The following is a 72,089-nucleotide window of genomic DNA, read 5'->3' on the forward strand; positions in this document are numbered from 1 at the left end:
ACAATTGTGGTTGGTAAATAGATTGAATTCGAAATAGGTGGATTCTCAAATTATAACGAGATTATGATTGTGAATCCCACATCTTAACTATATAAAAATAAATTCTATATTATATTTTCGATCGCATTTCTAATAATCAAATACATTTGCCAAACACAATAATCTCACATTTCAACTTATAATGCAAGTAAAATGATTCCATGGCTAATTTTTTCTTATATAATCTTCATGTTCCATGTAATCAAACAATACCCGAACCAAATGTCCCTTTAATTTTTTTAAAAAATTATTCCAATTATTTACACGATAATAGATTTGATGGAAATTCCAATCCTTAGCCAAAGTGGACTAACCAATATGAAATGTTAAGGACAAAATTGGACAAATAAAAGAATTAGGTTGAAATTGAAAAAACAACTAAAAATTTATGATTACAACAGTTTATTTCTATCAAGTTATCATGATCAATGAGACGGAGTGTTATTATTATTTTTTTCAAGAATAGGTCGGAGCATCATTTAATAATCTATCTCAAACAATGAAAGTCCAATTTTGTTCCCTTAATGTTTTAAATTCGAGTCTTGTGAATGGAGATAATATTTGATTGAGAGAGTTTTATCCCTTAGCAAGCCGACCCGACTCGATTGGATTCGTTGAGTTTCTGGATTCCCACAGAAAAAATAATGAGAGTGCAATTTATTCAAAAATTTTCAATTAGATATTATTTTTTCTTTCGATGTGAATCATGATATCTGAAAGTCCAATTGGGTCGGACTAATCAAGTCAAGCCGGGTCTAGTAAAGTTTTCAAAGCATGAATTTTCTGTATTTATAAAGACTCGAATTAGAGACTTTGCTTAAGCGGAACAAGCGCCGAACCGCTTGAACCAATCTACGTTGATTTCAATTAGATATTCTTTATTATAGCTTCCAAGTGTCGTTTCTGATCTTGCATGTTCTGAATGAGGTCATTTCCTTGTCTACTCGAGATAGACAAGGACATATTTCACAATGTAGTTTGGGTTTACGGTGTGGGTGGGAAGATTGAACTGGAGACAGAGAAAGAATAATGTTTTAAAATTCAGTGTGATGGAATGCTCAATGCGGTCAAATTTGTTTATGACGTACCATATTTCAATTAAAAAGGGTTCCTTCTAATTTCCGAAAGTTCTTCTAACCGTAGCGCACCCTACTTGAAATCCGGTGATATAAGAGGACAAAAATTAATGATACATATGAAGATTTTATGGCGGTAATTTTATGGTGGGATTCTGAGTTCAAATACCGATCAAAGGTGTCCTCTCTACTCTATCTCCCGTAAGGAGATAGAAATTCAACATGGATTGATGACTGATTTTGATGATGGAGAATTGTTGCATGAAAGTAGTCGACCGAGATTATTAATTTTTCGAAAGGTTTGTTATAATTGTAGTGTTCTTACTTAATATGATATTCACGTTTATGTTCTTACTCAATCAATGTATCACACTCTTGTAATTTTTAATTGGATATTTTCCTTTGTATCCGCTTTTACAGCGAATCAATTTTTGAAGGATCTCATTATCAATTGAGGGAAAAAAATGGAGATTTTATGTAGTTTTTATAAGGGCAAATGACCTAAAAAACACATGATTTCTCCTTTTTATCAAATTTATCTGCACTCTCTTCTTATCACATAACAAATCAAATGTTTTTAAATTTTATCAAATCTATTCACAGTTAAGATTGGCGAGAGTACTTTTTTTTTAATGAACCTGGGAATTTGGTATATGTATTTTAAGAACTACAGTGTTTGGGCTTGGAATATATCATTTACCATATAGTTCTCCCATCTATTTATTTATAGCATTAGAAAAAACTGTCGAAATGGTTCCCTTCAATGTTTAATTTTGTTATGAGCAAATAAATAGTTTCAAAATCAACCAAATTTTTCTTGCCCAAAAAAAAAAGAAAACTAATTTTTGTGATGCAAGTGAAGGTGGTCAAAAGCGAATTTCAAAATAAAATAGTAGAGCATTTACAAAATCAAAAAAATCATATTGCACAATTATAATTTTCAATACTTAGGAAATATTTTTACATTTATATATGATTATAATTTTTATAGAGCTGTAATTAAGACTCAATATATGATTCTTACATATCTATACTAATATATCCGTACTAATAAAGTCAGAGATGGTCTTTTCGTCAAACTTTCATCTTCCCAAAATACCTTAATACATATGTTTCAATTTTTACAAGTCACTAAATTAAAACAAAATTGTAAATTCAACAATATACTTACTCAATTCCCCTCTTTTCTCTCACTCTCTCTCTCTTCCTTCCTCACCCCAAATCCAACGTGGAACACTTATGATGCGTTTGGTTTTAGAGTTAAAATAACTTTGATTTTGATTGTGAAAAAGGACAAATGATTATGTAGTGTGTTGAGTTAAAGTTAAAGTTAAAATTTTTTATTTGGGAAATGTGTATTTTTGTTGTGTAGTGTATTGAATTAAAATTAAAGTTAAAATTTTTGTAATTTTAATTGCGAAACTAAACGGAGTATTACTTTTTTATAAAAAATAATTTATTAATATTTCTCATAGTTTATTACAATAGTTTTTAGTTTTTATTACAAAAAACTCACTTGAATTTAATTGTGTGTAAAATATAATAAGATAAAGAATTTACTGTAACCGAGTCACAAGGTTTAATGAACACTGTGGCGTAGAGCGGGTATTCATCTAGTATTTATAAAGCAAAACAATGCTTTCCTTTTTTTATACAAATTATATATAAAACCATAAAGAGCGAGGTCAAAAAAATAATAAATATATATTAATTTATATATTTTTGAAGCTATTCAGCGAAAATAAAAACGTAGAATTGTAAGATGTCTCGGGTTAGAATTGAGTTTTTCATAATAATAATGATGGCAAATATATGGTACCTTAATCATTTGTCCTTCCTTTTGCGTTGCCCGGGAACAATAATATTTACTGTTTACACACATCGTTATACCACAAAACTTATTGTATTCTGTCATAGTCCGCAACTTGATTGATGACAGCAGGTATTTCATTGAAAACTAGAAAAGGTTGATTGCATTAGCAGAGATCGTCCGTAAGAAACTAGTTTTTTTTTTTTGGATAAGTATTTATAAGGAAGTGTTCTTCCTTTTTTAATTTGTGACCATGTATTTAGCTAAGATTTATTTTTCTTCAATCCTATTTTGATTCAAGTTCTTTTGGTTCTCATATAGCTTGATGATGTACTATAAAACAGTTAGCTAGATATTTTGTGCTTCCAAAAAAATTAGATATTTGTTATTCGTAGGCCATGAAAGTTTGTGCTTTATTTATGTGAAGATGTAAACGTATGTAATCATATATATATATATACACACATATTTGAATTTTATTTTTAAGATTATATAATAGATGATTTTTCATCTTCCATAACTAAAAAAGTTTTAGAGTTCCATAAACGATATGGTTCAACAATACTGTGTCATTTTTCGAATTGTGATTTATGATAATTTCAAGAGTCATTTAATTATGAATTACCTGCATCTTATATGGCAATGTCGGACGTTTCGTTCTTATTTTTATAATTATATATAGATGCTGCAGTCTTTTTTTAATGGATAAGTACAAAATCTATTCTTTGAAAGCACACTGTTAAATTTAGTTTTCTTTACCAGCCACAATGAATTAAGAAAGGAAAAGGGGTTATAAAAGAATCCGAATATTTAATTGGTTGGACTTTTAATTGTGCTGGAAATTACTTTACAATGGGGCCTGCAGAGGATTATGTGCAATGATGAAGATTTGGTGCAATGATTTAATAATGGGTTTCCCTTAGTTTTCTCTGTTATCTTTCGCACACCTTTGCCAGGCCGCTTCAAGCACTGACAATGTCTCTCTTTAGCGCATTACAATTTCTTATATCATAATAAATTGTCTAGTTGCCGTTTGGTCTCTTGTTTCTTATATTTTTAATTTTTCTAAGGAGTATTGCTAAATTCTTCTCTCTTTTATAACGTTTATCGACATCTAATAATCAATGTTTATTATATATAAGTATAATGATGATATTTAAGCACTTTGTGAGATGAATACTTTAATTTTTTTAATAAATTTTCTTAGGGTCAAGCTTTTGGCCCACTGAAAAGAAGTCGTTATATAGATTAATACGGAGTGCTGTCTCTATCGACTGTAAAAACGGTGCATCCAACACGGTTGATCATTTCATGGACATTTTATATGGTGTCTTTCATAGACAACATTTATGATGAATATTGACAAAATAAACTTTTCATGTACTAGTGTTTCTATCTTTTCAAGAAAACTAGTAAGCTTTACTTTTTACTTTTTTTTTTCAATGCTTAAAGTAAAGAAGTACACGTAAATTCATTTTCTTCTGTAATTTTATGGAATATAAAAAGTGAAAATAAGTTTTCATACTTCAATTAATAAAACATACCTTGTCTAAAGTTTGGTGTTATTCTTACTACTTTACCTTTTATTTGTTCCAATAGAAAAAAAAGAAGAAGGGGACACTGGAAGTTCTACAAAAACAAATAGATTTACACTTTTCTCGATAATTTTCAAATTTCTTGAGTTTGTGGGTTTTTCCCCCTAATATTTCGACATATTATAATATAAATTTAAAATCTTGAAATTCAAAAACTTTGATTATTCTTTTCTTTGGGTGAACAAACCTAAGGAAATTAAGTAGAAAACAGCGCGAGGATTTGGAGGCAAAAGGAAGATATGGGTGTCTCGGGATGTCTTAACACAAATGCAGAGAATGAAGGAGACAAAAAACGTATCGTCCGACGACCGAAATTAATGAACTCGAGGTGAAGAATCCTTTTGAAATCAACTTTTTCAACCTCACTTTCTTCATAGAATGTAATGCACTAATCCTGATAATGTTGAAAAGCAACAAATTGGGATTACGTTCAACTCAAAGTATTAGTTATTCAATTGTGATATTCAACTCTCTTATAAATTTATACTTTTATTTTTTTACTAACTCATCACTATAGTATCTTTCAATTTTCAACTAACAATACTCGTTCTTACGTGCTCATGGAGTCTTTTTATGGTCATCTTTTTGTGGCATATGCCCTTTAACAAATAGAGTTAGAATGACTCCTGCGCTAGATAATAAAAATTTAGAATTATGAGATTTTGTATTCGAATTCATTTAGTGGTTTCCTACAACCATCTAATTCCCCTCTTTCTATTCTTTGAAATACCCATGTGACCTCCCTAGCTCATAGAGCTGCGAGGTACTCCTACTGGACTTTGAATTTCTATATTGTAGGTAATTAAAATCCACTCACAAGTATCATATGAAATGTAATTCGTCAATTTAACCATATTTTTCGTGCTTTCTGAATGTTATATTTAAAATTCTATTAACTGACCTTTAGATGTATGTTATGTGGAAGAAGCGTGTACAGACTGAAACCAGCCAAAAAAAAGAGAGTTAATAATTTTTTAGATTATAAAGGCGGTTCAGGTCTAGTATAATGAAAGATAAATCATAAATAATTAATAAAGAGGTATGCTGCCACTTCTACACCAACGAGCGAAGATGTGCATCACTGCATTATATTCTCTTTTAATTAATAAATAGACAGGAAAAACCTTTTGTCTTGTCAAATATTGGTCCGGTTATTTTTTTTTTCTCATGGGGTCATGAGATTGCCATTTGTGGCAAGTATTTTACTCAAGGAAGCATTTCTTGTGTTATTTTTTGGCAACTATTTTTCCATGAGTAATTCTCGCGTTGTATGTTCCCCCACCCCAAAAAAACAAAACAAAACAAAACAAAAGACCCACCCCCACCCAAAAAATCCCCAACACCCAAACCACCAGGGAAAAAAAATCCAAATCAGAGTGACCGAAAACTTCTCAATCGGTTAAAAATATGCAGTACTTGATGGTACCATCAAAATAAGTTTAGACTCACCATTTGCTCCCATTAGCCACGAACTTGCAATTCACAGTTTCAAATTCGTGTAACCTAATCTAAGACGATTTATACCTTAGAAATTTTCATGGACAATTGTCCACTTTAAACTCCAATCTTCTTAAGAGTTAAACTAGTACTCATATTTACAACTTCAATATATTAAACTCTCCATATACGGCAGATCTCTGAGGATCACGCAGCTAGCATACAAAGTCCTTGTCATATCATTGGTTCATTGCTTATGCAACTAGTAGCTACCACGAGTTTGAGTGATAGAGAGTCAATCCAATTTACTTCTCCGGAGATCTACCGTTATATTTCAATCGGTTAGACACTAATAATGTGAAGTTTAAGTTTGCGACCATATATTGCAACCCGAAGTTCCCAATGAACCATGAACCATTCTAATATTGCTATTTTCATATTGAAAGAAGAATGCAGTTTGCTATATTACTTCAGTGTATCATAATTTTAGGAGACTAGCATTTCCTTTATTGATCTCCAATAATCATATGTAATGCACAAAATGAAACTCGCGTAGGAAAATTTAACATATACTAATGATCAAAGGAATGCCTGCAATGCAATCGGCCAGTACATTTGCCAAATTCAGGTTCATGAGTCTGCGTCAAGATGTGGAATGTAAATGGTCTAATTCTATGGATTTACGCTATTGCAATTTATGAACACTTTGATATAATATAATTATATACTCGAGGGATTCTTCTGTCTAGTTTATAAACGGTTTAAGGATCTTTTTCTCCGTCATTTCAACAATTCGTAATGACCCAACACCAATATGACAGTGAGGAAGAGCCCATAAATCATCCATGGGATGGAAGAAACTCCCACAATAAATGGTCTGATCACAGGAAGCAAGCAATGATAGCCTAAGTTGGCCTGCGGGGTCCAAGGATTGAACTTTGAAGAAGTGGGAAAACATGGGCTTGTTCTGAATAACATTATCATCAAATCATAATTAAAAAAAAAAAAAAAACCTCAAGCAAGCTGAAAATTATAAAATGAAAAATATAAAAAAAATTGTGAAACAAAATATAGAAATGATATAATATTAATAATATTGTATGAACAAAAAGGTACGGATATGGTGTTGAGTAGTGCTTGGCGCACTAGCAGACATGGCTGCCCCACCACCATCATCATCCTCTCCACCCACCTAACCCTCCCCTCTCTCCTTCCCTTTTGTTCCCTCCTTCCCCTGCCCTGCCCCCATCTCTTCCTCCTCCTCCTCCTCAAAACTCTCCTCGCCTTCCTTCCACCCAACTCAGCTTCCTTCACCAAACCCACCTCCCTTTCTTTCTCCCCGAACACCTGGTCTTGCTGGTGACTGCATTTATTACGTAAGAGGTTGGTTCTTTCGAGGTTTGTGTCCGTCGAGCATGTCGCACAAGGTAGCGGAGGATGCTGAGCTGGAGCTCGGGCTGGGACTCAGCATAGGCGGCGGGAGGGCCAAGCACGGCGGGTGGCGCGAGTACGGCCGGATACTGACCGCCGAGGACTTCCCTTCCCTCGTATCCCAGTCCACTAATAACAGCAATGCTGTGGCCGGCTCTGTTTCCGGCAACAAGAGGGCCGCCGCCGAGCCCGACTCCCAGGACGGCGGTGGTGGGTCCCCTACTAGCGTCAGGTCTGACCTCTCTCTGCCCTGCCCAGCAAGCTTGTTTCTTGAGATTGTACTTCCGCTGTCTCTTTTGCTTTTTACTGAGTACACTCTCTCATTACTCTGTTCTTGGCATCAAATGGTTGAATATCCGAGTGTTGACTATGTCCTCTTCTATGTGATCATACGATGAATTTGTTAGTTTTAAGGTTTTGGTCTTCCCCGTTATTGCTGTTGTTTCAGAAGCTTTACCTTATGCTGGAAGGTTTCATTTGATTGATCATGTTCATCTCTGTAAATTTTCAACTTTCAAGCCCCTGAGTATGTAATCTCGCTAGTTATACTTTAGACCTGGCTGCCCACATGAACATGAAATTGTATATGGTTTCCCGGTGCTTGCATCTTTGTAATCTGATTGAGCTTAGCTCCGTATTTGTTGCTGTCATTGCTCGAAAATGAGTGGCGCGTACTAGTTTGTTGGGCTAGTATCTCTTAACAATTTTTATGTTCATAAGAATTAGAAATTTCGAAAATCACCATCAAGGTTGGATTGGATCGGATCGGACATTAGACTTGACTTTTATCGTCACTTGTCAATCTAACTTTGATCCGATATATTGGCTACCCGGCTAGTTGGATTATCCTCATTGGTCTTTCTAGATGGTGGAAAATAGTAATAGAGAATAGTTGTTTACGTTCAAAAAGCTTTTAGATAGACCCTATGCTTGCGAAATAACATTGTTTTTTTTTTCATAGGAGACTAAGAGTAATCTGTGTCTTGCATCTTTGTTAAATCATGAATTGATTGTTCTCTTTTTGGCGTGGAAACAGTCAGATTGTGGGATGGCCTCCTATAAGGTCTTATAGGATAAATAGTCTCGTGAATCAAAAGCCCCCCCGCTCTGAAGAGGCCAAGGGTTCGGTTGGCAAGAAAGATGAGCCAAGCCATGTCCCAAAGGGAAACCGTCCATATGAAGGGAAAACAAGTAACACTGTCAAAGAGATGTCAAATCTCGGGTTCGTGAAGGTGTGTGTGGATGGGATTCCCATAGGCAGGAAGGTGGACTTGAATGCTCACTCAAGCTACGAGACTCTAGCACAAGCGATAGAGGACATGTTCTTTGGACCCACCAGTTCAATTGGTAAAGTTATATATCGTGTTATTTTCTCCAATATTATGTAATCGCGATGTACCATGTCAGGACCTTTTAAGTTACGATTCCTCATGCAAGTGATTCTCATTTTGGGTTAATCGTATAGGAACAGTGTCCTGCAAGTTGTCTTACTCAAGACAAATACATGAAAATTTGCCTTTTATTGTCTGTGCTTTAGATAATCTTTTGAGTTGTTGACTCTTACGTTTGAAATCCATGTAAAGGTGGTGGAGAGAAGGAACAAGTTAATCGACCATCTAAGCTTCTTGATGGATCGTCCGATTTTGTGCTTACTTACGAGGATAAAGAGGGAGACTGGATGCTTGTGGGAGATGTCCCTTGGAGGTAGGCTCCTCTAACTCATTATCCCACCATTTCCTCTTGAGGGGAACAGCTAAATACATGTTTAAGAAGGAATAGCAATTCATGCCGCCTCATCTCTTGCATTATGCAGGATGTTCCTCAGCTCAGTGAAAAGGCTCAGAATCATGAGAACCTCTGAGGCTAATGGACTCGGTAGGCACCATGTAAATCCTGCAAAACTCCTCACTTCAGATTTTACATTCTCCATTTCTGTCGAGTAACCATCTCTAATGATTCAACTCCAGCAACAGGATTCCAAGAAAGGAACCAGACGCTGAAAAGAAAACCCATATAGTACCACCACAGCCTTCCGCATTCTTTCGCTTGGAAACGACAACGAGGAGTGGTCACTCTAAAGAATGGGAAATCAAAAGTAGAGAAGTTGACAATGTGGAGTTTTTTGGTCCTTATTATCTTTGTTCGGTTTACCTTTTCTGTCTCATGGATCGGCTTCTGGTTCTGGATGCCTTTTTGGGTTCTTTTTGTCACATAGTCATGTTAGTTTTTCTTATTTTTGGTCATATCAAAGTTCAAGTTCTTTTTGTTCTTCCATATAGTGATCTTGGCAACGGGCCTTGCATACTGTGGAGAATGCTGCTCCTTCTCATCCTGTATATATGAGAGTATTTTCCTCATTACAGTGCTTGAGTTTGCTCCAATTTCATGGCAATTTGGAACTTAGCCTTTGTTCCTTTGTGTGTGGTTGGATGGTTTTGGTATTTGGTTTGGTTTTCCTTATTCATTTGAGGACCGAGTCTGTAATTTCATCTTCCAAGTGTTCTCTTTTGTTCTCTGATGGCTCGACGAAGACAAGATCATGTAATCCTCTGGGAAAAGACAATGGGCAACTCAGTCCTCTTGATTAATCGATATTAGCTATAGAAGGATCCTCACTCCGAGAAACGCATCAGAACATGGAACTCATGTCGAGCTAGCTAAGCAATTCTTACTCCCTCAGAATTCCTCCAAATGCAGCTTACTGCTTGCACAGAGTTGATGAAACTACACCGAGCGAACAGCCCAAGAAGAGCAAATTTGCAGGAAGTTAATGCACTCTACTAATGTATACATTTATGAAAGCGAAGTTTGAGTCGAATTCTCATGCCGTTACATCATCAAAAATAAGAAAGGGAGCTCTCTTACTTTGTCACGTCTTTAGTTATCTAGTAATAAATTTTTTTATTATTAACTATGTATTTCATAATATATATAATATATTATACGTATATGTTTGCAGTATACATATATTTGCAGTATATTTAATATATTGAGACTTAGACTACTATTACTGATTATATATATGCCGTATATATATCGTATAGTGGAATTTAGACTATTATTTCCTAAGATAAAAATTTCATTGTATTGAAACTTTTATATTTTATAGGAAATTTCCATATTAATTTTTATGATGTTTGCACTATATATACCGTACATGTGTATTCGATATACTGCCACCAATATCTTATATCAATTTGGTCGATTCGCAAGACTTCACCAGCATTTCACTAGGTTTCGTTAGGTTTTCTCAAAATCCATGATCGTCAAGTTCATGTTTTTTCCTATAAAAGTAATATTTTTAGGACGTTATTTGGATATTAGTTTGTTTGATGTGTTTATTATTGCATGGAAAATTTTCTTTTTTAATCTATACCTTAATAGCTTGTGAGGTGGTACAACGATTTATTATATATTAAAAAAATTGAGACCGAAAGAAGTAATGAAATTATATTTTGATATGATTCTTCTTGATAAAGAGATATATTTTGCGTATTTGATCAAATATATTATTTTATTAATCAAAATTATATTTTTACTAATTTATTGTTTCTAATGAAATTTGGATTCATTAATACATGTAAGTTTAGGAAAGTCTCAGATTGATTTATTACAGGCCTTACTTTTAAAACAAACTCATACACAATTAGTAATTTCAAGATAATTACACTCTCACTGAAGTACCGTCCAATTGATATTCAAGTAAAGATCTCGTTTTTGCTGGGTCGATATGAATTATTTTCTGTAATTTGTTGATATCGTTAATATAATTAATTCGATTTAACTAAATTATATTTATGCATTATGTGTAAAATTATTTTTAGATTAGTTGCAACAAAAAATTATTTAATTGTGCCCGCACAATGGCGGGTCATCAACTAGTTTACATGAATTATATAGGTTTAGGACGATCCCAAGCTTTCTGGGGTTCTTTGCTCTAGTTTTCCTCAGCATAAAGTGTTAAAACTTACATCTTCAACCTAGTAGACTTCTACCAAAGTGCTTTTGAACAGCAAATTTAATCCAGTATCTACACAAATGATCATGCACTTTTTCTTTTTTTTTTTTTGCATTTTCCATTTTGTCACAGATCTCAGGTTCGGTGAATCAGCAATCATGCCATTGTCTCAGTATTTACAGACGATATGTGTGGGAACGTGATGACAAAACCGCAGCTAGCTCTATTCATCTGTCTCTGCAATCATAATTTCTCATGTTGAATCGATGTTATATGTTTACACGAAGTTTCGGTATTTGAGAGCTTCTGATATCATAATGTTACCTTTACCATGATGACCCTCCTTTTGAATTTGATGGGTTAAATAGCTGTAACCTTCTAATATTTGAGATGTCATCATTTGTGTAAACCATGCCAGGACACTTTAACCTTTGCCTGGATCTACTTTTCCTTTCCTCCCCCTTTTTTTCCCTTATATTTTCCTTTTATTTTTAATGAATGCTGTCTATTTTCTCGATATTTTTTAAGGTTTTTTACTTTCATAATCGTAATTTAGCTTTTTCTTCTTCTTTTTGGATCTTAACAATTATCGTTTACGTTTCTTTTGTTTATTTCTTTACTTATTTATTGCTTTTCGTGTATAATATTATTTTTCTTGCTTAAACTATGTCCCACCCAAGTACAGAGGGGTAGGTTAGCTGACTCCCAAGTTATATATTTGCAAGCAAATGGGCCGGCTTGATTCAATATCTCGACGATCAAGCTTGGATAGCGCTTGAGCTGAGGATTAATTGATGCGGCAGACGACCTGGTAAGTCGGTACTTGGATTTGGAAAAAAATAGGTTCTGACGACCCTATCTTGAAGGAAATGGCCTCCAGAGCAAAACTCACAGCTTTTGGCTGTGAAAAGACGAGAATTTGGCCGAATTCGGTCGTTTAGGGCCTCAAATGGGCATTTTTATATTATTTAGGCGTTTTTATAATTTTAGGAAAAGTTTATGTCTTTTGTGCAATTTAGGCATTTTTAATTCTATTTAAGTGATGTAAACCCTAGGGTTGAACAGTAAAGAGTCGTCTTTTAATTATCAATAAAATTTAGAACTTTCGTGCTTTGTCCAATCTCGGATCGATTCAAGTTTGATGCCTATTTCCTGGTATTCGTAGAATCAACGGGTATAGAAGGTCGTAGTTCCGATATTCGTGCGCGAATCAACGGGTCTGTGACGGTTACTCGCGTTGTACGCTGTGTCATTAATATTCCAGTCAAGGTGAGCTGACCTTGAGCTACTCAAGAGCATAGCACGAGGGGCTCAGGAGAGTAATCAAGATTCGCTTGCTTAGTTATTGACTTCAAATTATAGACATCTTATAAGACAAATATTGCCCATCATCTTAGGTATATCGGGCATCCCCTTATCTTGCGGAAGCTTTTTACCAGATAGTGTTCTGCCTTAACGTGACAAAATCACTGCCAGGATCAGATTCTACACTTCTCATTATCTCACCACTTATGCAGTTAATTAATTCGGTGATCGTTTGACCAAAAAAGATCATAAAGCAGGTGCAACAGAGACGCAGTTCTGTTTTGCGGGGAAGGAATGAAACTTCAGCACAGGGTGCCAAAGTCAAAACGGGTTGATGTTTGTTTGCCTAAGAGTGAGGAGGTTTGGGAGTTTTAAGAGCCGTTGGAGCAGTGGAAAAACGCTTGTGTTTTCCACAGCTTATGGCTAATTTTATTTAATGCAGGTTCTCTTTAGGTTGCACGGATAAATGAGTATCGTATAAAAGGAAGGAGTGTATGGTACTTGAAGGCCCAAAGAAATAGTCCTTGGAGCAGGAGAAAATTGCTAAAGTTATAAGAGAACCGACAAGGCCTTTGGTCAGCTACTGAGTTGGTCATGGAAAGAGCGCATCTTTCTCGCATGAAAATTGGAGCAATAAGGGTCCTATTGCTGATATTCGTGTTTGATCGTGGTCTGCATTTTTTTCCATCTATCCAATGAGTTTTGGGATTAGTAATTCTGTCAATATCGGTTGCCTTATTCTCTTGTACACTTTCCAGAATACATTAGTCCTGGTTTAGGAGTATAGCTCCAGCTTAAGGATACTAGACAGTAACCTATTATAGAGATTCACATCTTGTACTGTTATCTATGTTCTTGTCTTCAAATGAATGAGCGAAATTCTCCGGCAGACTCATTGGTCTGGACCAAGCACGCTATGAGCGAATTCACAGCAAGTTGGGCCTGGTGTGCAGAAACCTTGGTCCAGACCAAATATGCTGGGGGCCAAATGTGCAGCAATCTGGTTCGAGTCTAAAGCAGACAGACCGGAATCCTGATCAGATGGTATCGCAAGGGATGGCTATGGCGTTGGCAAGCGGTCATGGGAATTCTATTTCGATTCCGGGACTCTCAGATGAGCAATATTCGAGAGTTGCTGACCTTCGTAGTCAGCAAGTGACAAGGGCCTTCTAAACGCCTTAAAGATGTGGAATTAGTATCTCACGATTTTTAATGGATCCTCCATTCCGGTGCCTCTTTGCATATGACGGGTAACTCGATAATCCTCGAGAAAAAGGCGGAAGCTAGATGTGCCAATTTCAACTACCCTTCCAGATGGGAAGACAATATTGGCGAACTTATGAGGGCAAATTCGGTTTGGCCATCGTTTTATCCTGCGAAATGTTTTGTATGCGCCGGGTTTCTCTTATAAGTTGATCGCCATTGGGCGTTTGACGAAGGATCTAAAGTGCTCTGCGATAATATTTTCGGATTTCACGTTTGAAAACGGAATAATTCATCAGACTTCACCAACAGAATGGTAGGGTGGAAAGTAAGCATTATCACATGCTTAGTGTGACCCTACGCGTTAATGTTTTAAGTGGGTCTTTCAATTAAATTTTGGGGAATGTGTTTTAATGGCTGCATTTCTTATCACACTCCCACGCACATCTCTTTTATCGGGTAAAACACCACTTGAGGTTTTATTTGGTCAACTGCCAAGTTATGAATATCTACGCGTTTTCGAGTCGCTTTGTTATGTTCATCGGAATTCTCAGGATAAATTCGGTGAGAGAGCAAGAAAATGTATTTTCATTGGATATTCATTCGGTCTAAAGGTGTGGAAGGTATTTGATTTGGAGTCGAAAGAAATTATTATTTTTCGCGACCTTGTAGCTCATGAAGGAATATTTCCTTTACTGGATAAAAGGCAACCAGATTCCTCCAAGGATTCCATTAATTTTTCTCGAGGGCAGCGTGTTCAATTGAATGGTGAAATTGGAGGGAGTTTTTGACACGTTTGCCCAAGAGATGGAATCAGGATGGGCCCAACTCCATCTGCGAGTCCAAGGAGAAGCTGAGCAGGAATATGAAAAACAGCCAGCCCATTTCAGTCCGTCGGCCCAGCTCGTGTCTTAACAGGCTCAAAAAGAGCAATCGATTTCCAAGACATAAATCAGAGACCCATCAACGACCCTGCACTTATCAGGTCGCGCCATCGGCGGCTCTTTAGGTACGGTCCATCCACTCCATAATTATCTCAATTATGCAAGATCATCCAACTCTCACGAGAGTTTTATAGTCGCTATCGACTCCCATGTTGAACCTGCCACTTATTCACAAGCCGTGAGAGATGCTCGATGGCTAGAGGCTTTGGCATGAGATACGGGCGTTGGAAGATAATGGGACATGGCGTATTCAATCTTTGCTTCCTGGGTAGAAACCTATTGGCTACAAATGGGTTTACAAAATCAAAAAATAATTCTGATGGAATATAGAACGGTACAAGGTGAGGCTCGTGGCTAAGGGATTCACCCAGGTAGAAGGCCTGGACTTCCATGAGAAATTTGTGCTGGTCGCTAAATTGGTGACGGTTTTATGTCTCCTCACGGTATCATTAGCTCGGCAGTGGGAGCTCCACCAGCTTGATGTGCACAATGCATTCTTGTATGGTAACTTAGAAGAAGAGGTCTACATGAAGTTTCCACCGAGATTCAAATCTAGCCAACCCAGTGAAGTCTGTCGCTTACACAAGCTGATTTATGGTCTCAGGCAGATTTCTCGTAACTGGTATGCTAAGTTTGCATCAACCTTAATTATGAGTTTCAACAATCAAAAGCAGACAATTCTCTGTTTACATTTTCTCGCGGCAATGTTTTTCTAGTTGTGCTTATGTATGTCAATGACATGATCCTAACTGTGCTTATATATGTCGCATCAACCTTACTTAATTATGGCTCTGTTTGCATGCAGTGCTATAGGACTCTTTCTCTCTCAAAGGAAATATACTCTTGTCATATTGTCTTAGTGTTGGAAAATGGGAAGCAAACTATAGCTCTTTCCCATGGAGCAGTAGCATCGGCTTAGTGCTGATATTGGAGACGTGTTTCCTGAACTAGAGGGATATCGAAGCCTTGTTGGTCGATTGATTAATTTGACGATCACAAGATCAGAACTGTGCTACTCGGTCTATATACTCTCTCAGTTTATGCAGTGTCCGCATAGCCTCATTTGGATGCAACCATGAGAGTGCTTCATTATCTCAAAAATAGTCCTAGACAAGGAATATTTCTGTAGCGCCCATCAGATTTGCAACTTCGAGTCTTCTGTGATGCTGATTGGTCAGGATATCCGATGATGCGGCATCCTATCACTGGTTAATTTGATTGTGGTTAATATTATAATAATATATTTACTCGTAATGTAAATGGCAACTCTATAAATATTAGGGTTAATAGCGCCATATAGCCTAACGTTTGAAGGAATTCTTAGTTCTAACTCAAACTTGATTTTTTACCTGAGATATCCCAACGTTGACATGTTGGTTTCAAATCTATCCCGATGCTAACTTTCCGTCCAAAATGACGGAATTGCACACGTAGCACGTTAATTTCACATATATCCCGACACTTGTTACAAAATTAACATGCCACGTGTGCAATTCCGTCAATTTTGGACGGAAAGTTAGCGTCGGGATAGATTTGAAACCAACAGGTCAACGTTGAGATATCTCAGGTAAAAAATCAAGTTTGGGCTAGAACTAAGAATTCCTTCAAACGTTAGGTTATATGGCGTTATTATCCCTAAATATTATAAACCCTAGCTAATATGGACTAGTATATATGTATATACTAGTCCATATAGTATATACATATATGTATATATATAGTGTGTCTCTATAGATGGCAGTATAACACACAGAAATATGTATACTATACATATAACTATAGTGCAGGTTGTTAAGTATGGGCTTGATAAACATTTAGAGCCCACATGGCCCAAATAAACTCCCCTTGAGCCCATAATTTCCACCGCCTTCTTCATCTCTGCATTTTTATTTTATTTTTGGCGTAGAGGCTTCTCTGTTCGGGCGAAAAAGAAGAAACAGAGAGAGAGAGAGAGAGAGAGAGAGGGGAGGGAGGGAGGAAGGGAGAGAACGATCTTGAGAGAAAGAGAGAGCGAGAGAGAGAAGGAGAGCTCGAGATGAAGGTCGAGGGAAGTTTAGCTTGAAATGGATTATGGACAATAGCAGAGATGAAGAGTGAATGAGCAATAGCCAGAGCCCGAGCTTGAGCTCGATGAAGAGATAGAGAAATGAAAGAACCAAGGATGGGAAAGTAGCAGTTGGGCGGTGGATGAACGGAATAGAGAGGGGAACGAGGTAGAGAAGATTGAGGGTAGATTGAGATACGGAAATTGGAGAACACCACAAGGAAGGCCTTGACATGGTGATCCGTTATTGATGGGTTTTGGGTATGTATTGCTGATTAGGTCTCTCTTTTAATTACTACTTAGTCCTATTGTGTTTTAGTAAATTAGATAGTAGTAGTACGTTTGGGTGTTGTGTTGAAGAAGTTGGTTTAATAGTTGATTTTAGGATTTCTAACGGTGGTTAAATGACTAATATAAGCTGAGCTTTGTTAAGTTATTTAGCTTTCCTTTGATGCTATAGAATTGGGTAATGTTAGTTATGTTATTAAGTTGGAGGTTGTTGATCAGTGGTTTAATAGCATGGAAATGATTTATTGGGCATGGTGATAGATCTAAATTTTTTTACTAAAATAACTGTCATAGCTATTTAAGCTATGTAACTACTTGTTTGAAATTGTGAAGTCAAAATGATGATTTGAGGAATAAGATAAATCAGTTGTAGCTCACAAGCTGCATATATTTTCCAGATAAACTACTAGCTGCGCAGGAAAACCATTTTTGATATCCTGGATAAGTTCGGAGGACTATGTAGAGAGCTTTGGCCATCTTATAGGTGTTTTTTTTAATAGAATGTGTCTACATGGTTACAGCATGGAGTAATTCTTTTAGCTATTTGTAAATTGTCATGAGGAATATATTAGAAATTCTTTTGGGAAGGAATTATTTTGTTAATGTATTTTAGAGTAGGTTGGCTTGATTAGTTGATGAATTGTTTGATTATATATGTGTTTTTGTTTATGTTAAAGGATTGGCATTTTCTTGAGCTTGGAGCATATGAATATATTAGTAGGTTATAGTTTGTTATTTGTTTGGAAAAAAATGAAAATTTAGGGAAAATACTGCTAGATTTTCGTGTCGTGACAGTGGTAGTGTGAGAATTCGACTCGTGTATATATATATATATATATATATATATATATATATAATTTGGAATCCTAAAATATGCAATAATTCAATTCATTTACAAGAATTCAATTGAATTTTGTTATCCGGTATGAAAATGACACCAAATCTATTTTAAAAATGCAAGATTTACATTCGAATTCAAATTGGGCCAAAATCAACAAGATTTAGTAAGAATTCAATTCATTTGGAACTAACAACTTTAATTTTTAAATTTTTTGTAAGCATATTACTCTTTTTCAAATGCATTCCAAACAAGATAATTCAATTCAGTTTAGTTTAATTTCTTAATTTTCCAAACATAATTCATTGATGATTGAATGGAATCAAACGTTATTGAATTGAAATGAACTGATTGACATCAATCTTTCAGGAATTGATTCTCAGCACAGTTAATTAAAGGGTCCAATGTTTGGTCTGCCATCTAAATGAGTCAATGTATATTTAGCTTAAATGTTCTGCCAACATAATCCTTTCAGTTCGACTTTGACATGACTTGATATAGTATCAGCTTCATCCCCTTCCTCTGAACCTCTGAGCGCGAAAGGTTGGAAGCACTTCTTCTAACAAATCCGTTGCACTGTACCAATGGAATCACTATTGCAGAAGCTGAAAAAAATGAATACAAGAGCAGGAATTATATAGAGAACTATAAAGTACGAAGAGGGGGTAAAAATGAAATCGTTGCATGAGAGAGACTATTGTATATATGTGCAAAGATGCTGCAGAGTTACGAACTTTTAAGTTCTTGCAGAACCCAAAAAAAAAAAAGAAAAAGGAGCTCTACTTGACAAGGGCTGCCATTGTCAAGGGGGAAGACATTCCTTTAAAGAATTTATAAGGAATAGAAACTCATCAATGTCAATAGAGGCTTGACAAGACTGTACCTTTTAATGAAAGAAGAAGGATATGCGGAAAAGAGTCCAATCCGCGAGATCTATTTTCTCTAGTAAATTCCTCCAGCATTCCATCCGCAGAGCCATGGGAAATGAAGCGGCGCGGTCGGGATCTATCATCTGTTGACTGTTACTCGTGTTTCCAACAAACTTACCTGATCAATCCACCGCTGCTTATTTTCTGACAGCGGTATCCCATCCAAACTACAAAGCTCTTGCTTATTTATGAGTAGAGCACCTTCAAAGTAAAGGAACACATAGGTTTATAGCTTGCGCTTTTAGATATCTCTTCAGCTATTTCAGATAACAGATCATTTTTGCTAACCAAGGCGCTCACCCATGATGAATCCACGAAAACAAAGCTTGAAAGCATAACAAAGAAGAAAGAATACCAACCTACATTAAAGAAGACAATTCACTGTCTGATGATGTGCCTGCCCAAGAATTCTCTGCAATCTCAGACAGTAAGAACGAACTTGTAGACTATACAAAGATGCGTATATAAAACCATTTTCAACCGAGACTACTACGAAATTAAAATTTACAAATAGTTCCATGTTAATAAACCATTTGAGGGACACCGTCTTGATATGTACATTATTCCAAAGAAAGACGTGAATTGTTGTGCTTGTCCATTTTGTTTATGAAGCAAAGGATTTTTATCATAATTTCAATTTACCAGTAATAAATTCGAAAAGCAGTATTTGGTCGCCTTCCCATTTATTCTATTTTCTGAGACCTTCCAAAATCACATATGACATACCGTGATGTTGCTCCACCTCGCTCTGTCTTTTGAGTTGACCACCCTGCATGATAATTATGACGATTATATATCAAACGGCAGGGGAAAAGAAAAAAAGTCATTGACAAGTAAGAAAATCTTGATGAATATGCATACTGTTGCTTGAGATCTCTCCAGCATTGCTGCATTAAGGTTGTGATCATGAAGAAAGATGGCTTTCCCTGATATCTGAAATATCTCTAGCATAGGCGTGCTTAAGGTTCCATGGAAGAAAAGCTCCATCTTGGGGCATTCACTCAGAGACACTTTCCAAAGGGACGGGAATTTGACATTGAAATTTCCTCTGGAGAAGCTGGAGAGTTCTGATAATGAACTTAAAGTCAACTTCTGTAACTGCTCAAAAGTAATCTCATCATTTGTTTCCACATAACCTTCATTTGCAACCACCTCCTCCATAACTCTGCAATTCTCTATGGTCATATGAGTAAGTCGGATGAGGCTTTTTGCCTTTGCAGATGACATTAGACACAGCAATTCATGACAAGCCGATACTTTCAGAACCATCAAGCTTTGGAACGACAGTGGCAATTGATCCAAGTTTGCTAAGCCTGAACACTCTGATACTTGAAGGACTCCCAAATGTGGAAGAGCACCATTATTTGGGACTTGGTGCACGTGCTGCCCTGTTATACCTTTGACAGGAGATCCTTCATGCGACTCAATATCTTTGAAATGACATTTGCTTAGGACAAGTTTACACAAATTCTGTAATCTATAAGCGGGGAGATCGGCTGCCAAATCCTTTGAGTTGTTTATCTTCAAATTCTTTAACTTGGGAAAAATTTCCCTGCTGAACTGGTGAGGCCATATTTCTGCCATGGCTTCAATGCTCAAGCTAAGTAAATTGGGGAACGCATCCTAGTGGCAAGCAGAATCAATAAGTCACACATCAACTTGTATTAAAAAGGATGCAGCAAATGATGCTTGTTTGGCAACTCACACGATCCAAAGCTACAACCAATAGGCAAGATCAATACAGAGATCCTAAATATATCGGAGTGCATTTATATTTTCAAACTTCTAATAATTCTTTCAGATGCATAAAATTAATGAATTGTTAGCATATACGGAAGAGAAGGAAGGGTTGTCTCTCTATAAGAGTCATAGGAAAACATCAAAAGAACAATAAATTCACACGTGAAGATCAAAATGGTTCCACATAATTGTACCCATGTAAATATGAACGTTGTAACCTAAAGCAAAAAAAAGAGTGATGAAGATCAAATGGTTCCACAGAGGAATACCCTGCACACCTCTTCTATATCATAGTATGTCCAGCTTACCTTGTCAACTGAGAAGAGCGGTGGCTTGACAGCAAACTCACGACCTTCCGCACTAGTCTGATGAAGACACCCACACCCTGAAGCAAACACTTCTACTTTGTTGCATCCATGCACCACCATCTGTTTTAGCATAGGCCATTCAGAAGTATGTACTCGGGGATAGAAGCCCTCAAGCTTTGGTAACCTCCAAAGCTTCAAGAAGGTAGCCTCCAGGAACACGAACCTTCTAATTGCTTCTTCTCCTTTGGCAACAATCCATTCTAAACCACATTCTTCTATATTCAGGCTCTCAAGTCTCGTAAGACCTCTGGCTATAGAGACCGGAAAAAGATTTACGAGTTTCGGGCATTCACGCACATGTACCTCCTTCAGGTTTTCAAAGCTTACAAATCCTTCTTTGTCAACATTCCACAAACTCCGTAGCTTTGGCAGTCGTGATATCTCCAGTTTTCCCAACGATGCAACTCTTGAGGCTTCACCTTGTTCATTGTCTTCATGAATTTCATCACCATTATCTACCATGGCAGCCAGCCCCACGAGATCGAATACTACTTCTAGTGAATCGCATTCAGCTACAATTAGCGTCTTCAGGCACATGCATCTTTGGACAGTGATTGGTGGAAACACTTTCCGCAGCATTCCACAACTTTCAATATTGATTTCCTCCAATCGACGAAATGAGTCCCCACTAAATTCGTTATGCCATATAGTGCTCAAATTACCCAAGCCAGAAAGTGTCAATTCCTTCAAGTCAGGGAATAAAACCTGCACAGTCCACCCCACTATCTTAGTACATGAAATTGAACATCTCTCTTTCCAGAATTGCAGAACGATAAAATTTTACTTTAAAAAATACCGACAATTTTTCTCCCCATCCTCTCCTGTCTCTCCCTCACCTCTTCAATTGCACGCCGATTTTCTTTCTCAAAAATGGACGAGCAATTTTTTTTCTATTAATTTGTTTGATTATTTATCTTGTGTTTTATTATAATTAATTTTTTTAATTAAATGCTAATTAAAGTGGCCAATTAGCTAAGGAATTACTTTTCTCAATTATCATTTCATATATTACAAAATAATTAATTATTATTATTATTACGTAGGGCGAGTATAGCTCTAGTATGTATCGATAACGAAAAAGCCTACCTAAAGTGAATTTATAAAAATACCCTCAATGAATTTAATGAAAAACCTTTAAATATATGTAGAACAATTCAATTAATTTTTTTTAGCAAATTATTGCCCTCGACATGTTCCCCATCTCAATGTATAATGACCTTCACTCTCAGCTTCCCCCATAAGTAACCTCCTACTATTTTCTTCTCAACTGACACTCTTTCTTTCAATTCTTTTGGCAGCCTAAATTTTATTTTGTTTTGAAATCGACCTATTGAAAGAGAACTAAAAATGAAAATAATTGAAAATTTGATACGAGTAACATGGATCGTGAATTTTATCACGCGCGTAACGCGGTGACACTCTAGTGTATGTATTACTAGAAGTGTGCCCGCACTACGTGCTGTTTTTACACTAAAATATTTCGAGTTCACATTTTTTTGTGAGATTTCTCGGATCCTTTTGCACTATATTCTCTGAAGGCTTTTAGTTTCGCTACCCACTATTTGGTATAACTTTTATTATTTCTTTAAAAGCTTTCCTAAGATATAAGTATTCATAATTTTTGAACATACGTAAATTACTAATAATATCAAAGGATAAATTTATTAAAAATGGTGAGGGGATAGAGAATAGAGAGGGAACGTGGGGAAGAGATGAAAGAGAGAAAAGGGAAGAGGTAGAGAAAAATTTAGAGAGAAGTGGAGAAGTCGGTAGTTGCTAATTATAGGAATTAACAAAGTTAACCTCTAACTTTCCTTAACTTAGTGGTAATTAATTAATCATAATATTTTCATAGGGGTATTTTTGGGAGAAGAAAAGTTAGATAAACTATTTTCCTTGTCCTATTACAGTATTGATACTGATAAAGAGAGTGTATGAATTTACAAGAAATCCTCTAGTAATTTGAAGAAACTAATTAGAAAGAATAAAACTGTAAAAAGAAAAAGAAACCAATACCACTATCTGAAAACGTTGCCTCATAACCTGTAACTTCCTCATAAGTTATAGAAAAAAAATTGAAAAAAAAAGAAAACATAAAGTACAGAAAATATACTTCGCTGATACCCGTTATCACTATCCGGAAAGAAGACAGACACGCACTATAGAAATTATATATTTCATACGGCTACACCCACTTAACCTGCTTAAAATTTCTTAGTGGATGTTCTCGAATTTACAGGAACACCATTTTAAAACTTATGATATTTTTAGTAGATCGGATTAAAGGGAGGAGAGGATTTCAAAAATCTTAATCCGATATTTGGTGGCGATGGGATTGAGATTGGGTTTAGAATATGTTTGGATACAATATTAAGCAACTAATCCTTGGGGGAGGGGTGGATTAAACCCGAATTGGGATAGAATTATTAATGAAACGATGAAAATGCCCCTAACTCTCTTTCTAATCTTTTGAAAAATGCCATTGAACATGGGTAAGCATGGAGAGGTGCGGCGATGGCTTGATTCTGGCCATCGCCGCCCCAATGAGGTCGTTGGCACACCTAGAGGATCGCTGACGACTTTGCTGATGCCACGATGGCTAGAATCGGGCTACCACTACCCAACACAGTCGACCGCTTTACCTTTTTAAAAAAAATATAAATTTCTTTTTCATTTTTAGAATTTTTTAGAAAAAATAATTTAAGGGTACATTTGTCATTTTGATCTCATATTCCAATCCCAAACCTAAACATACCCCAAAAGCTAGATTAGAACATAAAATATCCATGGGGATTTAAATTTATATACTCATCTCATCCTAATCTGTATCCTTAATTTGACCTCCAAACATAGCCTATAAGAATACCCTTAAATAAATATTAGATATAATAAATCAATATTTCAGTTATATATATCTACTACTACAAATTGCAGAAAGAAGTTAGTTTGTCTAACTTTCCTTTCTCAAAACTACCCATAAATAAATGATAAAACTAATTGACAATAACTAAATAAATGAAAGTTAAAGGGTAATTATGTAATTTAAATTTCTTTTTAACTACTCACTTTCAACTCCACCTGCTATTCTCTCTCCTCTTTCACATGTATCATCTCATCATCTCCTTAACGTGTATCCTCTTAAAACAAAAATATCCTTTTTTTTTCTACTAACTTTTCAAAATCGATAATTTTGACAAGGTTAATTATAGCATTTGATAATATTTCGCATGTGTTGGTTTAATTTTCAAATTAAAATTACTTTTAATTCCACGCATAGTGCGAGTGACGCTCTATTATATATATATATATATATATAAATAGTTTTCAAGAAATAATTTCCTCGAACGTGCCTTTCCCAACCCAAGGTGGAGTAACTCCTCCCAACATTCCCATAACCTTTTTTTCTTTCCTTTTTAAATTAACACAAAAGAAATTAGTAATTTACAAAAAGAGAAACAATTAAAATCAGTACGTATATATAATTAATTAATAATCAGGATTATTTGGCTTTAAAAAAAAAAAACTGACCTTCTCACTGAAGAATGCAGGCTGGGAGGCAATTTCCTGATCAATAACGTCCCTTGTGTTGCTTACGTCATCATCCTCTCTAATTGAAGCAGTTGGGTGTGCGAATCTGACCATTTCGGGGCAGTTCTTGATGGTCATCTTTTCTAGGGATGGGAATTCTAGACGGCAATCACCGGGGTAGAAGCTCTTCAATGCCGCCAAACCGTGGATGACTATATCTTGTAAATTAGGAAACCAAATTTTACTCTCCAGAATTTCCTCATCTTCCTTCTCTTTTGTGATGATTTCCTCCAGCATTGTGCAGTCCTTGATTTTAATTTTGCGAAGGCTTTCAAGATGCGGCACCATATTAGGCGTCAGTATGTTTAACAGGCAGCTGCAATTGTGAACTTGAAGAGTGTTAAGTTGTTCGAAGCTGAAAGTTCTGTGGAAATCTTTGGGGAAGATTAGCCTCAACTTCAGAAGATCTCTCAAGTGAAGCTCCAGCAAGGAGAAATATACCTTTGCATCATCTGCCCTCGGAGGTTCAAACACTTCTTGTACTGCACCGCAGTTTCTTATCTCCAATTTCTCAAGCCATTGGAAGAGGAGAGATATATGAGATGGAACAGCTGCTACCGTCAAAAACCCACAATCCTCTATAGTAAGTGATCTCAAGGCTCCGAAAGTCCCAGAAGGAAGACTGCCAGTGCCAAGCCATATCTCTTTCCACTCGATGGACTCAGAGATCTTTAATGAATGCATCGAGGACAGTAGTGTCTTTTCAGAGAACAACTTTTTCATTGTTGTGTTAAGGTCACTGTACAGTTTGTAACTTTCGGCTCTATTCCAACGATCTCTTAACTCTATGTCCTGCAACTTCGGCGTGCTTATATCACCTTGACAGAAGATTTTCATCTCGGGACATCCCACCATGGTTAATTTTGTCAACCATGGGAGTTTGAGTCCATGGCTTCCTGAACAGAAGTGCTTAATACTCATCAAGCAGTCAAGCTCCAGTACTTCCAGTCGACTAAAAGCAATCTCCTCTTGTACATCACTATCGCCAGATTCGCCACAAGCCACTATTTCTGTCAAGGCATCGCATTCTACTACACTTATTTCTGCAAGCTTCGGGAGACTCTTCACTGTTGAAACTGTCAAGAGAGCTTTCAACCGATGGCATTTTGATACCTCTAAAGATGTCAAATTCTGAAAAGTTGTCAGGGGTGGCAGCAAACTGATCAATTTGGCACATTCAGACACTCGAAGGGTTTCTAAATGTTTTGAGAAAGTAAATTCGTCTCCCTTCCAAATATTGAATAGCTCCGGACATCGGACCAGCTTCAATCTCCTTAGTGGTGCGGCAACAACATTCCGAGGGTTGTCCTTATTAACAAGAGCTGAAGGAGCAACTTCACATGTGAATAGAACTTCCAGCGAAGCATCAGCAAGTATGAGCTCCTCAAGTTTCAGTTTAAAGACGAGACTTGATGCATATATAGCAGATCTGACAACAAATTTTTCCACCGCCAGAAATCGTACTCCATGCAAAACTTCAAGATGAGATTGACGAACACTCAATATGTGCTCTATCAGCTCATCGTTCCAATCCGTAGAGTCCAGAATCGGCAAGTCGGGTATTGCAGCCTGAGAATATATCACTAGTAAATATTCAATTCCTTGGCAGTAACTCAAGAACACTTATTTACCGGTCACAGACTTTGTACACACTCATATGTGTGTGTATATATGTATATATGTATGTATTCTCTTGCAGGTGCTTTGGAACAGGGGAAATTCCAATATGACTCGGTGTTACGGCGACACGTTTAGTATTTTAGTTCAAATATTTAGTATTTTTGTTCGATATTGAATACTTAAATTAAAATACTAAGTTGTTGATAATAAATACTAACTAATTGAACTAAAATACTAAACGGTGTCACCGTGGCACCCATTGAAACAGAAAAAGTGGAAACAGAAAATGAAATGATTGGTGTTTGACTTCCTAATACCGGACTTGCCCGCACCATTATTTGTTTTTTAAAATTTGAAAATTATTTTTATTTGAAAATACTTTTTCTGACAGAAAAAGTAATAACTGTTGGACAAACGAGAATAAATTGTTGAACTTTGAAGATAAAGTTCGATTAAAAAAAAAGGTTAAAGTTGAGCATTTAAAGTATTATTAATTTCCATATGTTTGTTGAAGCAAACTCCCTTCAAATGAGAAGCCGCCTACAGACATATCATTAACCATCCAATCTCTACATCGGTATACAATTATGAAAGATCTACCGACTGGTGTCACGTACATATGACGGCACCATCAACTAGTGTATTCCGAATTAATTCAAGAGTCAGGTGGCATAGCACAGTGAATGGGATCCAAAAGGCACTGTCCAGCAGAACATGTGAGCTGCAGTACGTACACATCCTTCTCTTCTTGCAAGTTTCATATTTTGAACATTTGTTACTTAATCCAAAACAAGAATTAGTACCAGTCAATATATTTGTCATCCAAACAGGCTTAAATTGACTTTTGACATTAATTGCATGCATTGATGTTTTACAGCCTTGCAAGCTTCATGATTTGGGTCGGGAGCTAGTAAATATACAGCAAGCTAGGATAAGAACGTACCGGCAGTCTCTTTTGCTGAATCACGACGTCAATTTGGTCGTCTAAATCTTGTGGTAGTATATCTACAGCATCACTCACGGCCTCCTCTAGACTTCCACACTCTCTGACAAGCCACTTATTCAAGGATGGCAACTCTAAAGTGCATAAGCTCCCCTGCCAGAACTTACAAAGTGCTGGCAATTTCTTAAGTTCAAGAGTTGTTAACTTGGGAAGTATTACGATTCCGGGAGCCACATGTATGCACTTTCCATCTCTGCTTCCAATTATATATCGTAGCTTCAGACAATCAAATACATGTAGTCCTTGGAGTTTCTCCAAATACGCTTCATCTTCGGGGTATGTCTGACGGTTCATCCTGGCTGACGTGCTGCTATCTCCAGCATCCAAGCCCTCATATATACACTCTGATGAAGAGCAATCATCTACTTTGAGGCACTCCAGGTTCCGCAGCCTCTTCCGCATAAAAGATGGAACAATGCTGAGGAGCTCAGTGCATCTCTCCACCTTAAGATGTTTTAATTTGCAGAAGGTCCCCGGAGAAAGTTGTTTCTTCCATAAAGCTCTCAATTTGATGCCGATAATCTGTAATTTCTCCAAATTTGGAAGAAAGACCTGTGCAGAACAATTAATTATTTCAGATCAGCAATGGCGAGGTAAAGAACAACAAACCTTTTGCAGCATCTGCAGCTCATACATATACGTAGCAATCAATGAAAGGGAGGAAGAAGATGATGAGGAAAATACTGCACACCGTACCCTACCGTACCTTCTCATTGAAAAGTCCCTGGGAGGCAACATCATCATCTTGAAGTTGAGGTCCCCCATTTGGAGGCTCAGCAATGAACCCCTTCATCTCAGAACAACCAGTTATTTCTAGATCTTTCAAGGAGGGAAATCGAAATGGAGGAGAACTACCATAGAAGAAATACTCCAGGCTTTCAAGAGAAGAAAGCTCCAATGACCGCAAACGGGGAATGATGATTTCATCCATCTGATCTGCTTTGCCGTCCCTTCGGGAAACAACCTCCCGCATGCCCTTGCATCCCTTTATTTTCAGTGTCTCCAGTTTCAGAAGAGTTGTGGCTGTTGTGAGCGGGATGAGATCTGTTAAACAGTCGCACCCCACCACAGTGATTCCTGTGAGATTCGGAAAACCCACCACAGTTTTGGTTTTGGACACCTTCTCGTCGAAGACAACGCATTTTAGTTTCGGCAGCCAAAACAAATCCAATTTTTGCAATTCAGGGAGCATTATTGCTGCTGTGCGCTTCTCTTTCTTATCTGAGTGCTCCCGCCCGTTGACGTCAACTTCAAATACAGATTCCAAAAATTCACAAGGACCTATATCGACCTCTTTAAGATTCTGCCACCTCTTCTCTGTTGAAGTTAAAGGAAAGACAGTGCGAAGCTTCTTGCATCCACCAACACTGATGGTCTCCAGTTTGCTGAAATTAGATGATGTTTCAGTTTCAGGGAGTTCATTATTGTCCCATATCTTCTCGAAATCTCCTACCAAGCAGAGCGTCATCTCCATCAACCTCGGGAGGAGAACCTTAAAGGAACAACCAATTTTTGGATTGGATGGACAAATATCTTAACAAAATATTAACTGACACACGATAATTTTTTAATCAAGTCACATATATAGTATCACAATCTAACTCGGCTTTATCATTCAAAACAAAGCATCATGAATGTGCAACTCATTATAGTTATCAGTATATAAAAGTATTCGCATTTGAAGGGACAAATCAATATTCAATTCGCCAATGAACGTTAAATTTTGCGAAAATAAATGCACGTTTCATTATATTTAGCATACTTGTAAAGTATTTTCACTATATAATTGTAGATAACAACAAGACCTTCAAACGATATTGGCAATCATGAACTAATAACAAATAAATTAAAAACTAAAAAAAAAAGTATATACAACCATCGATAACCTCTAGAGTAAAAAATACGAGGAAATCGTTATTAAATGAAATTATAAATTCAATTTATAATTAAAAAAGTAAGTAGACAAAATCATAAATTGGAAAAATAGAAAAGGAAATATCTGGATAATGAAAAACACGAGAATAAAAAAAATTATTTCTAATCGATATACAATTTGAATCGTGGAGAAGCAGATATTCTTAGAAAAACAATTTCATTCTATTTAAGTGAACATATAAATATATATTTGCAGTCTTTTACTATACAAAAAATTTTCTTAGAAAATTAAAAAATTTCTTCCTAGAGCCAAGTTTCTCGGGTGCCATTTTTAAATTGAAATTTTTTTTCTTTAGAAAGATACTGGGGATTCTAGATCTTATGACTTCTCTCTCTGAGGCCTTAATGTTTATTTTTTTAGGATGTAGCCATAAGTTTGCTTTAAAATTACGACGAAAAAAATGCAAAGCTACGCTGATGCTCAGAGAGGAGAGGTGGAGCTATCGTCGGGGTCACCACCCAAAGCCCAGGGCCACCAGCGACTCTGAGGTAGCCACAACCTTGGGCGTGGGTGTGGTTGTCGCCTGCAACATCTAGGATGTGGATTATGGGGGGGGGGGGACGGTTGACAGCCGCCACCAGCCCTACACTTATGGTCACTAGTAGCCTCCGAGGTCGTCAGCGATCCGGATCTTGGGCGGTGACAGGTCCACTAAGGGGTGTAACGAAAATCCTGAAAAAACCAAACCTATCCTAACCGAAAAAACCAAACCCTAAAAACCTAATGGCCTTTATGGGTCGTTTTTAAGGGCATGAAAAATCCACCCAAAAGTAACGAGGACCGACCGAAAATCACAGCGGTAACCGTATCCATCCGAAAATTCATTTATATTTACATGTTTATACATATTTCAACAAAAATCATTGATACATTTTTCAATTTTTTGAGAAATAATTATGTTATAGTGTTATGTGGGAAAAAGAAAGAAAAAAAGTCATCTTTTTTTTTTTTAATTCCCGATCGTTTTCATGACTCCTTCAATTGGTCTCATAATTATTCCCCTTTCAGTCCCCGAAAGAGTTGAAACTATGGGCTGGCAGTTTTCATATTTCCAAGTGGTTTTAGGGTGGTTCTTTTGTTCTAAAAAAACTAATCCAAACTAAACGTGGACCGAAATATTTTATAAAACCACCTGTACCCACCCGTCTTCACCCACCAACCCTCTCTAGGTAACAATGTGCTGCTGCTTTCAACTTTGAAACCTCGGTCGATTCAAGGCACAATCGCGTCAACCGATACTGCCCCCTGCACATCCGAGATAAGTGGCACATTTTGAAGGCTCCGACGACCTCGGAGGTGGGGTTAGGACCATCGGTTGATGCCTCCGCTCCCACTCTCACTGGCTATTCTTTGAAGCCGAACTGATCTTACTTATTTTCCCTTTCTTATTCTTTTTCGTTTTTCATATTTTATTTTTTCTAAAAGTAATTTTTATTCAATTGAAAAAGTGAAAGTAGGACTAAAGTGGTAAAAATATGGAAGGTTGAGGACAAAACTGACCTAGAAAAAGGCTTCAAATGAAAGTGGCGTAAGTACCAAAATTAGTGACTAAAAGTGTCTTTTCTCCTGAAATTTTTAAAACTTCCAATCATAATATAAATTAAAAGCTCAAAAATTCAAGATCTGTTAGATAATCATTCAGTATATAATAACATTTCATCATAAAAATTTCAAATATTTTATAGATAAACAACCATATCTTAACAGAAAATATTTAAGATTTAGTTTGTAATTTATAAAATAATATTAATAAAACATAAAGTTTAAGATTTATTAATTGAAAATTAAAAACCAAACGTATTTTATGTAGATAAATACGAAACGTTCCAAAGTTGATCAAAATCATTATATACACGGCAAGAAAATTATGTTTTATTGATTTTTTTTTACGACATTTTGAAAAGCATAAAGAAAAAAAGTTGGGAAAGATTAAGTTTGTTTGGGGTGAGATAACCACATTTTAAAAAGAAAAATTTTATTTAAAAATGAAAACAAAAAAAAATGTGACTTATTAAATAATAGCTATATAAATTTAAAAATATTAAAAAGTAAATATCTATAAAATGTTATTCATGTAATAAAATCTTTTTAGAAAAATTATAGAATATTATGTTGTATTCCCATCTTATAAGATATTATTCATTTAAAATAATAATCTTATCATTATTATTTATTTAATCTGAAAAATCAAAAGTTTTTTATTTATTAAACATTCTATAACTAACAACAAAGCATTAGAGAATTAAAAATGCATTCTATTTTATTCGAATCTTATTTTTAAATATGTATTAAAAGAAAAAAATAATATGTTGTTAACAATTATTATTAAGTTAAAGAATAAGATTCGAGACAATTTCAATTAGTATTCTGGGATTTCTAAAACTATCATACTGGACCCACCTCAATTATGTTTCCATATATATAGTTTGTGGGAACATCTTTAACTATAATGCAGAATTTATTCAAGATTATTTAATTGATATATCTAACGAAATCAAATATTCTTTTCATTTTTTTTATTAAAAATTGTATATATAATCGCCATCTTTCAAATTTACAATCTTTAGCTGGTGAGGATATTTCATTTAAACTATATTATGCATTCAATTAGTTGAAATGCATATTAATTTTAATAGCTCTTCAACCTAATCTAGAACTATCTTTTCATGTGTATTTATTTTTAGATATTATGAGAAATTTCTTTTATTTCTGATATTATTTTTTATATCATTAATTTGGTTGTTACAATTCTCAATCAACTTTATGCTTAGCTTTACTGATATTATTCTTCCTCTGCAATATTCTATCGCAAAAATCGAAACTGTCGAAACTATATGCATCATTATAATATATAAAACCGAAGCGTAAGACGCGGTTGCACCACGTAAGGAAAAACGTAAATCCCCAACTCCACGTTGATTGATCTTCTAGAATATTTATTATATTTTATTTGTAACATTTTTGATGTATTCTAGATATTTTTTCATATTATTTGTATATAATAATATGTAATTATAGAATTTTCAATAACTGAAAAGAATTCCTCAAAATATGCGATATTCTTTTTAAGTTCAATGTGCTAAATATATTATAAATAGAATACACGGAAATTCATTTTTAACATCATTCTACTCATGATATTCTATTTCATACACCTTAACCTCTATATCTCTGTGATATCTCTCGCTCTTTCTGGTCACCTCTATATATATATATATATATATATATATATATTATACGTAACTCTGTATGCATATGATGCATGATTGTTGTCTCTTAATATATACGCTATCTCATAAGACTAGATAAGTACTTATTTGTCATCACGATTTTTCATTCTTGGACTTTCATTTACAATTTGTAATATTTATATTTATATACGCGATAGAATTTATAGTTTTAAATATCTTTCTAGATCTGTATTCATTTGTTGTCATATGTGTTGATTATCTGTTTTCAATTATACAAAAATTGACGAGCAATTTATAGCACAATGTGCTGATAACAACTAATTTTAAAAACAAAGATAAATTTTTTTTTAGAATTATTGAATATAATAATGAAAAACTTCAATAACAAATTACCAAAGATAAAAACAAAAGGATGACTTGTGTATGCACGGGCCAATGTGCTATTATGTATATGGAACTATTGTTGTGTTTGGTTTTAGAGTTGAGTTGATTTGAGTTTTGATTTTTATTAGTTTGTAATGAGTGTGATGTTGAATTATAAAAAAATGTGAAAAATAATAAATAGTTGAGAGAGTCGTGTTGTTAAATTGTGGAAAAAGTAACTAATAGTTGAGAGAATTTAGTATTAAAAATTGAATTGATTTGTTAAAACAAGAAAAAGGTAATAATTGTGTTGTTAAAGTGGAGTAGAGTTAAAATTGGTTTTACAAACCAAACAAAGAAGCCAATTGAGGTTTTTCGTTTTTGGTGAGACTGTGAAGAATTTTCAGCTTATTGTTTGCAACTAATTCTTGCTCAGTAGTCCGTTGAACCATAATTAGATCATAGAGATCGATGTCTTAATTTGCGCATGCATACTTATCCCAAATAAATAAATAAATAATTGCACTAAAAAATGGGAGGGAGGAAAACATATTAAGAATAAGTACACACGTAGAGAAAGTCTGGCAGCATACCATTCGATTGAAGAAGACTGTCTTTGTTGAATTGACCGCCACCTGGTGATGATCTCTCTCTTTCTCCCCACAACACAAAGGGAATCTGAAGGTTGGGTTGCTGTCCCCTTTAATCGAATAGAATTCCTTCAGTTTGCAGCACTCGAATATCAGCAAGACCTTCAATGATGGGAATTCTTTTATATTGCATGACGACGCGCTTTCCATTTTCCCATGATCTTCGTCCATTATGATCGCCTCCATCTTGTCACAGCGTTCCACATCTAATTCTGTCAGTTTCGCCGTTGCTTTAGCCATCGATGGGGTAAACAAGTATCTCAACTCATCGCAACGGCTTACTTTCAACTCCCTTAAGTTTTGGAATGCCGCTACTTCTCCTCGAGGACACTTGCTCCATATGCAACTCAGTTTCGGCAACAAGAATAGCATGATCTTGCACAGCTGAGGGAGGATACCATCATTAGACCCACGCTTAGTATTTATCCCTTCAAGATTGAAGACTTCTGTTAACATATCACAATTAGTAATTTCTAATGATTCCAGACTCCGCAGCTCCATCAACAAATTGGAGTCGAAAACTTTCGAGAGTTGATCACAGTACCGGACTTCCAGAGACTGTAAGTTGCTCATCGTCAAGCCCATTGAGGGTTCAGTCTCACTCCTTGATAATAACTCTTTCAATTTCGGAAGCTCATAAATTTTCAAACTCTGCAACTTGGGCAGCCAAACCTGACAAAAACCAAGACGATAATTTATCAGAATATATCATTCATGCAAAATCGCCCATAGAGTTTTCAAATTTTCCGCCACGTACACTTCCGATTTCTTGCCTAAGGTTACAGGTTAAATCCCAATTCCCCGTAAAGTATAAGAGGTATCTCAAGGATTCCCTTGTTGAAATCGTTCAAAGTTTTAGTTTTTTATTAATTAATCTGGAAACTAATTTCTTATAAGATACGGTTTTCTATGGAATTTCTCATGGGACCTTTTTTTTTTTTTACTCTGTTGCAATTGTTTAAAGTTTTAGGCGTTTATTTGACTTATGCGCAGCCATTTTACAATCTTTCTACTATATAATGGGTGGTCTTCGAAAGTGAGTATTATACAGAACTTTTTTCTTCTCCAATTTGTAGTAGCGGAGATATAGACAGATGATGTAAAATAGGATATCTATTCTTCAGCATAAGGATCACACAACCGCGAGAAGAAGAAATTGGTGGTCTGTTAATTTAGTTACCTGTTGGCCATCCACGAAAATGTCCCGTGCTATCTCCTGGGGCTTCTGCGGATTTGCTCTGGTGAAGAATGTTGTGATCTCTGGTAAGAATCTCAGAGTCAAACGACGTAGATTTGCCAGCTCAACAACCCGTTTTCCCTTGTATCCACCCTCTGTCCGTTTCGTGAATAATGCAGGTATCCTCTTGGTTCTACTTATCTGATCAGACTCCTGGGGCAGTTCAGGGCCTGCAATACGTGGACCACAGAAGAGACTCTTTGTCGTGCTATAGCATTCCCAACATCCACTGGCTACCTTCTCCTCATCGTCATCATCTTTGCTCTCATCTAAAACAACCGCTTGCATCATCTTGCAATCATATACATCAATCTCTTCGAGCTGCGAAAGGCTTTCCATTAAGGAAAGAGAGAACATGTTCTTCAACTTGCCACACCTTTCGACTTTTATCACTTTCAGTCTACCAAAAGAAAGGGGTGTGACAAGGCCGTGACAGATCTTCTCCAAATTGTCCAGGTGCTTAACCAATAAGGACTCTAACCTTGTAAAAGCATCATGAGCTAACCACTTTGCTGAGGAGACTATGTACTGGAAGGCAGTGCTACTTTCAACACGAAGGTGCTTTAGTTGCATAAAACCTTCTACACATAGCGCATGAACGCTCAGACAAGTACCTTCCGATATGCCATACAGGTGAAGATCTTGAACCTTCTGCAGGTTAAGCTGAAGCCATTGTTGAGACAGAACATCTGATCTCACCACCTCAAGCTTCATGGTCCGTAGCTCTTCATAGCTGCCTGACCAATCCCATTTACCACCAACAAGTATTCGATGTCTTTCCAATTTTCCAAACGGCAGGTCCTGATGGAGTAACTTGGGATTAGAAACACGCACATCTAGTGTCCTTAGCCAAGGCATGTTGTTTAACTCAGCAAGCCTAGCATTAACTTGCGCTGCATCTCCTTCACCCTCCCACTGGTCGAAACTTTCTTCGAGATACAAATCCTCCAGTTTGGTCAGTCTTTCCATTACCCCTTGTTCTATCACTTTTAGCTTCGAGCATTTGCTCAAATCCAATAGTACCAGATTGGTTAGTTCTCCTACCTCTTTTGGCAAATGCTCAATCTCAGAACCCATGAAGCTGAGGACTTGCAGTCCCTTTAGCTTCCCAATGATGCTAATATCCTCTATGACGCAATTGTCCAGACATAATGTTGTCAAATTTTGCAGCAAATGAACTGATGAAGGTAAGGAGGTAAAGTTTGCACTCCTAATATCTAAGACTCTAAGCTTCCTCATGCCTTCGAAAAAGGAATCTGGGACTTCGAAACGGTTTCCTGCGAGATGTATTGAAGACATAGCAGAATATAATGTAAAAAATCTGAATATTGGTAATATGTGAATTGACAATTTCGAGATCAAAAGAATTCTTTCATAGTCATGTGTCTTCGTACCTTTGGATATGGAATTTTGAGCATTGAAGTCATCCCCTGCATGTGAGTTATAAATAGCAGCATGAGCACATGAATTAGACCAATGTATCTTATATAATATATTTTTATTAATTATAAATTACGTTTTATAACAGTTCAAAATTATGCACATAATATATAGTAAAATTGAAAAACAAAAGAAAAAATGCATCACATTCTATCCCGAGTACTGGGCTCCGCAACTAGTAACTATATATAGGATACTCATTTTCATCGACTATGGATATCCCCATTCTAGAATGTAGCGTCATAAAATTGGGTAAATATCTCCCTCCCCATTTTCTTCTTCGTCATATTAAATAATATTAAATAAAAATGGAAGAGGCATAGTGAAGATAATTTACAGAATATAGTGGCCTTGTTTTAAACAAATACAGACGTTGTAGCTGCAGAGGGGGGGGGGAAAAATCAATGTTTGGGGTATAAATTGGTACTTGTTAAATTCAGTCTGCTCTGCTTCTGCCCGATCATGATAAACCTGGGCCGGGCTGTCTACAACATGGGCATGTAAAAGGCCCAATAAGAAGCCTAGTTGGGCCCAACTCTAAAAAGGCCCATTTTTCCAATCCCATGGATCCGTAGGAGCTGCCGATGATCCAACTGCTCTGATCCCCCAAATTTCAAAATCGAACACCAGTTTGCTTTGGAAACTGCAAGCTGGAGCATTAGATGAATTTGCTTTCTTTATAATTTTAAAAATATTTTTGCATATGTAACCGGAAAAAAACCATGTGACCGAAAAAAATTGGATTGAACCTGTGATGAACTGATATGATATTATGATTACTGTTCTAATATAATATGAACTGAATAGAAGGATTGCATTTTCAAGCTATTTGAACACAAATTTCTTTATTTGAGTCTGTTAGAATCCATGAAAATGCAAAAATAAAATTCAATTGACAAGAATTTAGATGAATACTGTTATTTGGAGTCAATATGATAGTAGAACAACTTTTTTTTTTTAAGTACAAGATTTGCACTAGGGATTTGAAATCGGGCCAAAATCAACAAGATTTGGCAATAATTCAACTCAATTGGAAGGAGTAAGTTTATCAAAATAATTCATTTCAATTCTAATATGTTCAAACAAGATCATTTCGTTCATTTCAAGTAAATTAATTGATATTCCAAACAACATAATTCATTTAGAATTGAATTGAATTGGAATCAATTGAATTCAACGCATTTCTCCCAAGAATCGATTCCAAGCGGGGTGTCAGAGAACATACCTTGGGCATTGGTGTAATCTCCAGCATGTGAAATAAAGGTGGTTAGGTTTGGGTAGTTCGATACGTGCTGACGAAGAGTCTGAATGGCAACATGAGGCAGGGAGATTGTAGTTATTTCCTCTGGGCTTTTAGCTGGACCAACTTGCAAATCCTTGTCATCACTGAACACCAAATGACGGCCATCTTTGTTTGCGAGTTTCGTAGAAAATTCACGAAACACGTCATGGATTTTGACATGATCGTTGTCATCACCTTGGAGCAGCAGTGACGAGGCTTGAATCCGAAGTGATTCAACCATTTCTCTCCTAGGCAGGGAGATTGTTGTTATTTTCTCTAGGCTTTCAGCTGGACATACTTGCAAATCCTTGTCATCGCTACACACCAAATGACGGTCATTTTTGTTTGCGATTTTCGTTGAAAATTCACGAACCACGTCGTGGATTCTGACATGATCGTTGTCATCACCTTGGAGCAGCAGTGACGAGGCTTTAAGCTTCCGAAGTGATTCAACCATTTCTCTCCTGGCTCTTTCCACGACATTGGTGCCATCAAATGAGCCCAAGCCTATACTGTGCTTGAGCAGGTTGCGTACTGGGATGTTCTGGTTTCCCATGAGACCGCAGAGTAGGAACAACTCCTTGTACTTCTCTTCTTCTAAAGACTGGTAACTCAACTCCAGGGTACTGTAAACAGCTTCTGATTTCTTAATGTGCTCGACTGCTTCTTCCAAAGTAGAGAGAGCCTTGTTCTTCAACATTCTTGCCAGCGGCAGGATTAGAATAGGCAAGCCTTCACATATCTTGACTAGTTTAGCTGCCAGAGTATCCGTTTTAGGGTCTCCAAATTCATCACCTGCTATCGCGGCAAACAACTTTGCTGTTTCCTCCGGACCCAAGGGAGGAAGATGGAGGTTTGGTTGGCAATCCATTTTGTCAGCCAGCAGATCTTCATTTCGGGAGGTGAGCAGCAACTTCACTTCCACATTCTGGTAGCTATTATCTTCAATCTCGATCCGCGTCAAGTGATGCTCCTCCCATAGATCATCAAGGATAATGAAGGCCTTCTTCTTTCCAGAACCTCCCCCATTATCTTTCTTGTCCAGCTGGCCCAATATGTGGTTGATTTCCGCTCTGATTACCCCAACATTTGGGTTCTTTGATATGAGCTTCCTTATGACTTTATCAAACCTTTTCGACGCCTTGGCCTTCCTTTCGACCTCATCCAGAAGGGTGGTCTTGCCAACACCACCCATTCCGTGGACACCGATCCTCCTGACATTATTATCCGTCAGAGCTTCCATGATCTTGCTCATGATCAAAGCCCTGGAATCGAGGAGAACAGGGGGCTGGGCAGACGTCCCTGAAGAGGATGAAGGCAGGGTTGCTGCAGCTTCTGTGGTTTGTGCGTCATGGTAGGAGATCTGGTTGAACTTCTCCCCCTTCCCACAGTGTTCTTGAATGTCGTCAGCGACGTTCCTTGCCTTCCTGCCCAGTTGATGGCAGGCAACCGGATTCGGAATGAAGTGCAAGCAGCTCTTTTTGCTCTCAACATCCGCGATCACCTTCCTGGCACTTTCCGTGAGCTCATCAGTCTTGTTGAGCCACGATTGAACATCACCTTCGATCCACTCCCCTTTGAGAATAGCCTCATTAACGGCATGCTGAACCCTTTCTCTAGCATTCACCAGCTTGCCAACACCGCCTTTGAGCTCATTAACATGGGTCTTGGACCGAAGCATATACCCAAGTTGACGGCATGCAGGTTCTACTGTGAGCCTGAAAACTTCAGCAACAAGAGGTGAAGGATCCATTTCCTTTCTCTTCTATTCCAGTTTAATCGGCAAATAATGGTTTCGACCGCACCGAGAGCAGAAAGAAGAAATATGGCAGAAGAAATAATTAATGGAGAAGGCAGATAGGGTAGGGACTGGAGAGTGTGAGCTGAACTGAAGTAGAAGAAGAAAGAAGCAAAGGACAACGAGAGCAATAATTAACTGAGCCGATGATAGATTTTTTTTTTCTCTTTCTTTTTTTTAATATTACGAGAAAAATCTATGAATATTAATAAAAAGTTTAATTCACCGAAAAAAAAAAAGTTTAATGGAAGGGTACAGCCTACAGGTAATAATAGTACATTGAAAATCAAGCTTACAATGTCATTTCACTCTGTTGGCCTTTTGAGTTGAGTAAACACTCAACTCTATCTTCTGCAACTAGAGGACAAAATCGCATAGAAGAGTCTGAGAAGTTATATGACCTCCCCCAGACAAAATGGCAGAGAACATTTACTTTAAATATAAAAAAGGAAAAAGCAAAATTAAATCCTCAACGGGCCAAAAAAAAACAAAAAAGATGAACAAAGCCGCAGGCTGCCTCTCTGCTTCATTTCTGTTCTCTTGAAAGGAGGAACTGTGCACCCGTGAAAGGCCGCTCCATCCCTTTCGATTTCGCTGCTCCGCAAGAAGCAATCGCATCTCCGCCCGTACATACACTGCTCATCCCTTCCGTAACCTTAGATGTATTTCAATTAAAGATATATGAGTATGTGTTTATTTTATGTAAAAAAGTACCGGTGTTTGAATATATTAATTTGTTGTCTAGAACTTTTGATGGAATGCTGCTCCATGTCCAACAGGTGAGAAAATGCTTCAATAATATGTAAGTGTGCTTATATATTTATGTGTGTATCCGTATAAGTGGATATGTATTTTATATATGTGTGTATGTATATGCGTTGATATATCAACAGCTGAGAATATGCTGGTGTGCTTATATATTTATATATGTTGGTATCTGTATACGTGGATATATATTTATATATGTATGTATAAGTGCATGGGATATAAAAATAGGTAAGATAATTTATTATTAAAATATTTATTGAATAATATTTTAAAAAAATATGTAAGAGAAAATATTAATACATATAAAAAAAATGATAAAATAGTAATAATTATAATATTGAATCTGTGAAAGAATTGAGTTGGGTTGAATTAAATAAATTATTAATTTTATTTTAAACAAGAGCCCAAGCTAAAGGATTTCTCCGAGAGCATAATAAAAAAATTCGTGGTGTCATTTAAGAGATTTGTGGGATTTTTTTGGGAATTCACCCGATTTTTTTGTAATTGGACCACTAAATTTATAAGGACTATCACTGTTGTCTCTTTTGCAGGAACAAACAATAAACAAATATTGAGTCTTCCTAATTTTTAAGATTTCATATAAAATTAACTAATTGATAACTTTTCATTCACAATTACAGAAATCTCATATAAGACAATTTTAAGATGCTTCGGTATGTTCAAATTTTAATGATTGAGCTTTCTTTTACCTTTTTGTTTACAATATCCAACTATTATAGTAGGTAATTTGTTCATTTTTTTATTATGATTGGCTATAAAAATAATCCCGATTATTTTCTTTTCAGTTATTAGATCGGATTAAGATTGATTTGAGCCTTACACATGTCCAAATTCTTTTTGCTAGAAGATTCACCACTCAATTTTTGATTTTCGATATTTTCAACTACACATCTTCTCGAAGATGCTCGGTCGCACCAGTCAACTGCTCGAATCCGATCCGATATTAAACCAAACAAAATCTACCTATGCAAACAAATAATTAACAATTTAATTCATTAAAAAAGAAAATATAATAAATTACTAATTTTGATATCTTCATACGTTCACATTCCCTATTTCAATCGACAAAATCAACTCACCTATCTCGAAAATTCAATCCTTAAATGTTGATTTCTTTTTTTTCTTTTTTCTATGGGATCATAGAACAAATCAACCCCAAGAGATGCCCGATCATGATAGCCAAAACCCAAATTAACACGCAAATCCAATTCTAATTTCACGATATCCACAGCAAACATGACGGCTCATTCACCTAATTGCTAGAGCACCAAAAATCCAATGGCAGAGATGAAGAACTACTTTGAATAAAGAAATTTCTTAGTTTTTTTAATTTAAAAAATTGTTTTTAAATTATTCATAAATTACTAAAGGTGGTAGTGTCGCTGTAATAATTTTTTTAACAGAGGAACAATTTGTTCGACAGAACCGATATTGAAGGACCATTTTTATTACAAAAATCTTTGAAAGATTATATTTTCGAATCTTGATAGTTTTCTCAAATTCAAAATTGAAATAAGGGGTTAACGCCCCTTAACTAACCCTTTTGGCCCCCCTTTTAGCTCAGTCTAGACAGTTACCGTATTTGTTAAGATCAATGTAAGTTTTGTATTTATATGGTCTCAATTACATATGATTTAGCAACACTATGGTAAATTTTGGGTTGATATCCGGTAGTGTGAATCTAAGGACGGGGAGATTGGAGAAAAGAACCGTAGTGAAGTGATTCCATATTTTGGAATCACATCCAATTGAATTATTTATGTTCATTTATTTAGATTTTTATGTTTTCACATTAAGTCTATAATTTTTCTATATTGTCATTAAAAAAAAGAGAAAGGAAATTTGAGGATGGGGCTGATAAATGAGGGTAAGCTAGGTGAGGGTCTTTGAGGGAGATGATAGGGTCATTAATGTCTCGACAACTCCTTCCCAACACAATGTTTCCCCCATCTTTAATGCCCTTCTGATTTATACAGCAATCTCTCCATATCCAGTCCTTTTCCATTTCCCGTTTACCATTCCATTTTTTTCCATTCAAACTGCAAGCTATCGCGAGACGAGATCCCGGAGGATTTTGCGATGACCATTGGAGACAATGGACATTGGACTCCTCATCCCAAGCATGAGAAATCCCCTAGGTCACGTCAGCTTCGTGCCTTACTTGATTTATTCGTTTTTGGTTTATTTAAGATTTTCTTTCTTTTCAAATGATTTTTCGTGATCAGGAATTTTACTTATTTTTAAAGAAAATGTGTAATAATTATTTGTGAATTTAGAAATTTGTTTCATTTTTTAATATTATAATTAATTATGATCATTATGTTTGAGAAATTAAAGTGAAACTCAACCACATAGGTGAGGATATTCGGAAAATGATGATGGCTCAGCGAGAACGTTACATATAGTATCAGAGCCGACCATGAGGATTGCCAATGCAGGAGGGTTGGGCAAAAGTGCACCGTGAGTGATCCCTCACTTTGGTTTTTTTTTTTCAATTAAAAAAATATTTTTAAATAAATTACTAAATGGTGTTAGTATCACTGTGATAATCTTTTTAACACGGGTACGTTTCACCACGAAGGAAGCACTCATTGCTTCGTTCTCGATTCGTCAGTTCAACGCTTTCAATTACAGTCTTCTGGAATCAAGATGCCAGGGGTTTCCTTTGTTCCGTTTTATAGCGATATAGGGCCTTAATTAAATTCACAAATAATTATTACATATTTTCTTTAAAAATAAGTAAAATTCCCGACCACGAAAAATTATTTGAAAAGAAAGAAAATCTTAAATAAACCAAAAGATTTCTCCATAAACGTCGAATAAATCAAGTAAGGCACCAAGCTGACGGGACCTAGGGGATTTCTCATGCTTGGGATGAGGAGTCCAATGTCCATTGTCTCCAATGGACGTCGCAAAATCCTCCGGGATCTCGTATTGCGATAGCATGCAGTCTGAATGGAATCGAATGAAATGGTGAGCGGCAAATGGGAAAGGACTAGATAGGGAGAGATTACCCTATAAATCAGTAGGTCAGGGATCAATCAGGGCATTAAAGACACTCAGCTAACCTACCTGCACTTATCAGCCGCTTCCCTCCTTTAATGCTCTCACTCTCCCCCATCCTCAAATTTATTTTTTATTTCTCTTTTTTCCTATGACAATATAGAGAAATTATAGACTTAGTGTGAAAACATAAAAACCTAAATAAATGAACATAAATAATTCGGTTGGATGGGAATCCAAATATGGAATCACTTCACCACGGCTCTTTCCTCCAATCTCCCCGTCCTTAGATTCACACTACCGGATATCAACTCAAAATTTGGGTTTTGGCTATCATGACCGGGCATCTCTTGCGGTTGATTTGTTCTATGATCCCATAGAACAAAATCCTCCGGGATCTCGTCTCGCGACAGCTTGCCGTTTGAATGGAATAAAATGGAATCGTAAACGGAAAATGGGAAAGGAATCGATAGGGAGAGATTACTGTATAAATCAGTAGGGTCGGAGATCAATCAGGGCATTAAAGATGGGGGAAAAGGGGGTTGGGAAGGAGTTGTCAGGAAATTAATGCCCTCATTTACCAGCCGCTTCCCTCCTTTAATGCTCTCACTCTCCCCCATCCTCAAATTTATTTTTTATTTCTCTTTTCTCCTATGACAATATAGAGAAATTATAGACTTAGTGTGAAAACATAAAAATCTAAATAAATGAACATAAATAATTCAATGGAATGAGAATCCAAACATGGAATCATTTCACTACGGCTCTTTCCTCCTATCTCCCTGTCCTTAGCTTCACGCTACCGGATATCAACTCAAAATTTACCATAGAGTTGCTAAATCATATGTTGTAATTAAGACCATATAAATAAAAAGGTAAGAGAAAGCTCAATCATTAAAATTTGAACATACTAAACATCGTAACATTGTCTTATCTGAGATTTCTGTAATTTTGAATTAAAAGTTATCAATTAGTTAATTATATATGAAATCTTAAAAATTAGGAAGACTCTATATTTGTTTATTGTTTGTTCATGGAAAAGAGACAACAGTGATAGTCCTTATTGCAGCAATAAAGAAATTATCTCGTAGATTAGAAACTGAAAGGAGAAAAATTAATTAGAATCGACAAAGATGGATTGAAGGAATGATGCTTATACAAAATTTGTCTAAAAGTTACCAAGGCGTTCCATGCAAGAAGAGAGAGAATGGCTTTTCATTTTTATTTTGATTCTGCCATATATGAGAGAGAAATGGAGAAGGTGAAAAAATTCTTAGTTTATTAAGAGATTTGTGGGATTTTTTTGGGAATTGACCCCAAATTTTTGTAATTGGACCACTAAATTTAGAAAAATTCTCCCACAGTACATAGTTGGCAATATTTTTTAAATTTATTTAATTGATATTTAAATACTTCCAAAGAAGAGTGATGAAAAAGGTAAATTGAATCTATTTTATTCTCCAATCCTCTCTCCAGCATGGAAAAATTACAAAAATTTGGGGTCAATTCCTTAAAAAATCTCACAAATTTCTTAAATGATACTAGAAATTTTTTCAACACAATTATTATTTTTCTTTTTTCTTCAATTTTTTTAATTTTTAATATTAATTTTTTTAACTATTTATTATTTTTTTTCATAATTTAACAACACAATTATTATTTTTTCCCAATCAAACACAACCTAGGCTCTCTAGTTTCAAATGGACATACACAATCCATGTTCTACGCTTAATGACCCTCACCTCACCTACCCTCATTTATCAGCTGCTTCCCTTGTTTAATGCTCTCATTCTCCCCCATCCTCCAATTTCTTTTTCTTTTTTTTTTTCCTATGACAAATAGAAAAATTATAGACTTTGTGTAAAAACATAAAAATCTAAATAAATGAACATAAATAATTCAATTGGATGGGCCAAAAAAAAAAAAAGGAAGAGGAAAGCCGCAGACTGCCTCTCTGCTTCATTTCTGTTCTCTTCACGGGAGGAACTGTGCACCCGTGAAAGGCCGCTCCATCACTTCCGATTTCGCTGCTCCGCAAGAAGCAATCGCATCTCCACCGTGTGCGCCCGTACGTACACTGCTCATCCCTTCCATAACCTTAGATGTATTTCGATTAAAGATATATGAGTATGTTTTACGTAAAAAGTACCGGTGTTTGAATATATTAATTTGTTGTCTGGAACTTTTGATAGAATGCTGCTCCATGTCCAACGCGTGAGAAAATGCTTCAATAATATGTACGTGTGCTTATATATTTATGTGTGTATCCGTATAAGTGGATATGTATTTTATATATGTGTATGTATATACGTTGATATATCAATAGGGGAGAATATGCTGGTGTGCTTATATATTTATATATGTTGGTATCTGTATATGTGGATATATATTTATATATGTATGTATAAGTACATGGGAATATAAAATAGATAAAAGAATTTATTATTAAAAAATTTATTACATAACATTCAAGAAAAGCACGTGAAAAAAATATTAATAAATATAAGAGACTAATAAAATAATAATAATTATAGCGTGGAATTTGTAGAAGAATTGAGTGGAGTTGAATCGACAAAATCAACTCACCAATCCCAAAAATTCAATCAACAATTCAATCCTTAAATGTTGATTGTTGATTTCTTTTTTTCTTTTTCTATGGGATCATAGAACAAATCAACCGCAAGAGATGCCCGATCTTGATAGGTAAAACCCAAATTAACACGCAATCCAATTCTAATTTCATGATATCCACAGCAAACATGGCGGCTCTTTTCATTCACCTAATTGCAAGAGCACCAAAAATCCAATGGATGAAGAATTATTTCGAATCAAGAAATTTTTTGGTTTTCTTTTCAATTAAAAAAATTATTTTTAAATTATTCATAAATTACTAAAGCCTAAAGGTGCTAGTGTCACTGTAATAATTTTTTTAACAGAGGATCAATTTGTTGACAGAATGGATAATGAAGGACCATTTTATTATAAAAATCTTTGAAAGATTAAATTATTGATTTTCGAATCTTGATAGTTTTCTCAAATCTAAAATTGAAATAAGGGGTTAACGCCCCTTAGCTAACCCTTTTGGCCCCTCTTTTTGCTCAATCTAGACAGTTACCGCATTTGTCAAGATCAATGTAAGTTTTGTGTTTATATGGTCTTAATTACAACATATGATTTAGCAACACTATGGTAAATTTTGAGTTGATATCCGGTAGTGTGAATCTAGGGACGGGGAGATTGGAGGAAAGAATCGTAGTGAAGTGATTCCATAGTTGGATTCTCATCCAATTGAATTATTTATGTTCATTTATTTAGATTTTTATGTTTTCACGCTAAGTTTATAATTTTTCTATATTATCATAGGAAAAAAGAGAGAAAAAAAAAGAAAAGAAATTTGAGGATGGGGCTGATAAATGAGGGTCGTTTAGGCTAGGGTCTTTGAGGGAGATGAAGGGTCAGCAATGTCTCGACAACTCCTTCCCAGCACCCTTTTCCCCCATCTTTAATGCCCTACTGATTTATACAGTAATCTCTCCCTATCGATTCCTTTCCCATTTCCCTTTTACCATTCCATTTTATTCCATTCACACTGCAAGCTTTCGCGCGACGAGATCCCAGAGGATTTTGCGATGACCATTGGAGACAATGGACATTGGACTCCTCATCCCAAGCATGAGAAATCCCCTTGGTCACGTCAGCTTCGTGCCTTACTTGATTTATTCGAAGTTTATGAAGAAATTTTTTGGTTTATTTAAGATTTTCTTTCTTTTCAAATAGTTTTTCGTGGTCAGGAATTTTACTTATTTTTAAAGAAAATATGTAATAATTATTTGTGAATTTAGAAATTTGTTTCATTTTTTAATATTGTAATGAATTATGATCATTATGTTTGAGGAATTAAAGTGAAACTCAACCACATAAGTGAGGATATTTGGAAAAAGATGATGGCTCAGCAAAAATGTTACATATGGTATCAGAGTCGACCCTGGGATTGCCAAAGCAGGAGGAGTTGGGCAAAAGTGCACCGTGAGTGATCCCCCACTTTAGTTTTTTTTTCAATTAAAAAATTATTTTTAAATTTTCCATAAATTATTAAAAGGTGTTAGTGTCACTGTGATAATCTTTTTAACAGCGGACCAATTTGCTCGAGAGAATGGATATTGGAGGACCATTTTTATGATAAAAATCTTGGAAGGGCTAAATTATTGATTTTCGAATCTTGATGGTTTTCTCAAATCCGAAATTGAAATAAGGGGTTAACGCCCGTTAGCTAACCCTTTTGGCCCCTCTTTTAACTTAATCTAGACAATTACTGTATTTGTCAAGATCAATGTAAGTTTTGTGTTTATATGGTCTTAATTACATATGATTTAGCAACACTATGGTAAATTTTGGGTAGACAGCCGGTAGTGTGAATCTAAGGACCGGGAGATTGGAGGAAAGAGCCACAGTGAAGTGATTCCATATTTGAGTTTTAATTTTGCTTGTCCTTTGTTATGTTTAAAGTAAAGGTTCTCTGCCATTTTGTCTGGGGAAGGTCATACAACTTTTCAGACTCCACTAGGCGATTTTGTCCTCTAGTTGCAGAAGTTAGAGTTGAGTGTTTACTCAACTCAAAACACTTTGAATCACCTTCCCCGTTATCCTGATCCCCCAATTCCTTAGGACAAACTTTCTTGCACCACCACTTCAGCTTCAGAACGTGACTCACTTTCCTCTTCCTTATCAGGCTCAGGCTCATTACCCTCCCCCTCATGACCAGCTTCCTCTGCACTTTCTCGAGTATTTCCTGAAGTATCCTGATTAATTTGGACTGTAGGAATCAAATCCTCCCCTTCATGACTATCTTCCCTTTGCATTTCCTGGAGCAGTTCGTGAACTTTCAAATTGCCTTGATTTGCTTAGACTATAGGGTTGGTTCAAACGGTTCGACACGATTCGGTTCGGCAAAATGTGGCTCATGTGAAATAGGGCATCCAAATCATTATTATTTGTCCAACCTTTTTTTCTTTTTTACATAATTATCAAGTTATTTAAACCAACCTAAGGATGACTTTGCATCGACCCTTCAGTTGAATAAGATTCAAATTTTAATCACTTTTAAGCTGAATTTCTGGCGTTATTATCATGAATTGACCATACTATTCCCTCGCAAGCATTATTGGACGAGCTCATTAAGGTGGATTTCCAACCTTTCCTAGGCCATTAGCCAATCTGTGTTCGCGAGCTAGCGGTTTATCATTTCATATAATTTCACAACATAACAATACTCTTGGGTGAATTCCACCTTATAGGGAATTATGGCCTATCCATATTGCAAGTAACACTTTTTTTGTTGCCCAACACGTTATGCTCTTCCCTTGTGATTTGTTTGGTAACTTCTTAAATGACTTCTCGATTAAAGAATTGTGATTTGGATTTGGATAACGCTCGACAATTGATTTTCATTATACAAACGACTTCTGTTGAAAGGACAAATACAACACGTGATTACATAGATTTATTTATCAGGTCGGGAATGGAGTCGACATATCATAACAGGGAAATGGGACTTTTGTACTCGGTTATTGGGCTACTGGGCGGGCCGGGGTGGCCCAATAGAATTGCGGGCCGGGCCAGCCCATTAATTCAAGTGGGTTAAAGATGTCAGTCCGGGCCAACCCATCCCGTTATCTTAATAGGCCGGGCATGGCCTGCCCAATAGAGGCGGCCTGGCCCATTTTGCCACCCTTACTCGCAAGAAGTTGTTAGCTAATGGGATGATGGGAATCGGGAGGCTGGGTCTTTTGCCTTGGTGGTGGTAAATGCACTTTAAACAAAAAAAGGGGCAAAAATTAGAAAGAAGGAAGAAAGGCTGAAAGGAGAGAGAGGCTCTACTAAACCATTAAATGCTCCTCAGAACAATAAGACATTAAGACTGACATGTGGCAAAGATCGGGCACACGGAGGAATTTTCAGCACAATGAGGAGCAAAATAGCATTTCTCCATAAAAAAAAAATGAAAGAAATTGTAACTGACTCGATATTTATTGAGAAATTTTAAATCTATAGGGAAAACTTTTTACTTTTAGGAAAATTCTATTTTATTTGCAATTTACAATACAAAAATAAGCGACTCAATTTTATTTAAAAAAAAACACAAACAATGCAGAGATGTGAATTATCAAATTGATATTCCCATGTAGAAACCAGTGATGCAAGATTCATAGAGAATGGTGAAGTTAGCGGGAAGATTGAGAGGCAAAATGTGGACATTAACGGAATAAGCTTAAATATTTCTATATCTATAAACTAGGTTTTCTCGTTCATACATTACACGGGACTTTTATGAAAAATATATTTGTTTTACATAATTCAAACTTAATTTTTAGTTAAAATTCGAAAATTTCTTGAAAAATAGTTTCTTTTTTATATGGAATTTAATATCTAATAATTATACCCAAATATATTTAGGAATTATGATATATATTAGTCAATTTTCAAAATTATCATTTTTAATTCAATAAAAAATTAGTAATCATAACCTTTGGGGATAATTTTGTAATTATAACATTTATGCATAAGTTGTGAAAATATATTAAAATAAAAATATTTCATTTAGAAGTATAGTTGTATATAATTACCATATCTATGCATAAGTTTAGCGGGTGCATTAAAATTTTATCCAATAACAAATATATTTATACATATATTCTCAAATTATTAACATTTTTATTTATAAACTCTTAATATATATGCATACTAATTATCCCCGTTTATTTATAAATCCTAATCGAATAATATTTACAATTATAGCAATATTTATTGCACTATATATATTATATATAATATAAATTTTATTTGGTATAATCAATTCTTCAACATAAATTTAAATTGATAGAAGATTTGTATTGAAATATTATAATAATATATTAAATTTTGTACTTATAAGTTTTAGTTCCTTTATAGACTATACAGTAAACCTACCAATTAAAAATTAATAAAATTTTCCAAAATAAGGGCAAAAATACCAACATAAAATAATTCAAATAAAGTTTCTTTCCTAATTTTGTTATTTTAAATTAAATTAAATTTAAATTAGATATAGAAGTAAATATTATTTAGATTTTGACCTTACTAATCCTATTTCAATAAACAATTATTTTTCTAACCCTTTTTTTGCATAAATATTAACATTTCCAACCTATATCCAAGAGCATTTACCTCTCTAACCCTATCTACTGCACGTGATACAATTGTGTATGTATGTATATATATATATATATATATATATAGATGCTACTTCATGCACATACACCCCAAATGTGGTTCCAGCTATTGAACAACGGTTCGACGATCTGAACAACATTTGAGTGATGAAGTACCCAATGAAGAAACTAACTGACTAGTGTCTAAAGTGAATGATTCACAAGGAATACCATTAAGCAGATCTCAAAGAGAGAGAAAATCAACTGTTCTAGATGACTAAGTGGTTTATTTACAAAAATTAGATTTCATCAGTTCAGCCGAGAAAATTTTCCCAAGTTAAAGAATTTGGTGATAAACAACTTGACGGATTTGGTAGCTGACCTCCCCGCTCAGTTCCTACATAGATTACAGAATTTGGGGAAACTTGTCCTGAGCAAATGTCATTTCAAAAACTACCCCGTTTGAAATTTGAGTTTGATTTTAGAATCGTGATTTTGATTTTAACTCTACCCACTAAACAACAAAAACACACGTTTTCCAAGTCAAATTTATAATATCATCTCATTTGTCTTTTTCCACAATCAAAATCAAAATCAAAATCAAAGTTACTTTAACTCTGAAATCAAACGCCCCCTGAGTCACGTGAAGGATCTCCTGTCAAAGGAATAACAGGGAAGCTCGTGCTCCAAGTCCCAAATAATGGTGCTCTTCCACATTTGAGTGTTTTTCAAGTATCAGAATGTTTATGCTTAACAAACTTGGATCAATTGCCATTTTCATTCCAAGGCTCGACAGTTCTGAAAGTATCAGCTTGTCAGGAATTGCTATGTCTAATAGCATCCTCAACAGCAAAAAGCCTCACCCGACTTAGCCATCTGACCATTGAGGATTGCAATGCTATGGAGGAGGTGGTCGCAAATGAAGGTTTCGGGGAAGTAGATGATGAGATTACTTTTGAGCGGTTACAGCTGGCGACTTTAAATTCATTATCAGAGCTTAGCAGCTTCTCAACAAGAAGTTTAAGTTTTAGTCTGAAATTCCCATTCCCTGAGCGAGTGGTGGTTACTGAATGCCCTAAGATGGAGCATTTCTTCCATGGAACCTTAAGCATGCCAATGTTAGCGATATTTGCTATGAGTTGGTATCCATTCTCTCTGTTATGCTTTGAAGATTTCTTTATATGTCTTCATCACATGTGAATGCTTTAGTTAGCAAAAGTTTTCAGTTATCATTGTTCTAATATGTGTCTTTGCCAAATTTTTGTTAGCTGGCATCGACGCATCGGTAGGAAGCAGCTGAAGAGGTATCTAAAGCACTAGCTATAGACCCGCAAGTTCATCCACATGCCCCCACTCTGATCTTGCTCTGGTTGTCACTACCTGTGATTTTGATGGCGAACCAAGACCCTCTTGTTAATTTGCTTTCGGTTAAAATATGTCTCTCTAAATTCGGCTCTCGCAATTGCGGGAGTTTATCATGTTCCATAATAATTTCCATGGAGAAGCTTTAGTTCTGCATTAGTTCCAGATCTCAACTTGCCAGGCCATTGTTAAATTAGGACTGAGATACGGTTGAAATGCTTTACAAGATCGCCAGTTCTGATTCTAGACTAAAGTATCATAATCTTGTTCTTTTCACCAAATTCGACCTAACATTGTTGCTGTATATTTTTCTTGATATATGAACTACCTTGATGGACCACGCTCCGATTGATCAGCCCTTTGATCGCCTCTACCAGAGGGGAAATGTGCAGGGCACTTTGGCCGGGTCTCGTAACGAATCTGCGGACGAGCTCAGAATCAACCTCAAGAATCACCTTGTGATATCCAAGAGCCCTAGCAAGTTCTAGGCCAGTCTGTGCAACCCACAATTCTGCCAAGCCTGCCAAGTCTATACCGATATTCCGAGCAAAACCAATTACAGCCATTGCCCCCTCCCTTCTCGAATCAGACCTGCTTCTGCTTTGCCCGAATTACTAAGAGATACACCATCCATGTTGAGCTTAACCCACCCAGCTTGCCAGGATAGCCACCTAATTAATCTCAGCTCTGTCGGCTACTCGCTGGCTCGATCATCATGTATCAGCTCTATATAGTTTCTCTACGGCACATGCAATGGGTGCTGTAGTTTCTGTTTTTCAAGTGAAAACTATGCCAAGGTTCATCGTAAACGAAATCTCAGAAAAAATCCATATACTGGACAACTCTCTTAACAAGGAAGGGCAAATCCAACTACCATAAATTAGTGCACAAGTATATAGAAGACACCAATGAACCTTTCTCAAAAAATTTGAAGTTGTAAATTATAATATGCTTTGTGTTTTTCAGTTTGCACCCTGATATTTGGAAGCCCAAGGATCCCTGACTAATCCAGTTTGAGCCGAGTCGTCCTACAATGTGCTTTGAGTTTTACTCTATTGATCATGTTTCACCAATATTCAGGGAAAAAAAAGATAAGGAAAAACAAATTTAGAAACTTTTATAGAAGATGTGATTACTTTTGTCTGCAAAACGCCTATAACGTTAAGAATTGAAGGGATAAAATTACTTACTAACAAAACCATATCTCATTTATTAACAAATAAAAAATGTCAATTTCTTATTGTACAACTGTTAGAAATATTTCCCCATAAAAAGATAACATCGAATAGGTATTAGACGACCCAAATACTACACTGCAGATTTTGGGTTTTTCCGCACCATACAAAAGAAAGTGAAACGAAAGAAAGTGTTCAATTTTTATTAGTAAACAAAATACACAGCATGTGTAGACCAATGACACATGCTCTCGCTTGGTAGTTAAGAGTTTACATGTTAATTCTTGTGGTAGGAATATCCGCGCTCTTTTATTAGCTATAAGGATTTCTATATCTTTGAATTAGGCTCATAAACCTCCTTTACAATCAAGAGATATTTGCTTGGTAATAAATGAAAAAATTAATGTAAACTAGATGAGAACGCTCAGGAAATATGTCTAATTTTATTAATTAGAATAATTATGTTGTAATATCAGTAGTTATGTTATATTGTTGTAATTGCACTTCGGTGATTTCATTCAGCCAGAGTGACAGAATATAAGTTTAATAAATGATGATTGACCTCCGTGACCATGTAATCTAAAATAAAATTTAAGAATGCAAAACAATTGGAAAGTATATATACATGGATTAAAAAAAGAAAAACATAACTTAAGAAATTATCTTAGGAAAATAAGATCTATTCATAAATTTTTATAATTTGTTGTCGAATATATATAGATATAAGTGTATATTATAAAAAAAATAAAACCTTAAGAAAAAATATCTATGAATATTCACATATTATTGGACATGCATATTCGGAATTTGTATATCGGTAACTTCATAAGTATCAAATCTCGATTTCTCAAGACATTGATATCTAGCATAAAATAAAATTTTCCAAGACCTTACAAAATCCAAAAAATAAAATAATCATCAGATAAAAAATCAAACATCTTTCAATATATTCATATAATATGACATGATAATAAGAAAACTATTTATGAAATAGTTAAATATTAAAATAAGTATTTATTGGTTTCTTAATATAAAAGTAAATAAAAATGCAACAATTTTATAAAGAAATAATGATTTTGGATAATAGAATATTAAAAAATAATTAAATATCTAATTTTTCATATTATATCTTCTCAATGTAATATAGTTATCGATGTCATAACAAAAATTATAATCAAAATGTAAGTCGTTGACCCAAACTTCTCATGAAATATTAAAAGAAGAAAAATTAGATCCTCTCTTATGTAGAGAAGACGCATCTCATTGTAGGGTAGCATCTACAAAGTTGATCGGATCCCCTGCCACTTGAATTTAGAGCGGGACTTGGGGCACTTCAAACATAGTGGAGAAATTTACTTGTGACAATTCATCAAAAAGAAAAAGAAAAAGGAGAAATAACCTGCATTCGAGAACCTACAGTTTGTTGCTTCTCAAAGAACTCGAGTAGTATAAGACACATATTTATAATCAACTAAAGATAATTAGATAACGAAATCTAATAAAAGGAAATATAATATTTAAAATTATGTAATACATAATTAGAATAGAAATATATGAATACAGTATTATATTTTTTTTGTAATTTTTACCATTATGATTTAAAATAATTAAAAGATATATCAAATATAAAAATTTCTTATATTTAAGACCAAATAAAAATTTTCATATATTTCCTTCAATATATTATTTACATAATAAAACTGACATGTTGCTTCGTGAGAGGGTTTGTAAATGATTCGCAAGCTTTCCACTCTGTGATGTGGCTTCGTAAGAGACCGCCAAAAGAGTTTGTTTCTATATATACTAATCGTAGAGCCTGCGCATTGTAAGGAATAGTTCCATCAATCTGAAAAAAAAATTATAAATAAAAATTTGAAAGAGAAATAGTATCGCGTAATAGAAATAGTTGAACATATATTTGTTCAGGTGATTTCGGACTTGGGAGGGTAGAATGTAGTGGGAATAATTTGAATGACCATTCTCTTCCAACTGATCGTGGCGTGCCGCTATTAAGCAAACCAAATCATCATGAATATATATTTATATATATATATATATATATATATATATATATATAGTTCCCCATCTTTTGTAGTTATCTCAAGAGATTCATCATAGACCCGTCTTTAAAAAAAAAAAAATCGAATCTTCGATCAGGGCAATGTAATGTAGGACTAAAAAGGAGGGATAAAAAATAAAATTCCGTAAATTTTTTTTTCAGAACTAAATTCAGAAAATACCTCGGTCCTAGTAAATAAATTCGGTAATCTAAAGCGTTTGGTAATCTAGAGCTGTTACAAAGAATCTCTTTCCTGAAGAGATGTGACTTGTTTCCAATACTTTTCTTATGACGAAGACACCGCTGCCCTTCGGCTCTCAAGAGTCAGCTTCTCTGCCTTCTCGCGCTTCCTCACTCTTCACTTAAACGATACGTATTTTCCATAAACTCCCGCCACTCCCAGATCCTCTCCCGCCACCTTCACTCTCGGCCTCATCCTGCCTGGGCCCACTTCTTCAACACGACAATCCGTCCATCGATGCTCTGTTTGGCTGCCGCCCCTGTTGGTGTCCCTCCCATCTCCTTCCGCCCCCATCTTCCTCCATCTATCTCCTGCGCCTGAGGACTCTCCGAGCCAGAGCGGGGCGTCCAAAACTCTCACTCCACCATGCTGCCTTCTGAGATTGGCCCATAGCTCCTTGCCCATCCCTTTACATCCATCATATTCGTTTCTTTCCATCAAATCGCACCCATCTGTGCTTGTACCTTTTCACCACTTTCCGCCCTTCCAACTGCTTGCTTAAAATTTCCCACAGAGATGGACAACTCCCTCTACGTTTCTCCTCTCCCTGCCCTTATCTTTTGTCAATGCTCATTTTGACTTCAACTTCGGGCCGAACAATTGCCCGACAGAATGCCCTTGAGAGTTGTTTTAATCCCATCCACGCCCGCGAATCAAAGCTGCACGCTGTCGGGTAAGCGTACTCTGGTAGCAAATTTTGCTTCAAGTCTGCCTATCTCACTGTTTTTTATTTTTATTTTTTAATGTTTAGTGACCATATGTTTTATTGTATGAATATTGGTGTTCTTGTACCAGCCATTGCCTTTGGTTTACATACTTTTGCAAAGTTTGTGGTATCAACTGTTGTTGTTAATTGTTGTGGCTTTTACATGAATATCTCACGGACAGAACTCGCACTGCATTCCAAAAGGGTCTTGATTTGCACCAGCATGGTCTATATGCTTGTTAGTGGTGATAACCACTTTCTACTCTGTCCATGTATACTGGAGCCGAAAAATTCATATGCCAGATCCACATTCTCTTCCAAATATTACATTGATATATTGGAATTAGAAAGAGAGAGATGAGAACAAACCGCCGCATGAGGGACTTTATAATAAAGTTTCGTTATATTTATTTCATTTTCATGCTTGCCTAAAACATTATGGATTGTTACGTTAGGTTCACAATTGCCAGTTGATTACATTTCCCCACTATAATATACAACTTTATTTTATTTGTAATGATGATTTTTTCGTGGTTTCAATCTGAAATTGACTTTAGAATATAATAATAATAACAAAAGGTTGGTCTGCCTTACCTATAGGGGTCAGTTGTTCCTGAATTATTCAACCATGTTTTATTCAACCAGTTCTTTCTTTTTCATTTATTTAGCGCTGTATATTCCTTTCGTGTTATATATATATTTATATATTTATTATATGCCTCTTTGTGTGTGTTTTTATAACAGCTCTGCCCTTTTACTGTTATATACTCTTACAAAATTTGCCATATCTGTTCATGTTGTCATTGTTACCGTCTTTACATGTACATGTCACGAGTACAATGCACATTGTGTTTCTAAATGGCTTTCGCTTGCATCACCATAATATATATGCTTCTTAGTGGTCATATCCCTTGAATAGTTGCACTTTTCATTCCGCCAATTTTGTGAGGAGAAGGATTTAGTTGCCCGATCCCACTTCTCTTCCAAAAATTACATTAATATTTTGAAATTAAAAAGAAAACGAGGGAGTTAGCCTCGAGTAGTTTGGTCTTTCTTACTTGTAGTTACAGCTACCCCCTTTTTTATGATTTCTATACTTTTATTTGCTTCCTAGACCGGTTTTCTGTTATTTCTTTCATCGTTACCTTTGTTCTTCATCCTCTGCACTTGTTCGTTTAATTTTCCATATAACTTTAGCCACCTTTTCTGGTTCATGTATTCTTTCGATGGCTGTGCACCTAATCGGGCTGACCAAAATAAAAGTTTGTGTGATAGGGCATCTACTTTATCCTATTTTCTACTCACGTTGTTTAATACCCCATAGACAAATAGAGGTTAGTCATTTTGCTGCTGCATAGTAATGATTGAGTCTATAGAGATAGAATGTGATTGAGTCTATAGAGATAGAATGTTGGTATTCTTATCATATCGATTAAACCTGCTTACGTATAACAGACTTTACTAACAGTTTTGCCTCCTATGCTTTTAGAGTTTTTCATCCTCTTTACCTATGTATTTGGTTCAGGAAGAAAAGATTTCATACACCTTCGTTAACACAATTGATATCCCCGGCTAACGCCTGAACAGAAAAGGAAGAAAATTGATGCTGTCAAGGAGCACTGCAAGAGGGCATATCTACACACTGCTGCAAGCGAGTGCTTACCTCGCCCTTGGCAGCTCCTCCTTGTTCCATCTCCGTTGCTCTTCTCCAATTACGTATCACGGTTTTTGCACAAGAGCCCGAGCCAAAAGAAAAGGGAAGTAACCTTGGCAGTGCTTGTTGAACACGATGGTATGGTTTCACATAAATGTGCAAGATTAATTTATCTTCTCTAGCATCTCTAGGTCACACTGGTCATGCAATCTGGAAATGCCTCTCATGATTTGGTGTCTGTAGTGTTTCCTGTGGTGTGATTTGTTCTAGCTCCTGAATGTTGGTTGCTTTTTTGTCCCCCTTGTCCCTGTTATTTTGTTCTTTATCTGTTTTTTGATTGTTGAGTATCTATCTTTTACTTTGGTGATGGAGAATGATTGAACTTATTGGGCAGTAGAACTCTCACCCTTCTTGTCCACTACCTCATTTTACAATATATATATACTTACTTTTTTATCTCACCAAGCTTACCACATTATAACATGTGCCCATGTAGGGCTCTGCCTATATTGGAGTGCATGGTAACTTTCAAAATTGACTTTCATTTTTTTGTAAGGTCCGTCACACTCTTCATTCCATTTCACCAAAAATAAAAATAAAAAATAAAAAACAAGAAAAAAGAAAGAAACATAAGGGGAGACAAATAGTAGAGATATTCTTTTTTTATGATACAAGTAGTAGAGATGTTAAGAGGGGAAATGCTACAGTTGGATCAAGAAAAAGGAAATTTATAGATTTTGTGACAGCAAGAGTGACTTATCTTCCTTGTTTATCAAGTGAAGTTCAAAATAGTTTAACTGCTGGTTGAAGGTGAGGGACAGAACCTGCTTCATTTCTTTTGCATTCATCTTCAGGTGTCTGATAAGGAATGAGATTGAGTCATACTCCTTTTTTCTTTTTCCTTTTTCCTTTTCTATATACAGTTTGAGTTTTATGTCGTCATATATCTACTGCTTTGGTTTTCTTCATGGATGTTTTCACAGATCTTTCTTCAGGTGTCTTTAGTGACCCCTTATCTATTGCAATATAGCACCTTTTTTTGTTTTTCCTTTTTATAAGTATGTAGCACTTTTTTTTCTTTGTGCTAACTGATATGTATTCTCTCATAAATTAGCTTTTTCCTTTTTTCTTCTGGGATTATTTCGGTGGATTTACTTTGACATCAACCCATTTTAAAGCTAATTTAGCTTTTGCTTTTGGTCCTATATATCAATTGCATGGTCGTGCTTTTCTAGGTTTTTCTTCTGCTATGCGTGTTCAGAATTATATTTGGTTGTCAAGGTTCTTTTGTGGTCCTTGCCTACTGTTTCTCTTTGAAGTTGGTTCAATTATAAGATCATGAAGTTTCCAATGTCATTTGGCCCACTCTGTTAATAAAGATGTAATAAAGAAATAGGAATCCATGTGTGTGAATTAGAGACGAAAGTAGAACCAATTTCCAGTTATGGATTTTTCAAAGAAATGAGAAATCAATTTTGTATTGGATTAATGAGTTCATTGAGTTGATTGTCCATAAATTTTTATAATGGACGGTGACATAGACAATTATTCAATGTATTTATGAGACTTAATCTACATTACCTGGACATAAATCTCAATATATTATGTTCGTTAATGTTGGGTATCCCTCCAATTTGGAGGAAGTTGGGCTCAAATTGTATTGGGCTTTTATCGGGCTTTAATAGGCCCAAGAACCCATTTTTGTTAGGGTTAATATTTCAGCAAACTAGCTGAGGAATAAATAGCAGCAGAACAACTGCAGATCAGTGGACGTGCGGCAGCAGCAGACAGAAGCAGCAGATCAGCAGAAGCAGCAACAAAAGAACAGAGCAAAATCGGATAAACAGGGGCAGCGCGCAGCTGGAGATCAAACCTCGATCGGGACATCAAACGAACTCCGATTGGGACGAAATTTTGACAGCAGCTTCACAACACGTGGGGCTAACTTCTGAACGGTCAGAATTTCTATTCGAGCTCTGTAGGTGCTGTTTCAGCTGATTTTGTGAACCACCCGGTGTGGGTGACGAATTTAGTATTTGGGTGATCCAAGAGAGTGTTTTTCTTGAGTTTGGTGATCCAAGGGTTTACCCTTGATGAAAGACATTGTATAACCTTCATTCATAGTGGATCGTTGATTCGGAGTTGGTCCCGTGGTTTTTCCCCACATCGGGGTTTTCCACGTAAAATTATTGGTGTTCTTTTACTTTACTGCTTGTTGGTTGATTTGATTAGTTCCTATCTCGATTACACTAGAAGGGGAGGAAGATTAATCGCTGCGTTATTGTTTGGTTGAGTACATCCCTTCCCAACAAGTGGTATCAGAGACTCGGGTTAGAGAAGTTTGAGTTTTTCGGTGTTTTCGAGATGGAGGAATCTACAAGATCTATGTTCAAGTTGAATGCAACCAACTACTCTATATGGAAGTCTCGGATGGAGGATCTTCTATTTTGCAGGGATTTGTACGATCCCATTGAAGGGGATTCCGCGAAACCCAAAGATAAGGATGACAAGGCTTGGGAACGCACAAATCGGAAGACTATTGGTTTTATTCGGCAGTGGATAGACAATAGTATTTATCATCATGTTGCTCAGGAGACAAATGCAAAAGCTTTGTGGGATAAATTGACAAATCTCTATGCGAGGAAGACACCGCAAAATAAGGCATTCCTCGTGAAGAAGCTGGTTCATCTTCGTTTTCAGGATGGAGGTGATATGGCTGCGCACATGAGTAATTTCCAGGATATTATTAACCAGTTGACGAACCTGGAGATAATATTACCCGATGAGTTGCAGGCTTGTCTACTTTTAGGGACTCTACCGGATAATTGGGACACACTCGTGGTTGCATTAAGCAATTCTGCGCCAAACGGGAAGCTATCGTTGGCCACGGTGACAGACAGTTTATTTAATGAGGAGACTAGAAGGAAAGGCTCGGAGATTTCCATTCAGTCTGAAGCTTTGGTTACTGAACAACGGGGGAGAAGTCAAAGCAGAAATTTCTCTTCCAAGCATAGTAACTCACGTGGCAAATCGAGGGGTAGATCAAAGTCGAAGACGAGGAAAGTGGTCACTTGCTATCACTGTGGAAAGGAGGGACACTACAAAAGGGAGTGTAGAGCTCTGAAGAAAAATCAGAATGGCAACGGTGAGAGCAAGAAGGAAGAAGGTACTACAGCAGTGGCATCTGATGGAGAGACCTACATCATTTGTGATGAAGCCTATGTGAATTTCACATGTCAGGACTCTACCTGGGTTGCAGATACAGGTGCCTCGTTTCATGTCACTCCTCATCGGGATTTCTTCTCATCTTACACTACCGGGGACTATGGTTATGTGAGAATGGGAAATGGACAGTCATGCAAGATTGTCGGTACTGGTGATGTCTGTATAGAGACCGAGCTTGGCTGCAAGTTGCTTCTGAAGAAGGTGAGGCATGTTCCAGAAATTCGCCTTAACCTAATCTCGACGGGTCAGCTTGATGATGAAGGCTACAGTAACGAATTTAGTAATGGGAGATGGAAGCTCTCCAAGGGTTCGTTGATTGTGGCACGGGGTCAGAAGACCGACACTCTCTACAGGCTGCGTGCCAGACACAATTCCGGTCAAATTAATGTTGCTGAGGATTATCCTATCGAGCTATGGCACAGGAGACTCGGTCATATCAGCGAGAAAGGTATTCAAATTCTTGCTAGAAAGCAGTCTTTGCCCGTTAAAGGTATGCACTTGAGCACTTGTGATCACTGTTTAGCTGGTAAGCAGAGGAGAGTTTCTTTTGTTAGAAGTCGTCCCTCTAGATGCGATAATATACTTGACCTTGTGCATACTGATGTTTGTTTCATGTCGGATAGATCTCTTGGTGGTGCTCTCTATTTTGTGACCTTTATAGATGATCACACCAGGAAGGTTTGGGCTTACCCTATGAAAACTAAAGATCAGGTGACTGAGATTTTCAAGAACTTCCATGTAGCAGTGGAAAGAGAAACGGGCATGAAACTGAAATGTGTCAGAGCTGATAATGGTGGTGAGTATAGGGGTCCTTTCGAGAACTATTGCAGGACTCACGGTATCAAACTTGAGAAGACGGTACCGAAGATACCACAGCAGAACGGGCTTGCAGAGAGAATGAACCGCACAATTGTTGAGAGAGTTCGTTGTATGCTTTCTCAGGCGAAACTGTCTAAGCCTTTCTGGGGCGAGGCAATGAGGTCAGCGGTTGATCTTATTAATCTTACACCGTCAGTTGCACTTGATGGAGATGTACCCCAGCAGGTGTGGACCGGCAAGAAAGTATCATACAAGCATCTCAGAGTCTTCGGGTGCAGGGCATCTGTTCACATTCCTCGAGATGAAAGATCAAAACTTGATGCCAAGGCAAAACAGTGCATCTTCTTGGGTTATGCACATGAAGAGTTCGGGTACAGGCTTTGGGACCCTGATAGCAAGAAGATCATCAGGAGCAGGGATGTTGTCTTCTTTAAGGACCAGACAATCGAGGATTTGCAAAAGTTAGAGAAGGCCAAAGTAGGCAATCCTCACGAGATCTCTATTCCTGTACCGGTTGATGTAGAGCATCCAGTGGAAGAGGTACCTGGTGAGTATGAAGAAACCACGACTGGGGGTGAGATTCCTCAGGTAGATGATGATGTGACTACGGATGATACAGGCTCGCGGTTACAGTTAGAGCTTGCAGATCTACCTAGACAATCTGATAGAATAAGACGACCATCTACAAGATATCCGCCTCATGAGTATGTGCTACTGACTGACGGGGGAGAACCTGAGTGCTATGATGAAGCTGTGGCACATGAGCACAAGGAGCACTGGTTGAAGGCGATGAATGAGGAGATGAACTCCTTGTCTGAAAATCACACGTATGACCTAGTGAAGCTACCGCAAGGTAAGAGAGCATTGAAGAACAAATGGGTCTACAGGTTGAAGACAGAGAACTCGCGACCTCGATACAAAGCTCGGCTGGTAGTGAAAGGTTTCAACCAGAAGAAAGGAGTTGACTTCGAGGAGATCTTCTCGCCCGTTGTCAAGATGTCATCGATCCGAGTTGTTCTCGCACTGGCAGCTAGTCTGAACTTGGAGATCGAGCAGCTCGATGTAAAAACAGCTTTCCTGCATGGTGACTTGGAGGAAGAAATATATATGGAGCAGCCTGAAGGATTCCGAGTTAAAGGTAAGGAGCATTTGGTGTGCAGGCTGAGAAAGAGCTTGTATGGGCTTAAGCAAGCACCTCGGCAGTGGTACAAAAAGTTTGACTCTTTCATGTTGAGCCATGGCTACACACGGACAACTTCAGATCATTGTGTGTTCGTGAAACAATTCTCGGATGGTGATTTTATCATTTTACTGTTATATGTGGATGATATGTTGCTTGTCGGTCATGATATGAGCAAGATTGCAGAGTTGAAGAAAGAGCTCAGCAAGTCCTTTGCCATGAAGGATTTGGGACCGGCAAAGCAGATCCTTGGGATGCATATTTCTCGTGACAGATCAAGTGGAAAACTTTGGCTTTCTCAAGAGAAGTACATCGAGAAGATTTTGGATCGGTTCAACATGGGTAATGCTAAACCAGTTTCATCACCACTTGCTTCTCATTTCAAACTTAGCTCGAAGCAATGTCCTACAAGTGAGAAGGAGAAAGAAGAGATGAAGAAAGTTCCTTACTCATCAGCTGTAGGAAGTTTGATGTATGCCATGGTCTGTACAAGACCAGATATCGCTCATTCTGTTGGTGTGGTTAGTCGTTTTCTCTCCAATCCGGGGAAAGAGCATTGGAATGCAGTTAAGTGGATTCTGAGGTATCTCAGAGGAACATCCAAGGTGTGTTTACACTTTGGCACTGGTAAGCCGGAGTTAGTGGGCTATACGGATGCGGATATGGCAGGAGATATTGATTCCTGGAAATCCACTTCGGGATACTTGATGACTTTTGCAGGGGGAGCTATCTCATGGCAGTCAAGGCTTCAAAAGTGCATCGCTTTGTCTACAACGGAAGCCGAATACATTGCGGTGACCGAAGGTTGCAAGGAGATGTTGTGGTTGCAAAAGTTTTTGCAGGAGTTGAGCTTGAAGCAAGAAAGGTATGTTCTACACTGTGATAGTCAAAGCGCAATTCATCTTTGCAAGAATCCCACTTTCCATTCGAGGTCGAAGCATATCGATATCAAGTTTCATTGGATTAGAGATGTGTTGGAGTCCAAGCTGGTGAAGCTAGACAAAGTGCACACCGATGAGAATGGAGCTGATATGATGACAAAACCTCTCGCTAGGGAGAAACTTCATGTTTGCCGAAGTATAGCCGGTATGCTTGAAGCCTCCAAATAGTCGGGAGGGGGAGTTTGTTGGGTATCCCTCCAATTTGGAGGAAGTTTGGCTCAAATTGTATTGGGCTTTTATCGGGCTTTAATAGGCCCAAGAACCCATTTTTGTTAGGGTTAATATTTCAGCAAACTAGCTGAGGAATAAATAGCAGCAGAACAGCTGCAGATCAGTGGACGTGCGGCAGCAGCAGACAGAAGCAGCAGATCAGCAGAAGCAGCAACAAAAGAACAGAGCAAAATCGGCTAAACAGGGGCAGCGCGCAGCTGGAGATCAAACCTCGATCGGGACATCAAACGAACTCCGATTGGGACGAAATTTTGACAGCAGCTTCACAACACGTGGGGCTAACTTCTGAACGGTCAGAATTTCTATTCGAGCTCTGTAGGTGCTGTTTCAGCTGATTTTGTGAACCACCCGGTGTGGGTGACGAATTTAGTATTTGGGTGATCCAAGAGAGTGTTTTTCTTGAGTTTGGTGATCCAAGGGTTTACCCTTGATGAAAGACATTGTATAACCTTCATTCATAGTGGATCGTTGATTCGGAGTTGGTCCCGTGGTTTTTCCCCACATCGGGGTTTTCCACGTAAAATTATTGGTGTTCTTTTACTTTACTGCTTGTTGGTTGATTTGATTAGTTCCTATCTCGATTACACTAGAAGGGGAGGAAGATTAATCGCTGCGTTATTGTTTGGTTGAGTACATCCCTTCCCAACAGTTAATTATATTAGATGTTACAATTTATATATATATATAAATAATCCAACCATGCCGAATTACATAGATGATTCAATTAAAGTACATGCCGATATCGTTCCCACTACCTATGAAATGTGATTATACCAGCATGATTGTGAAGTCGAAGCACGTGCAACGCACGTGCTCTCTCACTAGTCTAAAAAAAAATATAATATGATTTTTTTATAATTTTGGAAAATTATATAACTGAATATAATTCGATCGTATTACCTTCAATTGGGATTACTATACCAAAAGATTTTTTGGTATGTTTTTTAAATGGATCTTATAACTGAAAATAAATCAAATGATTTTGTTGATAATTTGTAACCGAAAATAATTTAGAATTTAAAAATAAAAAAATCGATTATAATCGAAAATAATTCGGAAGATTTTGTTGATAATTTATAATCGAAAATAATTTAAAAATTAAAAATTAAAAAATCGAGAAAATTTCATTAAAAAATCAAGTATTATGAACTCATCTAGGGCTCATCTCGTTCTTGCTTTTATATATATATATATAGATTCCCTTTCATTATACATAAAAATTAGAGTAAAATGCAGTTTATCTCCTAACCCTTGGGCCTAGTTGCACATTGCTCCCTAGCCTTTGAAAATTTATATGTTACCCTCTGATCTATTAAAAAATAAGCACTATGCACCCATATCAATTTAATTTCCGGCCACTGTTTTGGTTGAAAAAAATCACAAGCATCTCATATGACTTTTTTTAAAGTGCAAAATGGTCCACATATATTTAATTGAATTGAAAATAAAAAGAAAAAGAAAGTTAAAGAAAAAGGACCAGGGCGTAACACCACCTCCGCTGCCACCGCCTCCTTCATGACTGCCAGTCCACTACCACCCTTTGCTCTCACCCTCGTGAATGATAGTCGAGGTCCAATGGCAGCGACGAGCTATGCCCCTCCCAAAAGCGGCCGTAGGCAGCTCTACTTCTGGTATTTTTTCCCGAGCCTCTCTTCCTTCCCCGTCGAGTCGCCACCGAAAACCTCAGTGCATGTCTCGGTAAGTCCCAGTAGCACGATGGCGAGGTTCCATGCATGGCCGCCTCAAAGCCCGTTTCCGTGAAGCGGCTTGTACATCCTCTGAGTAACTTCCCTCTTGCACTTGACACTTCGGTTTTGCGTAGATCTTTTATTAACTCATCATTTATGTCGCTTAATATTACGGAGTGTAAATATCTGTTTTACTGCTATGTAATATCTATAGTTAGGCAGTTAGAGATATTCCTTATTTTAGGAGATTTAGTCGACATTTACTGAGGCTTTCTATTTCCATATAATCTGTATATAAGTAACCTTCAGTGTTATTGACAGATCAAAGCTTTCATGCTCCTATGTTTCTTGATAACTTGACATGGTATTAGAGCTCCGATCCAGGAGTATCGTCTCTCTTATTTGATTCTTTTTCTTTCGTGGTTTTGCCTTCTTCGTGAGCCATGACGGACAAGGGTAAATTGCCTTCCGCCTATGCCCTGGGTTCATCAAACAACACAGGGAACACTGGGATTACGTCGATTTCTTGCAAGCTCAATGGGACCAATTATCTTACTTGGTCTGGCACCAGGAAGATTGCGCTTCGGGTGAAGAACAAGGTTGGATTTATTGGTGGGACCATCAAGCGACCAGGGGAGCACTAGAATGCGCTTGAGCCAAACATTCAAGCAACTGTTGTTTATGCGAAGGATGCGAAGACTGTATGGAATGATCTCAAGGAGAAATTTTAGGAGAAATTTTCCCAGGCCAATGAGACTCAGATATTTCAACTGAAAGTTCGAGATTTGCCTCCTACGACAGGAGAATTCTGCTGTTGTTGACTATTATTCGAAGCTGAAGAGGCTCTATGATGAATCGAGAATTTCCTCGATATTCCTTCCTGCACTTGTGGATCAGCTGCGGCTTGGACAGCACAAAGAGAAAAGGAGAAGGTGCACCAGTTTCTTCTGGGTCTCAATCCCGAGATATACGGGACAGTGAGGTTATTATCTGTGCAAGGATCCCATGCCTACACTGAATCAAGCTTATGCTATGGTTTCTCTTGAAGAGCAGCAACACATTGCTTCTTGTGTTTTTGATACAAAATCTTCGTCTGTACCTGCATTTTTTGCTCAGGGAACTGGTGGGCAATGTGTCAAACCCGCGGGTTTATGCTATTCGCCAGGAGGCAAACCGACTTGCGATTACTGCAGAAAGGAAGGTCACATTCGACCTAACTGTTACAGGCTGGTGGGATATCCGCCTCATTGGGAGCAAAACCGAGAGCAGCAGAATGGGTAAACGAGCAAAAGGGGGATATTCCTTGAACTTTACAGGGCAGCCTGCTGGGAAATCTTTTTCAACACCACAGCTGAAGCAAACTGCAGCGATAGCACAGCCTGAACCGGTTGCAAACTCTGCCCAAGCATCAAGCAATATTTCAAGTACCAGCCAGAATCGAGGAACCACTTTAGCTCAGTTGTCGGATGCAGAATTTCAGTGTCTCTTGAGCATTGTTACATGCACTGAAGAAGAGTCTGTACCACACTCTGGTAATACTTTCATCACACTGTCTGTTGAATGGGCTATTGATAGTGGCGCTGCTAGGCACATGACAAGCAATCTGAATTTATTTGCTGAGTGGAGCAATCTTGATAAGCCAATTCCGATACACATACCGAATGGAAGCACTGTCCCAGCCACGAAGACAGGGAGGGTTGATCTCGGGGTTGATCAGGGAGAGTTTGGTGCCGGACTTTAATTGTGATTTGCTCTCGGTGTGTTGATTTGAATTGTTATGTGACATTTCTCTCGAATTTTTTCCTCATACAGGACCGCGCCTCGAGGAGCACCCGTTGCATTGAGTTATTTACAAGAATTCCGCATTGTGTTTAGGAGAGAATGTCAATAAGAGTTGCGATGTTTGTTTTCGTGCTAAGCAAACACGTGATACATTTCCAATTGTTATGAATAAAGTGGATGGTTTATTTGATCTGGTACATTGTGACATTTGGGGTCCGTATAAAATGACTTCTATCTCTGGAGCACACTATTCTTGACATTAGTTGATGACTATAGTTCTGGCGTGTGGCTATCTTTACTCCGTCACAAATCTGATGCTTGACGACACATTATTGGGTTTTGCAACCTGGAAAATACTCAATTTGATCGAAAGGTTTGGGTTATTCGAAGTGATAGTGGCGTGAAATTCTTGTCCAAGGATTTGCAGTATTTCCTTCTTAATCGTGGCATTTTGCACCAAACCTCCTGCGTAGATACACTGCAACAAAATGGTTGGGTGGAGAGGAAGCACCGACACATTCTCAATGTTGCTAGAGCATTGCTCTTTCAAGATCCGCTTCCTACAAAATTTTGGGGGGAATTGGTCACTGCCGTTCACTTAATCAACCATAAGCCATCTGCTCTCTTGTCGGGTAAAACACCTTATGAAATGCTGTTTGGGAAAGCTCCAGATTTTACTCACATTCGCACTTTTGGTTGTCTTTGTTACGCGCACAATCGACCACTTAATAAGGATAAGTTTGAAGCTCACTCGCGACGGTGTATTTTTATGGGATATCAATATGGTAAAAGGGGCTGGCGAGTGTATGACTTGAAGATTCAAGAGATACTAGTCTCTCGTGATGTCAAATTTTGCGAAGATGTTTTTCCTTTTTCCAAGCTTAATGGCAGTGCAGACTTAGCTCATCCATTATTTCTTGATACAGGGGACTCAGTACAGCTTCAAGAGGCATCTCCTTCCGACCCTAATCTTCCGGCTCAGCCTCAAGGAGCGTCTCTGCACGGTGTACTGATTCGGGACAGCTCGTCTCAGTCAGCACCTTCACCAATTTCCACAGAACAGCAGAGTTCAGCCTCCTCTGTTCAGTCTAGCAGTCAGGCGAGCATGGACTTATCTGTACAGCAGATTGTTTCATCTGTACAGCAGACTGTTTCTTCTCCTGAGCACTCTCAGTCTGATGATACTTTGAGTGATGAAGACCCTTCTGATCCTACCGGACCTTCTCTACGTCGTTCATCTCGGAATTGCAGAATTCCTGGCCACTTCAAGGATTTTATTGTTCCCACAGTTCACGCAGCCCGCTTAACCCCCCCGTCCTCCAGCTCACCTCCTTCATCGACTTCCTCAGGTACGTGGCACCCTATCGAGAGATTTGTTGCTTATTCTGGTTTTTCTGATCCACATCTTACGTATCCATCTGCTTTGGATTCTAATGTCGAGCCCAGGACATATCGTGAAGCTGCCCAGGATCCTTGTTGGCATGTTGCTATGAAGGTGGAGATTCACGCTCTTGAACTCAATGGCACGTGGACTTTGCAACAACTGCCGCCAGGTAAGCATCCAGTGGGCTGCAAATGGGTGTTTATAATTAAACGTAAAGCTGATGGCAGTGTTGAACGTTATAAAGCCCGGTTGGTTCCAAAAGGATTTACTCAGATTGAAGGTCTTGATTTCAACGAGACATTTGCTCTTGTTGCCAAATTAGTTATTGTTCGGTGCCTTTTGACAGTAGCTGTTGCGAAGAGTTGGGAAATTCATCAAATGGATGTTCATAATGCATTTCTTCATGGTGATTTAGATGAGGAGATTTATATGTAGTTGCCACCAGGTTATTCTGCTGCCCCGAGTTTGGTTTGTAGATTACGAAAGTCGCTCTATGGGTTACACTAGGCTTCTTGTAACTGGTATTCGAAGTTTGCTCAATCACTTTTAGCTTATGGTTTCTGTCAATCTAGAGCGGATCATCCCTTATTTGTCTTCTCTAGGGGCTCGGTTTTTTTTGGTGTGCTCGTTTATGTTGATGATCTCTTGCTGGTCGGGAATGACTCCGTTCATTGCTCCATGTTTAGGCAATATCTCAATACTTGCTTTTGGGTTAAAGACCTCGTTCCTCTGAAATATTTTCTTGGAATCGAAGTTGCAGAGACTTTACTTCTACAGGTCGTTTCCTTAATCAGTGCAAGTATGTTCTTGACATCCTTGAGGAGTGCGGCATGTTAGGTTGCAAGCCTGCTTACTTCTTGATTGAGCAACAACACAGGCTTTCTGAAGACTCGAGTTCTTTCTTTTCTGATCCAGTTCCATATCTATTTAACCATAACCAGGCCTTATTTTGTTATTCTGTGCATATTCTATCTCAATATATGCAAAATCTGAGACAGGCTCATTGGTATGCTGCTCTCCGAGTGTTGTGCTACCTTAAGCATGCTCCAGGACAAGGGATTCTATTGCAGCCTTCTTCTTTGAATCTAATAGCTTATTGCGATTCCGACTGGGCTACATGTCCTCTCACCCGGGTTCCATTACCGGTTACTTTGTTTTATTAGGAGGAAGTCCAATCTCTTGGAAGACGAAGAAACAAACCAATGTTTCTCTCCCTTCCGCCGAGGCTGAGTATAGGGCTATGGCTGCTGCCACTATTGAACTCTTATGGTTATGCAGTTTATTGACTGATTTGGGCGTCCATTTACAACATCCTATGCAGTTCTACTGTGATAATCAAGCTGCACTTAATATTGCAACTAACACGGTTTTTCATGAGCGGACAAAGCATATTGAAATTGATTGCCACTTCATCCGTCAACACATTCTGTCTCTTGCTATCTCTACTTCTCATGTCTCTACACGTCTTCTATTGGCCGATATCTTCACCAAGGCTCTTGGCAAAGATCAGTTTTCATTCTTACTATGCAAGTTGGGCATTTGTAACCTCCATGCTCCAACTTGAGGAGTTGTAAATATAAGTTTTACTGCTGCATAATATCTATAGTTAGGCAGCCAGAGATATTCCTTATTTTAGGAGATTTAGTCGACAGTTACTGAGGCCTTCTGTTTCGATGTAATCTGTATATATGTAACCTTCAGTGTTATTGACAGATCAAGCTTTCATGCTCCATCGTTTCCTGAGAACTTGACAATTAAGCTCAAAATCTGTGCATTTGGGTAGCGAAGAATCTTGCTCTTAATTTTATTATGGGTATTGATGTTTGTTGAGTCGGGAGAATGAGATCATGGAAGAGGCTAAGGTGGTGATTGTGCTCTTAATGGTTGGGGGCTGTTAGGGTGTAGGCCCGATGTCTTCGAGATTCAGTCTTTGCTCCGAATACCTGCAAAAGGGGAGAGTCGAGAGTGTCTCCCGATTTCCCTCTCCAACGATCAAGTTAGCCGTTTGGTATATTATGTGTGTTAGACTTTTTACGGTTGAGGATGCCATAAGACAAAGCAATTCCTGACAAGCCGGTACTTTCAAAACCGTCAAGCCTTGGAACAAAAATGGCAATTGATCCAAGCCCATTACACCTAGACACTCCAATACTTCAAGGACTTTCAGTTGCAGAATTGCGACGTTCTTAGGGCTTTCTTGCACGAGCTCTTTCTCTTCAGGCGCCAATGTTATTTCCACAATCTCTAACCCCATTTGATTTTGCAATCTGATTTTAAGATTTTAACTCTAACTTTAACTCTATTCATTACATAACAAAAATCAAATCTTTCAATTAAAAAAGGTAGGCCTCATATATAAACTCACATACAACTCCATTATACTCAATTTAATTTTTAATATTAAATTCTCTCAACTATTCATTACTTTTTCAACAATTCAACAATATAATCATTACACAATCATCATTTTCTCTTAATTATTCATTAATTTTTCTCATAATTTAACAACACAATCATTACAATCCAATTAACATCAAACATCAACTCTACTTAACTCTAAAACTAAATACACAATGATTCTTCCTGTGATTCCAGTTTGTCCGTCGACCCCAGTTCCAGTTTGTCCTTCGACCCCTGATCCTTCATGCAGCTCAACATCTTTGAAGCGACATTTGCTTAGGACTAGTTTCTTTAATTTGTGCAATCTCTGTAGGAATTGAACAACGTGATCGACCGACAAATCTTTCGAGTTACTTATCTCCAAATTCTTTAAATTGGGAAAAGGTTCGTCGGTGAATTGGCGACACCACATCTCAAGATCAGTCGAACCCTCTAATTACAGTCTGACATTCTTCCAAACTTTTGCATTCTTTTGGGTAAATAAAATTCTAAGTTTCTACGATTTTTTTTTTGTTTGATCAGTGTAAACTTCCAGGATTTGCTCAACAACAGGAGAAAGGATTGTCTCTCTAAGAGAAAATGTACTTCATTTTCATGGTTTCCTCTTATTAAATGGGCTGGAACGTTATGCGTGATATCAGTCTTTTCTCCAGTATCAGAAGAGTCGATGGATTTACAAGAGAAGTAAAACAGAGTAAACTGAAGCAAATGCTTGCCTTGTCAACCAAGAAAAGTGGCGACCTGGCAGAGACCTCGCAAAAACCCTCGGCATTCCAGTTTTCCTGAGCAAATACTTCCACTTTGTTGCATCCATGCACCACCAACTCTTTTAGCATGTTCTGGGGGGTAGAGACCCTCGAGCTTCAGTAACCCGCAAAGCTTCAAGAAGGCAACCTCTGGGAACACAAATCTACCAATTACTTCGTCTCCTTTAGCAACAATCCATTCTAAACCACACTCCACTATATTCACGCTCTCAAGTTTGGCAAGACCACTGGCAATAGAGGCTGGCAAAAGACTTCCGAGTTTCGGGCCTTCACTGACGCGTGCCTCCTTCAGGTTTCCAAAGCTGATAATTCCATCTTCTTTGTCAACATTCCACAAACTCTTTAGCTCTGGCAGACGTGATAGTCCTGTTTTGTAATATCCC

General features: G+C 36.9%; 2 protein-coding genes and 1 long non-coding RNA gene across 8 annotated transcripts; 2 read left to right on the forward strand and 1 right to left on the reverse strand.

Moving 5' to 3' along the window:
- The first annotated feature begins 7,162 nt into the window (after nucleotides 1–7,162).
- On the forward strand, nucleotides 7,163–9,986 carry LOC116198068 (auxin-responsive protein IAA13-like). 4 transcript variants are annotated; one of them, XM_031528593.1, is made up of 5 exons: nucleotides 7,163–7,620; nucleotides 8,425–8,735; nucleotides 8,972–9,092; nucleotides 9,202–9,274; nucleotides 9,362–9,986. In XM_031528593.1, the coding sequence occupies exons 1-5, from the start codon at nucleotides 7,373–7,375 to the stop codon at nucleotides 9,386–9,388; spliced, it is 780 nt and encodes a 259-aa protein (XP_031384453.1). In that variant the 5' UTR covers nucleotides 7,163–7,372; the 3' UTR covers nucleotides 9,389–9,986. The 4 variants fall into 4 exon arrangements, with proteins under 4 accessions (XP_031384453.1, XP_031384358.1, XP_031384428.1 ...); XM_031528498.1 differs by having other exon boundaries at nucleotides 7,164–7,620; nucleotides 9,356–9,986; XM_031528568.1 differs by having other exon boundaries at nucleotides 7,164–7,620; nucleotides 9,202–9,263.
- A 6,726-nt stretch (nucleotides 9,987–16,712) lies between these two features.
- Nucleotides 16,713–17,860, forward strand: LOC116192286. The gene is made up of 2 exons (XR_004154038.1): nucleotides 16,713–17,103; nucleotides 17,529–17,860. It is a non-coding gene; the product is annotated as an uncharacterized LOC116192286 (long non-coding RNA).
- A 459-nt stretch (nucleotides 17,861–18,319) lies between these two features.
- On the reverse strand, nucleotides 18,320–39,221 carry LOC116192285. 3 transcript variants are annotated; one of them, XM_031520794.1, is made up of 13 exons: nucleotides 37,259–39,221; nucleotides 35,988–36,023; nucleotides 34,537–35,870; nucleotides 33,300–34,028; nucleotides 27,923–28,708; nucleotides 27,157–27,768; nucleotides 24,534–26,162; nucleotides 20,946–21,710; nucleotides 19,759–20,520; nucleotides 19,624–19,666; nucleotides 19,257–19,294; nucleotides 18,852–19,098; nucleotides 18,320–18,573 (listed from the first exon to the last, which is right to left on the reverse strand). In XM_031520794.1, the coding sequence occupies exons 1-11, from the start codon at nucleotides 39,066–39,068 to the stop codon at nucleotides 19,257–19,259; spliced, it is 8,544 nt and encodes a 2,847-aa protein (XP_031376654.1). In that variant the 5' UTR covers nucleotides 39,069–39,221; the 3' UTR covers nucleotides 18,320–18,573; nucleotides 18,852–19,098. The 3 variants fall into 3 exon arrangements, with proteins under 3 accessions (XP_031376654.1, XP_031376653.1, XP_031376651.1); XM_031520793.1 differs by having other exon boundaries at nucleotides 19,257–19,309; XM_031520791.1 differs by lacking the exon at nucleotides 19,257–19,294.
- Between the last annotated feature and the right edge of the window lie 32,868 nt (nucleotides 39,222–72,089).

The sequence above is a fragment of the Punica granatum genome, chromosome 1 (genome assembly GCF_007655135.1).
Source record: "Punica granatum isolate Tunisia-2019 chromosome 1, ASM765513v2, whole genome shotgun sequence".
NCBI lineage: Eukaryota > Viridiplantae > Streptophyta > Magnoliopsida > Myrtales > Lythraceae > Punica > Punica granatum.

Coding starts and splice junctions, on each gene's coding strand:
- LOC116198068 (XM_031528421.1), top strand. CDS start 7,373: ATGTCGCACAAGGTAGCGGAGGATGCTGAGCTGGAGCTCGGGCTGGGA. Junction 7,621..8,424: donor GGGTCCCCTACTAGCGTCAG/GTCTGACCTCTC, acceptor GCGTGGAAACAG/TCAGATTGTGGGATGGCCTC. Junction 8,736..8,971: donor TGGACCCACCAGTTCAATTG/GTAAAGTTATAT, acceptor ATCCATGTAAAG/GTGGTGGAGAGAAGGAACAA.
- LOC116192285 (XM_031520791.1), bottom strand. CDS start 39,068: ATGGATCCTTCACCTCTTGTTGCTGAAGTTTTCAGGCTCACAGTAGAA. Junction 35,871..35,987: donor TCAAAATTCCATATCCAAAG/GTACGAAGACAC, acceptor TACATCTCGCAG/GAAACCGTTTCGAAGTCCCA. Junction 21,711..24,533: donor CTGCATTCTTCAGTGAGAAG/GTCAGTTTTTTT, acceptor TGGACTGTGCAG/GTTTTATTCCCTGACTTGAA.